The sequence below is a fragment of the Aegilops tauschii genome, chromosome 3 (assembly GCF_002575655.3).
Source record: "Aegilops tauschii subsp. strangulata cultivar AL8/78 chromosome 3, Aet v6.0, whole genome shotgun sequence".
Lineage (NCBI taxonomy): Eukaryota > Viridiplantae > Streptophyta > Magnoliopsida > Poales > Poaceae > Aegilops > Aegilops tauschii.
In genome coordinates this window covers 554,013,345-554,085,433 of record NC_053037.3, presented here as the reverse complement: position 1 = coordinate 554,085,433, position 72,089 = coordinate 554,013,345, and the positions used below count along the sequence as shown (strand labels likewise).

At 45.3% G+C, this 72,089-nt stretch overlaps 1 protein-coding gene, 1 long non-coding RNA gene and 3 pseudogenes across 3 annotated transcripts; 1 reads left to right on the top strand and 4 right to left on the bottom strand.

The window, feature by feature from the left end:
• Positions 1-13,834: 13,834 nt before the first annotated feature.
• On the top strand, positions 13,835-21,052 carry LOC141042509 (uncharacterized). 2 transcript variants are annotated; one of them, XR_012205599.1, is made up of 5 exons: positions 13,835-14,025; positions 14,161-14,233; positions 14,311-14,377; positions 14,466-14,785; positions 20,315-21,052. It is a non-coding gene; the product is annotated as an uncharacterized lncRNA (long non-coding RNA). The 2 variants fall into 2 exon arrangements; XR_012205598.1 differs by having other exon boundaries at positions 14,299-14,377.
• LOC109770016 (uncharacterized) lies at positions 14,816-20,306 on the bottom strand. The gene has a single exon (XM_073511057.1). It carries the CDS (start codon positions 19,666-19,668, stop codon positions 15,241-15,243), a length of 4,428 nt encoding a protein of 1,475 aa, XP_073367158.1. The 5' UTR covers positions 19,669-20,306; the 3' UTR covers positions 14,816-15,240.
• A 24,148-nt stretch (positions 21,053-45,200) lies between the features above and the next one.
• Positions 45,201-47,546, bottom strand: LOC109769986 (L-type lectin-domain containing receptor kinase IX.1-like; annotated as a pseudogene).
• Positions 47,547-49,829: 2,283 nt separating this feature from the next.
• LOC109770017 (S-locus-specific glycoprotein S13-like) lies at positions 49,830-50,368 on the bottom strand (annotated as a pseudogene).
• A 4,911-nt stretch (positions 50,369-55,279) lies between these two features.
• LOC109769987 (delta(3,5)-Delta(2,4)-dienoyl-CoA isomerase, peroxisomal-like) lies at positions 55,280-57,414 on the bottom strand (annotated as a pseudogene).
• Positions 57,415-72,089: the final 14,675 nt, after the last annotated feature.

The window sequence follows — 72,089 nt, the reverse complement described above, 5'->3', positions numbered from 1 at the left end:
GGAAACCATGACTATCTGTTGATCAATGAGCTAGTCAACTAGAGGCTTACTAGGGACAGGTTGTGGTCTATGTATTCACACATGTATTACGATTTCCGGACAATACAATTATAGCATGAATAATAGACAATTACCATGAACAAAGAAATATAATAATAACCATTTATTATTGCCTCTAGGGCATATTTCCAACAGTCTCCCACTTGCACTAGAGTCAATAATCTAGTTCACATCACCATGTGATTAACACTCGCTGGTCACATCACCATGTGAATTAACACTCACTGGTCACATCACCATGTGACCAACATCTAAAGAGTTTACTAGAGTCATCAATCTAGTTCACATCATTATGTGATTATCACTCAATGTGTTCTGGTTTGGTCATGTTATGCTTGTGAGAGAGGTTATTAGTCAACGGGTCTGAACCTTTCAGAACCGTGTGCTTTACGAATATCTATGTCATCTTGTGGATGCTACCACGCGCTATTTGGAGCCATTTCAAACAATTGCTCTACTATACGAATCCGGTTTACTACTCAGAGTTATCCGGATTAGTGTCAAAGTTCGCATCGACGTAACCCTTTACGACGAACTCCTTTCCACCTCCATAATCGAGAAAAATTCCTTAATCCACTAGGTACTAAGGATAAGTTCGACCGCTGTCATGAGATCCTTTCCGGATCACCATTGTACCCCCTTGACCAACTCATGGCAAGGCACACTACATGTGCGGTACACAGCATAGCATACTATAGAGCCTACGTCTAAAGCATAGGGGACGACCTTCGTCCTTTCTCTATCTTCTGCTGTGGTCAAGTCTTGAGTCTCACTCAATACTCACACCTTGTAACACAGCCAAGAACTCCTTCTTTGCTGATCTATTTTGAACTCTTTCAAAATCATGTCAAGGTGTGCTGTCTTTTGAAAGTATCATCAGGCGTCTTGATCTATCTCTATGGATATTGATGCCCAATATGTAAGCAGCTTTATCCAGGTCTTCCTTTGAAAAACTCCTTTCAAACAACCCTTTATGCTTTCCAGAAATTTTACATCATTTCGGATCAACAATATGTCATTCACATATACTTATCAGAAATGTTGTAGCGCTCCCACTCACTTTATTGTAAATACAAGTTTCTAACAAACTTTGTATAAACCCAAAAACTTTGATCACCCCATCAAAGCATATATTCTGACTCCGAGATGCTTGCTCTAATCCATGGAAGGATCGCTGGAGCTAGCATACCTTTTAGCATCCTTAGGATCGACAAAACCTTTCTGATTGTATCACATACAACCTTTCCTTACGAAAACTGGTAAGGAAACTTGTTTTGACATCCATCTGCCAGATTTCATAAATGTAGCTAATGCTAACATGATTCCAACGGACCTAAGCATCGCTACGGATGAGAAAAACTCATCGTAGTCAACTCCTTGAACTTGTGAAAATACTCTTTGCCACAAGTCGAGCTTCATAGACGGTAACATTACCGTCCATGTCCGTCTTCTTCTTAAAGATCCATTTATCTCAATGGCTTGCCGATCATCGGGGCAAGCTCACCAAAGTCCATGCTTTGTTCTGATACATGGATTCTATCTCGGATTTCATGGCCTCGAGCCATTCGTCGGAATATGGGCCCACCATTGCTTCTCCATAGCTCGTAGGTTCATTGTTGTCTAGCAACATGACTTCCAAGACAGGATCACGCATTACTCTGAAGTAGTGCGCATCCTCGTCGTCCTACGAGGTTTGGTAGTGACGTGATCCGAAGTTTCATGATCACTATCATAAGCTTCCACTTCAATTGGTATAGGTGCCACAGGAACAACTTCCTGTGCACTGCTACACCCTAGTTGAAGCGACGGTTCAATAACCTTATCAAGTCTCCACCATCCTCCCACTCAATTCTTTCGAGAGAAACTTTTCCTCGAGAAAGGACTCGTTTCTAGAAGCAATTACTTTTGCTTCCAGATCTGAAATAGGAGGTATACCCAACTGTTTTTGGGTATTCTATGAAGATGCATTTATCCGCTTTGGGTTCGAGCTTATCACCTGAAACTTTTTCACATAAGCATCGCAGCCCCAAACTTTTAAGAAACGACAACTTAGGTTTCTATAAACGGTGTCGTCTCAACAGAACTGCGTGGTGCCCCTTTTAAAGTGAATGCGGTTTTCTCTAATGCCTAACCCATAAACGATAGTGGTAATTTGATAAGAAACATCATGGTATGCACCATATCCAATAGGGTGCAGTTATGATGTTCGGACACACCATCACACTATGGTGTTCCAGGCGGTATTAATTGTGAAACACTTTCCACAATGTCTCAATTGTGTGCCAAACTCGTAACTCAGATACTCATCTCTATGATCATATCATAGACATTTTATCCTCTTGTCACGATGATCTTCAACTTCACTCTGAAATTACTTGAACATTTCAATAATTCAGACTTGTGTTTCATCAAGTAAATACACTCAGCATCTACTCAAATCATCTGTGAAGTAAGAACACAACGATATCCACTGCATGCCTCAGCACTCATTGGACTGCATACATCAAAATGTATTACTTCCAATAAGTTGCTCTCTTGTTCCATCTTACTGAAAACGAGGCCTTTCAGTCATCTTGCCCATGTGGTATGATTTGCATGTCTCAAGTGATTCAAAATCAAGTGAGTCCAAACGATCCATCTGCATGGAGTTTCTTCATGCATATATACCAATAGACATGGTTCGCATGTCTCAATCTTTTCAAAAACGACTGAGTCCAAAGATCCATCTACATGGAGCTTCTTCATGCGTTCTATACCAATATGACTCAAATTGCAGTGCCACAAGTATGTGGTACTATCATTACTATTTTATATCTTTTGGCACGAACATGTGTATCAATACGACCGAGATTCATTTTAGGTGCAAGACCATTGAAGGTATTATTCAAATAAACAGAGTAACCATTATTCTCCTTAAATGAATAACCGTTTTGCGGTAAACATAATCCAATCATGTTCAACGCAAACACCAAATCTCGATGGTAGAGGGAGCATGCGATGCTTGATCACATCAACCTTGGAAACACTTCCAACACATATCGTTATCTCACCTTTAGCTAGTCTCCATTTATTCCGCAGCTTTTATTTCGAGTTACTAACACTTAGCAACCGAACCAGTATCTAATACCCTGGTGCTGCTAGGAGTACTAGTAAAGTACACATTCATATAACGTATATCCAATATACTTCTGTCGACCTTGCCTGCCTTCTCATCTATCAAGTATCTAGGGTAGTACTGCTTTAGTGACCGTTCCTCTCATTACAGAAGCACTTAGTCTCGGGTTTGGGTTCAACCTTGGGATTCTTCACTAGAGCAGCAAACGACTTGCTGTTTCATGAAGTATCCCTTTTTCCCTTGCCCTTCTTAAACTAGTGGTTTTACTAACCATCAACAATTGATGCTCCTTCTTGATTTCTACTCTCGCGGTGTCAAACATCGCGGATAGCTCAAGGATCATCATAATTGTCCTTGATATGTTATAGTTCATCACGAAGCTCTACTAGCTTGGTGGCAGTGACTATGGAGAACTATCACTATCTCATCTGGGAGATTAACTCCCACTTGATTCAAGCGATTGTGGCACTCAGGCAATCTGAGCACACGCTCAACGATTGAGCTTTTCTCCCTTAGTTTGCAGGCTTAAGAAACTTGTCAGAGGTCTCATACCTCTTGACGTGGGCACTAGTCTGAAATCCCAATTTCAGTCTTCGGAACATCTCTCATGTTCTGCGACATTTCAAAAACGTCTTTGGTGCCACAATTCTAAACCGCACTGAACTATCACGGAGTCATCAAAACGTGTATGTCAGATGTTTCGTAACATCTACAGACGACGCTGAGGTTCAGCACACCGAGCGGTGCATTAAGGACATAAGCCTTCTGTGCAGTAATGAGGACAATCCTCAGTTTACGGACCCAGTCCGCATAATTGCTACTACCAACTTTCAACTAAATTTTCTCTAGGAACATATCTTAACCAGTAGAACTAAAGCGCAAGCTATGACATAATTTGCAAATACCTTTTTGACTATGTTCATGATAATGAAGTTCATCTGATTATGAACTCCCACTCAGATAGACATCCCTCTAGTCATCTAAGTGAAACATGATCCGAGTTTAACTAGGCCGTGTCCGATCATCACGTGAGACGGACTAGTCAAGATCGGTGAACATCTCCATGTTGATCGTATCTTCTATACGACTCATGCTCGACCTTTCGGTCCTCCGTGTTCCGAGGCCATGTCTGTACATGCTAGGCTGTCAAGTCAACCTAAGTGTATTGCGTGTGTGCCGAGGCCATGTCTGTACATGCTAGGCTCGTCAACACCCGTTGTATTCGAACGTAAGAATCTATCACACCCGATCATCACGTGGTGCTTCGAAACGACGAACCTTCGCAACGGTGCACAGTTAGGGTGAACACTTTCTTGAAATTATTATAAGGGATCATCCTACTTGCTACCGTCGTTCTAAGCAAATAAGATGCAAAAACATGATAAACATCACATGCAATCAAATAGTGACATGATATGGCCAATATCATTATGCTCCTTTGATCTCCATCTTCGGGGCACCATGATCATCTTTGTCACCGGCATGACACCATGATCTCCATCATCATGATCTCCATCATTGTGTCTTCATGAAGTCGTCACGCCAACGATTACTTCTACTTCTATGGCTAACTCGTTTAGCAACAAGTAAAGTAATTTACATGGCGTTATTCAATGACACGCAGGTCATGCAAAATAATAAAGACAACTCCTATGGCTCCTGCCGGTTGTCATACTCATCGACATGCAAGTCGTGATTCTTATTACAGGAATATGATCAATCTCATACATCACATATATCATTCATCACATCTTCTGGCCATATCATATCACATAGCACTTGCTGCAAAAACAAGTTAGACGTCCTCTAATTGTTGTTGCAAGTTTTTACGTGGTTTATAGGTTTCTAGCAAGAACGTTTCTTACCTACGTATGACCACAACGTGATTTGCCAATTTCTATTTACCCTTCATAAGGACCCTTTTCATCGAATCCGTTCCGACTAAAGTAGGAGAGACAGACACCCGCTAGCCACCTTATGCATCTAGTGCATGTCAGTCGGTGGAACCTGTCTCACGTAAGAGTACGTGTAAGGTCGGTCCGGGCCGCTTCATCCTACAATGCCGCCGAAACAAGAAAAGACTAGTAGCGGCAAGAAGAATTGGCAAACTCAACGCCCACAACTGCTTTGTGTTCTACTCGTGCATAGTAACTACGCATAGACCTGGCTCTGATACCAATGTTGGGAATCGTAGCATAATTTAAAATTTTCCTACGCTCACCAAGATGCATCTATGGAGTCTACTAGCAACGAGGGGAAAGGAGTGCATCTACATACCCTTGTAGATCGCGAGTGGAAGCGTTCCAATGAACGTGGATGACGGAGTCGTACTTGCCGTGATCCAAATCATCGATGACCGAGTGCCGAACGGACGGCACCTTCGCGTTCAACACACGTACGGTGCAGTGACGTCTCCTCCTTCTTGATCCAGCAAGGGGAAAGGAGAGGTTGATGGAGATCCAACAGCACGACGTCGTGGTGGTGGATGTAGCGGGTCTCCGGCAGGGCTTCGCCGAGCTTCTGCGAGAGAGAGAGAGAGAGGTGTTGCAGGGGAGGAGGGAGGCGCCCAAGGCTTAGATCTTGCTGCCCTCCCTTCCCCCCACTATATATAGGGCCAAGGGAGAGGGGGGGCGCAGCCTTGCCCCTTCCTCCAAGGAAGGGTGCGGCCAGGGGGGAGTCCTTCCCCCCCAAGGCACCTCGGAGGTGCCTTCCCCCTTTAGGACTCTCCCCTTTTTCTTATCTCTTGCGCATGGGCCTCTTGGGGCTGGTGCCCTTGGCCCATATAGGCCAAGGCGCACCCCTTACAGCCCATGTGGCCCCCCGGGGCTGGTGGACCCCTTTGGTGGACCCCCGAACCCCTTTCGGCACTCCCGGTACAATACCGATAAAGCGCGAAACTTTTCCGGCGACCAAAATAAGACTTCCCATATATAAATCTTTACCTCCGGACCATTCCGGAACCTCTCGTGACGTCCGGGATCTCATCCGGGACTCCGAACAACTTTCGGGTTTCCGCATACATATATCTCTACAACCCTAGCATCACCGGACCTTAAGTGTGTAGACCCTACGGGTTCGGGAGACATGCAGACATGACCGAGACGCCTCTCCGGTCAATAACCAACAGCGGGATCTGGATACCCATGTTGGCTCCCACATGCTCCACGATGATCTCATCGGATGAACCACGGTGTCGAGGATTCAATCAATCCGTATGCAATTCCCTTTGTCAATCGGTATGTTACTTGCCCGAGATTCGATCGTCGGTATCCCAATACCTAGTTCAATCTCGTTACCGGCAAGTCTCTTTACTCGTACCGCAATGCATGATCCCGTGACTAACGCCTTAGTCACATTGAGCTCATTATGATGATGCATTACCGAGTGGGCCCAGAGATACCTCTCCGTTTACACGGAGTGACAAATCCCAGTCTCGATTCGTGCCAACCCAACAGACACTTTCGGAGATACCCGTAATGCACCTTTATAGTCACCCAGTTATGTTGTGACGTTTGGCACACCCAAAGCACTCCTACGGTATCCGGGAGTTGCACGATCTCATGGTCTAAGGAAAAGATACTTGACATTGGAAAAGTTCTAGCAAATGAAACTACACGATCTTTTATGCTATGCTTAAGTTGGGTCTTGTCCATCACATCATTCTCCTAATGATGTGATCCCGTTATCAATGACATCCAATGTCCATAGTCAGGAAACCATGACTATCTGTTGATCAACGAGCTAGTCAACTAGAGGCTTACTAGGGACAGGTTGTGGTCTATGTATTCACACATGTATTACGATTTCCGGACAATACAATTATAGCATGAATAATAGACAATTACCATGAACAAAGAAATATAATAATAACCATTTATTATTGCCTCTAGGGCATATTTCCAACAGTATCGATGAGGAAACCCATAAGTAAGATGTGACCTCCCTAAATAGTTAGTGTATTTTTTAATTTACTAAACTCACACTTTGTTACATAATTTGCAGGCTAACCAATATGGGCAGGGGTTGGAGTTTATACGATTGGAGGGAACACAACATTCAATGGGTACACAAGTGGGGAAATGAAGCACTAGCAGATATAGTGCATCAACTCAGGTACATTTTATTTACATTATTTTATTACGATGACCATACGATGCGTGAAGATGCTTTGCTTTCATCACAACGGTTTATGTTATTATTTAATTTTGCAGACCGTACGATGAAAGTACAGATCAAGCATAGAAGCAGTGGTACTGCATCAACACACGTACTAGCCTAGCCAGTCAACCAGCTACTATACCAACACATCTCACATAGGAGGAGCAGGCGCAGAGACATATTGAGCTGCATGCAGCTTACTATCGTGACCAGATGGTAATCACTTGTAACTTTTTTAGGTCCATCATTTCATAATTATTTCAACCAAATAACATCCAAATTTTGTTCAGCTTGAAGCTTGCAACGAAGTAGGTCAGATGGCTACGGAAAGCATGCCGGCCCGGGGCCCAGCTCGCAAGTCATTCCAGAAACGTTTTCAAGACTACGTGGCAAAAAAGTTCAGATGCGGTAAAGGCGACGACGTTGCCATTGGAGCGTACAACATGCCGGTAGCGAGGTCAGCCAGACCGAGTGCGGCGCCATCGTCCAGACCGAGCGAGGCGCGTACAAGCCATGGGCAGTGGGGGAGGGTCCGAGTACTACAACGACATTGCCACGACATGACTCATCTCTGCCACTTCATCGCTCTTCTTCGGTGCAGCTTCGTCAGGGCAGACATCTCAGGACCATGGCACAGGTTTGGATTTGATGCCCGAGCAGTATCTTTCCCCAAACCCATCTGCGTACACAGGATATGGCGCATACGCCCAAGGTGAGGGATCTCAGTCGTATCTCTCCACGCGAGGGATCTCCATGCCCGAGGAGACTCGTGTCCCAGATTTAAACCAGTACCACGTACAATGGCCAGACAGTACAGGCAACGGATCTGATCAGGTAGTCATGTTTACATTTTAATGCATTTACAATGATATCATATATTATCCTCTAACAGTTTGTTTACAATGTTTCTATGTGCAAGACATACCTGATGTTAATTGGGACGATGAGGACACCCAACGTGGCCTCAACACACGCATACGGGGAGCATCACATGATCATGGCGACACGGTTACATCAGTAGTTACAGAATCCTTCGGAGGGGACGTTATTGGCCCATCTTTTATCCCCGAGGAGTCACAACCATACGCCTACAATTACGCACCAGGTTCGCAGCAAGGATTCCAGACTCCACCACCTACGCAGGAGTCGCAGACACATGAAGCCGAACTGGAGTACGGCCGCGGTCTTTGTGTAACTCGACCACCTAATCGCTTGTCTCTTTCCGGTCCTAAGGAAAGGCCAGGTGGTCGTCGTCGACTAGGGTGATTCATCTATCCACGTGTGCGACCCATTGTATATACGTATGTCAGTATCGGACTTTTCGATTTAAACTTCTATGTATGCTGAAATAAAAATGCACCGGTCGGCAACAATGTTTCCCACCTATATCTCCCGCCATACTATCCTGCTTCACTCTTCGGCTTATGTTAGGCCGAAATGATTTTATTTTAATTTTGGCTGATGAATACTGTGCAACCATTGCCCATCTTAGACATTGAAAAAATATATTTTCGCCCAACCCTTTCCCCTCAATATTTCCCCGTCAACTCTTTCCCTCCATATGTTCCCGCCAACCCCTTCCCGCCATATCTTCCCGCCACCCGTTTCCCGCCAACCCCTTCCCGCCATATGTTCTCGCCAACCCTTTCCCGCCATACCGCAGTCGTTCTTTCCCGCCATTTTCTCCTCTCTACCTATAATACCCCCTTCAGACGGAGGTGGATAAGCATTCCAGTGTAGTGTAGTCGAGATGTCCCATTATCCTTTCGATCGTAGTTTTCATCCTGGGATGAGCAGGACTCTTCTGAGGCTAGGTACCGATTTCAGGATGGACAATAGAATAGTTCCATGGGACGAACTCACCGGTAGTGACACCATAATGAATGGGTTGGCTCATGAATTACATAGGTCTGGGTGGCCTGGAAGGACCTATGAGGAGGTACATAAAGAACTTCTTAGGTTGCATGCAAGGTGGAAGAACGTAGTGGAGCCAAAGAGTGAAACTTTTAGAAGGACTGCAGCAAAGCATCCATTTTATGGACAGACGACAGCGGGGACGAAGATGATATCTTCATGCCGCCGCTTTCGGGTTCTGCATCGTCAAAGGGCAAGAGTTTTGCATCGTCCAAGGGCAAGAGTACTGCATCCTTGAAGGGCAAGAGTTCTGCATCGTCCAAGGGTAAGAGTTCTGCATCCTCGAAGGGCAAGAGTTCTGCATCGACGGAGGATGCCGATGATGCCTTCATGTAGTTTTTAAGCTGTATTCTAGTTCTACAGTTTAATTCAGATGTACTTGCATTATTAGTTTGTACTCTCTTATTGTAGGGCATTATGTTCTATCTTAATTTCATTTTGTAGTTGTTACACGATGTTCGATAATTACTGGAGGGAAAGAAAATGCCACTAATTTATTCTAAAACTATATCTTTTTCATTACAACATGGTACAACTGAAAATAAGATACATCATACTATTGAAATAAAGCTACATTTAACTACTGAAATAAAGCTACATTAAACTGCAGGAATTAAGATACAATGATTGCGATATTTAAAATACTACCACAGGAATCTACTGAGTCCAGCGTGGATATTTTCCTTTTCCATCGCCAACTTCTTCTGCTGCCTTGGCCTCACGAGCCCTTTCTTTCTTTCTTTCTCTGTCTCTCCGCCGCACGAGCCTACTTTGGCTATCGTTCCTTCTCCTCCATGCGACGAGCCTCTTCCCCGTTTTTCTTTCCTAAATCCTGAAAAAAAAGGTGTTGCTTTGCATAGTATTCTTTTAACTCTCTCTTGCTCGGCTTTCTCCTCAGCTTCCGCCTTCTCGCGTCGCTCTTCCGCATAGAAACTATTCCACGCTCGGCGACTTCTTTCACGAATCTCAGTCACTGCCCAAGCCGGCATCTCCGTGTCAATCCAACGATAGTGCATGCATAGAGGCGGATGAGACTACAACAAGAAACAAGAATGTTATTAAAGAATCAATCAAAAAACCAACAATATCTATTCGTGATGGTTAAAGCATACCGGAGGCTTGTCGTACTCTGAAATAGCTACGGGTGGATCTTCCTCATAATTGGCGCACATGAAAAACTTCATGCCCAACCAATCTGAAAAATCCGTCACCTCCTTCACCTTGCAAAGATCGCCACACCAACACCGCAGGATTGCCACTCCCGGAGGCAAACTTGCATTCTTCATTTTCCTCGGCCTAATGCTTTGATCCGAGCAAGGCAAACTCATACCGACTAAAAAAAAGGCGGACACACTTTGCGCAGTGGCGATTTCGAGGGTGGCTGGACGATGGAAGACGAGAGCCTCAGTGCCTTGTTTTATAGGCTCGGACGACAAATGATGGAGAGAAAATAGGCGTGAACAGACAAAATGTTAGACGAGAAATACACGTGATTCAAACAGTGCAGAGGAGCACCGCAGAGTGTCGGCACAAGGCGTAAAAAATGCACCTAGCGCACAACATCGGATTCCCGCCCTTGGAAATGAGCGTCGTTGCATGGGAATCCTTGCCGTTTGCCACAGCACAGGCTGTCGGGCTGCATGCGTGGGAATCTTCGTGTGAGAATCAATCACCGCAGTCTGCAACAGGGACGCTCTTGCGCGTGCAGCAGCAACAGAGGTGCCGCCTACAGGTTCCCGCAGCGTTTGAGTAATTTCCGCAGTGCCGTCGCATCCGCTGAGGCAAAAGAAGCAAAAGCCGGAGTGATTCCCGGGTAGCAGCAGGGCATCAGCATGGCAAAAAGCAACCACTGTCGGGACAAGGGGTCAAAGTCCACAGTTTCCGGCCCGTGATAATCAGCGCTGCAAGGGAATCAGCGCCATCTAAGTCCTTGTCGCGTGTGCAGCACGAACAGCAGTCCGCCTCCTGCGGTGGCGGCGTGGCCCACCTGCCGGGCCCGCGCGCAGCAGGCCGTGTCGGCCAGGGAGTGGCAGGGCCAGCACTAGCCGCCTCGCCGGGTGGCGGCCAAGCCCACCACTCCTGGACCGTTCCGTCCCAGCTACGCCACTGTGCGGAAAACCGTTCTGCCCCGTGCGGCTGCCTCCTGCCGTGGCGGCCGGGCCCGCCACCTCCTGGCGTGGCGGCAGGTGCCACGTGTCGCCCGCCGCGCCTGCCGCCACGGGTGAGGGGGTCCTTTTTGTCAATTGCGTCTGGAGGGGGTCTTTTTTGGCAAATCCACTAGGCAGAGGGTCTCTTTCAACAAAAAAATCGTTATCTAGTGCACCGGTGCTTGTGGTGCACAACCCAACCCTTGCCCGTAATAGTTTGCTTGATCCGAGTATCTCAAACAATGTTTCTAGTTTCAATCTGATTTTTTTTGTGACAACATAGATTAATGTTGTGTGAATGTGTTATTTTTTAGCTTAATCTTTCAACATTCATAAAATAGTTAAACTAAACCGGGCGCATCGATGACACCAAATGCTCGAGTGCATCAGATATTTCCCCTTGGGTGAGGAAGGGGTGGGGCATTTGGAGAGTGAAATTGTAGAGATCCTAACAGAAATGCCCTAACATTATGGCTGATTGCATTTAATGCATCAACAACCAACGGTACTGGAGGTACTAGACGCGGCAAATCATGTCGGTGGGTAGAGAAATTGATGAGGTATGAAGTGATCCAGGACCCGGCTTTTATTAATTTTTATTTATACTCTTACTTCATTTGGACCCTATGGTTTGTTTGAATTTGAATATTTAAGTTTGAAAATATTGAACTTCAAATGTTTGTTGAATTGTGTGCATTACATTACCAGGTTTTGAATAAATATGGTGAAGTGTGTAAGAAAAATGATGAAATAATTGCCAAATAATTTATTTGATTACCTCCACATTTTTCCTAACTCCTTCGATTTGAGGAGTTAACGTTACAACCCCCCCTCCCCCCCCCTCACCGGCGCATAATAGTTTGGTCCATCCTAGTATCTCAAACTATGTTTCTAATTTCAATAGTCCCTCCGATCCATATTAATTGACGCTACTTTAGTGCAGAGTTGTACTAGAGTAGCGTCAATTATGGATTGACGAGAGTATGGATTTTTGTGTGACAATATAGAGTGATGTGTGAGAGAGAGTATCTGGTGCTCAGACGCTCAGGTGCTATGGTGATATAGGTTTCTCCGTCGTTGGATCTTGGATCGGATGACATCTGGGAAGCTACCGGATCTGCTGGCCCTATGCGCAATTTTCAGGCTCCTAGTTTTTCTTTTGCAAAAAGTTCGTGAACTCCTGGGAGATCTCAGATCCATCGGCTCCCAGAAGCTCGTATCATCGTAGCACCTGAGGGCCTGTAGCACCAGATATTTCCTCGTGATGTTGTGTTAATGTGTTAAAAATTCTATTTCACAAAAAATGTGTTAAATTTTTTGCTGAAATTTTCAACATTTATAAAGTAGCTAAACTAAATCGGGTGCATCAATAACTTTGGGATTTTGTATTTTGAACATGATGGAACTTTGAGGAACTTGCAATGGGACACATGGAAAAATTAAAATAAAAACCTTCTCAGAAAAACACATGGCAACTTTTGGGGGGATTTGAAAACGGGCACATGGTAAATATATGAATTGTGTTCTTTTAAAAGCAGTTGCAAATTTAGGAAATTTGCAATCCACACATGGCAAGTTTTAGGAAATTTTTTCTCTAAAGAAGACATGACAAAAATTGTGAATGGCACATGGCAAATTTAGGAGGTACAACTTCTCCCGTAAAAATTCATGGAAAAAATGCCATGGGAACAGAAAATTGTTAAGTTGCAATTGCAATCACACACGCAAAAAGGAATTTTCCATGGCGAAAGTATTGATACATGTAAAAAAAGGGATGCATGGCAAATGTTGAGACATGGCAAAAGTAACAAAAAAGAATGTAATCCATTCGTTTCTAAATATAAGTCATTTTAGAGATTTCAATACAGACTACATACAGATGTATATAGATGTATTTTAGAGTGTAGATTCACTCATTTTGCTCCGTATGTGGTCCATATTGAAATCTCTAAAAAGACTTATATTTAGAAATGGCGGGAGTACATGTTATTTTTAACCTAGAAACATGGCAAATTTGCCATGGCAAACAAAAATTGGGGACATGGCAAAAGAAATTAAGGAAAAGCCTTAGGAACTCCAAGACAAAAATTAGGGCAATACATTTATGACCAATATAAGGCAAAAAAAAACAAGCTGAAAGAGGTAGATTGGGCCAACTAAATTACTCCCTCCGTCTCATAATATAAGATTATTTTTTACACTTAAGAGCATTTTTTACATTAGTGTAGTGTCAAAAACGTTCTTATATAATGAGACGAAGGGAGTAGTTTATGAGACTAGATCGTGCCAAAACTGTTAACGGCTAAACAGAAAAGGTGAATTATTCCCCAAAAGGTGAATTATTTGGGTAGAACAATTAACTTTTACCAATAAAGGAGAATGCACTTGCTTGTCTCATCTAACTTAAGTCAGGTGACTTTAGAGAGGATGACACGTGGGCCGTCACCTCCGCATCCCCACACTCTTTTCTCCGTCCTCCTCTTCCAGGCTCGGCGGCTGGACCCTCGCCGTGGCCTCCTCCGTCGCGGCCTCGATCGAAACCGAACAAGATCGCCCAGTACCAACGAAGTGGAAGGACAAAGCCGTCGCCAGTGTCGTGTTTTGCGGCTCGTCGTCGTTCACGGATTCGAGGTAAGGCGGGGGCGCTGTGCCTCCTCCAACCCCTTCCGATCTGCTGATCTCAAAGAGGAATTAGAGCAGCAGAGACTACATTTTCTTGATGATTTTCCTCCCTGATGCCTAATAGGCGTACTTCTGTCTCTGCAGGCCTTATGCTTCGATTTGATTTCTTGCATTAGGAAGTGAAGATTGTTATGCAAGTGTCTGAACTTTTCTGAAGGTCTTATGCTCCTCTGCACCCATGTAGATTGTTATCAAGTTCTTTTTCTGAATGAATTGCTGTAGATGGATTTTCAGATAGATGACTACAATGGATACGTCACAGCCTAATGGAGCATTTCTCACTGTTTAGTTCCACCGTCAGGTTTTGATCCGTGGAGTGACAATTCGGTGACGAGGTACCCTGTCTGACTGAGTTTGTATGCCTAATATCTCTGCTTCTGTCCCTGCAGGTCTTATGCTTCGATTTGGTTTCTTACATGAGGAAGCGAAGAACCGAGATTGCTGCATGTGTCTGAACATTTCAAGTGGATTGGTAAATATGGAGCTGTATTGGCTTCTCCACCAGCAAACGATGGGAGACACTATGCGAGCTACCAAATGCACGCCAACATACAGCTGAAAACAATTTCGATTCTTCCCGGGGCGCTAGTTGCAGACAGATTGTGTCACACATTCTTAATTTGCATAAAGTTCTGCTTCAAGTACATAGTCAGGCATCAGTGCAAGAGCTACTCAGCTGGTTTGAAGCAAACGGATGCCTACATTAGAGGTAACTGTATCCAGTTCATCTTTGAGTTGCAGAACCCAATCAAAGCATGCATACTGATATCACACTGTATATATTAATAAGAAGTCAAATGTGTCCACAATCATCACACTTTATTACATGATACTGTACACAAATGCATACGATGTTTTATACAAAGGAAAGTCACACAAATTCAAATCCAAGCATAGATACAACCGTTTACGCTCAATCGGAGCCACTAGGGCACTCATGTAGAGCAAGTAAATGGACACACTTAAGTTGTAATGCACGCAGAACTTAAACACGCATCAGAAAAAAATTCAACAGACAAGAAGAACAGATTGCAATCCACACTAGCACACGCAAACCACACCGTGCGATCAACGGAGAGGCCCTTCCGGTGTCAAACCTGTTTCTTCCAGCAGAAAGAGAATGTTGCAGCATCCTTGTCATCCTCTTCTTCATCTCCTTTTTGCTTAGTCTTGAGTTTTTGGTCCATTGAGTTTAAGACTAGGCTTGTTTTTATGGTTTTCAATGGCATCTCTCACCTCAGGAGGGACTTGGTCACCCTTGAACTCGAGCTCCTTCAATCTGGGAAGTTTGTCGATGCCGGACAGAGATGTGGAAGATGACCAGACAATCTTCTCGAGCCTAGAAGCAGACCCGTTGTTGAAGACAATCTTGGTGATGGCCGAGCAGTCAACAACAAGGAGGTTGAGCCATAAGAACTCATCTTTTTCTAATGTGATCTTGTTTTGTGTTCCACCAAAAGACTTGTCCAAGAGCACCAGACAGCGTATATTTGGTTTCTTGGTGAGCAGTTGTAGAGCAGCTTGCTCTAGCAATGTATTACGAAGAGTCAGCTTGGCTATCTGTTTGGCATTGTCAAATGATGACAGCAAACTGCCGCAAAAGCTGCTGTTCAACTCAAGCTCTTTCAATTCAGAAAGATACTCAACTCCAGAAATAGAACATATGCTGGTGATAGACAAAACCATCTTCTCGAGCTCACTGGCTGCACCATCCTCAAAAGTGATATTAGTCAAGTCCGAGCCCTCAACAACAAGGTACTTGAGGCATCTGAATTCACCTTCCTTGAAGTTCAGCATGTGCTCGGTGCATACAATGTGTTGGAGCCTAACACACCGTAACTTGGGCAGCTTGGCAAGGACTTTCAGATCATCTTGGCTCAGCAGAGTGTGACCTAGAGTTATCTTGGCAAGTTTGTTGTTATTACCTTCTATGAAAAATGGAAGAAGACGCCCATTTTGTGTGGTTCCCTTGATGCTTAGAGACTCGAGAATCTTGGGATGGTTCTTGACATCTGGAAACTCTGCCTCGCATGGTGTGGCTACGGGAATAGTAGTGATTGACAGAGAACGGAGGCACTCATGTAGGTCACTGATCGTCTGAAGCAAATTCTTGAGGTGACTATCCTTATCATCGGTAACCACACCTAGCTTCCTCAGCTGCCATAGCTTTCCAATATCTTTTAAATCATAACTCTGCTGGGCCTTGACATTGGATAGTACCTCCATGCTTACCATTTTGTCGATCCTATGAGGAATCCGACTACTAGATCCAAAATTGTTTGGATCAATGTGACCAGAAAGCAGACGCTTCAGCTTCAAGAGCAGGATATTTGCTGTTGCATGTTGAGGTATTGCAGTTTGTCGGATATCCAGTACCTCTAGCTCACGGAGGTTGTTGATTTCACTGGGTAGCTGGGTAATATCTGTTCTCCTCAGGCTCAGATACTTGAGCAATAACATCTTGTTGCAGATATCCTTGAGGTACCGCTGGTTCTTCCCGCCAAAGCACTGACAACCTTCTAGATCTAGCACCTTGAGCAGTGACACTTGAGATGATTTAGAGAGGCCCTGGAAGAATTTATCAATTCTATCGGAGCTGCGGAGTTGGAGATCGTTGAAAATGGAGAAGTGGCGAGCCAAGTGATGTGACAGGCGTGTCTCCACAATGTGTTGTTTTCTGGCGATGGCAGTAATGAATCCATGAACCGGATCACCAACGATGCAACTCTTTACATTTCCTGTGGTACCAATATCTGCAGGATGAACAAGGCACCGGCCAACAAGTGCGTCAAAACATCGGTTGGCCTGACGCATAGAACTGGGCCAATCTTCCTTGGATGTCAGCCCTTCTGCAACCCACCGTGCAACCAAGGTTGACCGACTGATCTTTTGTCCCGGAGAGAAGATAGCTAGGTACAGAAAGCAGGACTTGTATTCTTTAGGCAGGTCATTGTAAGAGAACTTGACCATCACCTTAGCAATGTTGTTGAATGATGTTGTTGGTAAAGCCTGCAAGGTGCTATGCAGCTTTTGTAACTCCTCGCCGCTCCTCTTGGGGTTAGCATACAAAGCATGAGTGAAGACCTTCATGCAGAATTCATGTGGCTCACACTCATACAAGATATCATGAAAAATTTGGGGGTTGTAGCTGTCTTCATTCTTCTGCTGACTAGTTAGCTTGAGCACTGTATCATGGTAGAGGCCAGCAAGAGAATAGTCTATTGGTTCCCGAGGTGGGTAACAATATTCTTTAGCCAGCTGGATGTCCTTTGCGGCGGTGACAATCATCAAATCGGCACTGCAGTTTAACAGGCTCAAAGCATTTCTGATATCCTCACATGTGGAAACATCCATCAGCTCATCAACTTTTAGGATAAACAGGGGGCACTCACACCTGTTATCCCGGAACGGATGAGGATTCAAGTTATTTTTAATCTCGTTCACGAGCCCTTTGATCTTGAGCTGCTCTTTGAACTCGTGCTTCATTTTTTCCATCATCTGGTCCACGAAACCGGCACGTATTTTTTCAGAAACAGTTTCTGGGTTTTGATCCGGAGCACCAGGTTCACCTGTCCCTTCACTCTTGTCATATTTGCCTTGCTGCAACTCCCGTAAGATGTCTTCCTTTGCGTCATGGATGAGTTTTTTGATTTGATCCTCACCCAGTGTAGGCGTTGTGGTCTTTGTAGCTTGCTTGTCCAAGGATCTGTCTTGGGCCTGCACGGGCTTGCTGCTGCTGCTGCTGCTCTTGGGAAACAGCTTCCTCAGGATGTGTGCATATTGTGCCTCATCAAGCTGAATCCGTGGCGTACTCCTCCTCCTCCTCCTCCTCCTCCTCCTCCTCCTCCTCATCTCCTCCTCCTCCTCTTCTTCTTCATCATCATTATCATCATCATCCTCATCATCATCATCATCATCTTCTTCTTCTTCTTCTTCTTCTTCTTTTTCTTCTTCTTCTTTCTCCTCCTCCTCCTCCCTGTGTATGGTTACTTCTCCTTCCATATCCTCCTCCCTATGTGCGGCTACTTCTCCTCCCCCCTCGATATCCTCCTCCCTGTGTATGGCCACTTCTCCTTCTCCCACCTCCATATGCCTGGTTGTTTCTCCTCTCCCGCCCCCTTCTTCCTCTTCGTCCCTATGTATGGTTATTTCTCCTTCCCTCTCCTCCATATCCTCCTCCCTATGTATGGCTACTTCTCCTCCCCCCTCCTCCATATGTTTGGATGTTACTTCTCCTCCTCCCTCTTCTTCCATATGCTTAACTGCGGCTTCTTCTCCTTCCACCCCCATATTCTTGGCAGCTTCTCTCTCTTCAATCTTCTTGTCCTTTTCCTCTACTTCCATATGCTCCTTGAGCTTCTTGACGATGATGTTGTCCTTGTCCCACGGTGGTAATCTATGCATGTCTTTGTTCTTCCCTTTTTGATCTTGTTGAGACGCTGTCTGGAGCAGCAGCTGAAGTAGTACGTCTAGGTCCAACTTGTCAAAATCACCCTGAAGCTTGTCGCCCTTGGGAAGCCCGTCGCCCTTCTCTAGTCGACCTTGAATATCACTTTTGATTTTGTCAAGCTTTTCATAAATCTTCATCTCTTCGATATTCTCCTCGATGTCAAGAAGAGCAATAGCCCTCTTCTTTTCACGGTAAATTTGCCATCTTCTTAGGTAAACTTCCCAAGAGTCCAGATCCTCTTGGCCTTCTGTGCCTTGCTCCTGGGGATTGGACTTGGCAAGCTTAAGCTCCCGCAGAATGTAGAAGAGAACCTCCTTGGGCCGTAGCAGCATAAAATCAGGGTGCACAGCTGGGATGTCAACCACGACAATGCGATGGTAGCCCCTCCGGTTTTGACTCAAAAGCCAAGTTTCTTGTACAAGAGCGAGGAGGTCCTCATATGTGTAGGGTGCCACCACGACCATGGACAAAGTTTCGCCGGCGTTACCAGGGACTCCTTGCAACCACTCCCATAGCTTTGCCTTGACGTAGTCGTCCAGAGTGCGAGGCTTAGTGAAGGCTCTTGGACCAGAATGGCCGTCGGTCGCCATTGCCCCCATGAGTTGACCATCACCGTCTTCTTCTTCGTCATCCCCGGCCGCATAGCCACCTGCCGCAGCAGCCCACAACGACGAGGATGCCGTCAGAGCCAATTGCCCCTTCCCGGACTTGTCCGGGACCTCCACGCCGTACCTCAACCGCCGCTCGCCGACATCGCGTGCCCGCTCCTTGAGAAGACGCAGCTGCTCAGCCGCGCGGTGCTGTGCAGCCAGCTTGTGCAAGAACCAGGTCGCCCACCAGAGGTAGCCTCGGAGCCCACCTCTGGCGCGGTGGATGTCAGGATTCCCCCTGTAGAGGTAGAGGTCGATGCAGTTGTTGCAGTCCTGGGCGAGCAGCCGCACCTGGTTCATCCAGGTGCGCACCTGCTCGTCGTGCTCGCCGCCGGGGGGCGCCCACCTGGCCAGGTGCGCCAGGAAGCTCTTCATGCTCTCCATCTCCTCTTTGATGAACTGCACGTCGTCCCGGACGCCGCGCAGCAGCAGGGCCTCGCTGCGGATGACGACCAGCAGCGAGCTCACGGCGCCCGCCGCGAGCTCGGCCATGGCTCCTCCCTCTCCTTCCGCCCGCCGGCTGGTGTTTTCTGGTCGAACTGGTCTCCCTCTCGCCGGGGGAGAACGAGGCTAGCTGAGCCGGGTGATGGCGACGACTCGCCTCATTGGATATGTTATGTTGTTCTCGCGCGCCACGCACAAATTTAAATTATCGGTGTCGTCACACACGCTTACGCTTGTGCACCTTCTCTCTCACGCAACGCACTGATTTAACTATATCGACTTGACTTGACGAACGGTATCGTCAAGGGCGTTCACACGCTGTGCAGTCATTGACATTGGCTAGTTGCATTTCCCGCGGGCGGGAACTGTGGTGGCATCCATATCCACTACTGATGGTGACACTAGTTTAGACTCTTAAGCAGCCGGGGTCTACGTCAGCTAAGTGGCCTAAGATTATTCACTCATCTCTGCATACATCATTTATGCATATCAATAAGTAAAATGAGCAAATCTTGAGTCATCAAAAGAAAAGAAAAAACACAAAACTTTAACCACTGAAAGAAGCAAGCTCATTTTTCTTATTGGTGCTTACGGCTATGATGTGAACCATTTGGACTATGATAATAAGATCATCATTGAGCAGTTCTTGCATCGTGCTTCTGACTTTGTGTTCAAATTTTTGGCATTTTTACAGCAGTGACATCCGTTGTGTAGGCGGTGGGACAGAGGCCGGCTAAGCAGCATGCTGGATGGTCTAGAGGTGGTCGGCTGGCAGATCGTAGGGCCTGTTTGGTTTGCTTCCTCAAAAAGAACGTTAGATTTCTCAAGCCTAACATTGAAATTACTGCCTGGCTAAGTAGCATTTTCGCTTGTGTGGGAGTAGGGCATTTTGGAGACCGAGCTCCATGGAGCCCTTTACTTTGAAAAATTCAAAATTCATAAATTTCAGTTCAAAAAATTCTGAAAAAAAATTACGCATGTATGCAAGGATGTAAAGTGTATGTGTGAAAAATTTCAGGATGAAATACCTTGAATTGCGAACTGCACAAAAAAAAACAAAGTCATAGACTTTAAAGATGAACAGTACCTATGCTAAAAAGCCTCAGATTTGTCTTTTTGTGTAGCTCATGTTTTATTGTATTTCGACCTAAAAATTTGCACACATATACCTTATGTATCTAGGTATATGTGTATTTATTTTCAGAATTTTTTGAAACTGAAAAGTTTGAACTTTGAAGTTTTCAAATAAAGACCTCCATGGAGCTCGGTCTCTGTTTAGCATTTTCGCTTGTGTGGCCTCCAACCAAACGCGCCCATAACGCACCCCTAGCAGTTGACTCCTCAGAGAGGCATGTTGTACATTTCCTTTTCACTTTTGGGCATCTGGTACATTACAACTACATGCTTCGCTCTATGATGAGGTGGTAATTAACACATTCTCTCCGGTCCTTTTTAGTCTGCATATAAGTTTTGTCTGAAGTCAAAGTATTTCTAATTTTACCAAACTTATAGAAAAAAGTATCAATATTCACAATACCAAATCAATATCATTATATTCATTATGGAATGTAGTTTCATATTTATATATTTGGTATTGTAAACATTGATATTTTCTAATATAAATTCGGTCAAACTTCGCAAAGTTTGACTTGACACAAATCTTATACGCGAAGTAAAAAGGACAGGAGGGAGTACATGTTGGCAGTTGTGAATAGATGAGAGACAATTTGCTGCAAATCCATTTTAAAATAGTTGAAGTTCTAGGTTTTTTTTTCAAGTCAAGCTTCACTAAGTTGGATCAAGTCTATATAAAAATGTATCAACATCTACAAAACCAAAATTATTTCATTAATTCAGTATGAAATATATTTTCACATTATATATATTTGATATCATAGATCTTTGCGGATTTTTTATGTAAATCCTAGAACTTCAATTATTTTGTAACAGAGGGAGTAATAAACAAAAAACACATGTAACATAGCAAATTTAGATTGAGGCAACACAACGTCATGCATGCCACACAACATGTTCAGCAAGTGGGCACCACTGCCTGGCGGCGACCATGTGCTGGCGCATGCCACCACGCCATCACTTAGTTGATGGAGAGATATGGGAAGGTGATGTAAGCTAAATATAAACTACGTATAACAATTAGTTGCTACAATCATATTAAAAAAAACGTATAACAATTAGTTGACACACAACAATCATATTGCTCGGAGGCGTTTTATTGAACATGTCTCGTGCACATAACAGAGTGGAAACGTAGAGAAGGAGAAACAATGATACATGAAAGTTATTGATGCAGCGCACATGCGGAGGGAAGAGCTCGACCAGCCTTCAGCTCTTTGAGCTCACAGGGAAAATAGTTACTGTGTTCCAGCTAGCGGTGGATGAAATGAATCTTAATTCCCATCTCCAGATCATGCACAAAAGGCAATGGCCTAAATGATCATGGATGAACGGTGTTAGAGCATCTCCACCACCCCCCCGCCCCCCCTCCAAGAAGCCTCCCAGGGCAACTTTTTTAGCGCCGGCATCAAAAAAACACAGTCACGGTCCCAGGAGCTCAAAATTCACCTGTTTCGACTGAAATTGGCGCTGATGGACTTAGGCCAAATCCAACGCGCTGGGGCCGACCGGGGCACCGGGGGAAAGAAAAATGGTGCCAAAACTTTCCGCGCCAGATTCCCACCCCGTGGGCCCGCCGAGTCAGCGACTAGGCATTGTCATCCTCATCGCCTTGCCTCGGCTCCCGCGCGAATCAATGCCAAGGCTGCTGCCGGTCAGCCTACCATTGATCACGGGCGGCGCAGTGATAGCGAGCCGCCGCGCGTCCTGCCCTTTCCCGCCACGCGTCCACACTGCTGCCGCCCCCTCGCTGCTATAAAAGCCGGCCCTCGTCGCCACTCGCCGCACACTCGCCACAGCCATCTCTCTCTCTCGCCTGCCTCCAGCGCCGACCACCTTCTCTCCTTCGCTCTGGAGGAGATCGCAGCGCGGCGCCGCGGCCGTGACGAGGGCGGCGTCGTTGTGCTCTCCAACAACAACGACGAGGTCGCTGCGCCGAGCCAGCCGGTCCGCAGCGACGACCCAGGCTGCAGCAAGGACGGCGCTCCGAAGGACGGGCCGCCGAGCGACGGCGACGGCGGCGACGACTACACCGCCTTCTACAAACTCCTCGGCATGAACTAGGAGTAGTTAATTTTCTATTTTCTTATCTATGTAAAAATTCGCCAAATATTAATGAAATCGCCTATATTTCGTCCAAATGTTACTGAACTTCGTCGAATTTGTGCTTTTAAAAAAAGATTTTGCCCATGCCGGTACGGTCTCGGCTGGGTATCGGTTCGCCCCCACACCCAAATTATCGTCGGCAGGCCCCCAAGAGGCACTATTTTTCGCCTAAAATCGCCCTTCGGGGGCCGAACGGCTGGTAATGCCCTTAATCTAAACTAGAGACTGAAGGAAATATGCCCTAGAGGCAATAATAAAGTTGTTATTTATATTTCCTTATATCATGATAAATGTTTATTATTCATGCTAGAATTGTATTAACCGGAAACTTGATACATGTGTGGATACATAGACAAAACACTGTGTCCCTAGTAAGCCTCTACTAGACTAGCTCATCAATCAAAGATGGTTAAATTTCCTAACCATAGACATGTGTTGTCATTTGATGAACGGGATCACATCATTAGGAGAATAATGTGATGGACAAGACCCATCTGTTAGCTTAGCATAATGATCGTTAAGTTTTATGGCTATTGCTTTCTTCATGACTTATACATATTCCTCTGACTATGAGATTATGCAACTCCCGAATACTGGAGGAACACCTTGTGTGCTATCAAACGTCACAATGTAACTGGGTGATTATAAAGATGCTCTACAGGTGTCTCCGAAGGTGTTTGTTAGGTTGGCATAGACCGAGATTAAGATTTGTCACTCCGAGTTTCGGAGAGGTATCTCTGGGCCCTCTCGGTAATGCACATCACTATAAGCCTTGCAAGCAATGTGACTAATGAGTTAGTTACGTAATGATGCATTACGGAACGAGTAAAGAGACTTGCCGGTAATGAGATTGAACTAGGTATAATGATACCGACGATCGAATCTCGGGCAAGTAACATACCGATGACAAAGGGAATGACGTATGTTGTTATGCGGTTTGACCGATAAAGATCTTCGTAGAATATGTAGGAACCAATATGAGCATCCAGGTTCCGCTATTGGTTATTGACCGGAGATGTGTCTCGGTCATGTTTACATAGTTCTCGAACCCGTAGGGTCCGCACGCTTAACGTTCGATGACGATTTGTATTATGAGTTATGTGATTTGATGATCGAGTTTTATTCGGAGTCTCGGATGAGATCACGGACATGACGAGGAGTCTCGAAATGGTTGAGAGGTAAAGATCGATATATTGAAAGGCTATATTTGAACACCGGAAGTGTTCCGGGTGATACCGGGTCACCGGAAGGGGTTTTGGGCAACCCCCGGCAAAGATATGGGCTTAATGGGCCAAGTAAGGGAACACACCAGCCCACAAGGGGCTGGTGCGCCCCCTATAGGGCCAGCCACGTGGGGAGAAAGGGAAAGGAGAGGAGGGAAAGGAAAGTATATATGAAGTAGGACTCCTACTTCCTTCCCCTCCCCCTCCTTCCTTTCCCCCTTGTCCAAATATGGTAGGGGGGGGCAAATTGGAATAGGGGCCCAAGTAGGATTCCTCCTACTTGGGCGTGCCCCAGGCTACCTCCCTCCCTCTCCCTCCTTTATATACGTGGGGAGGGCACCCCTAGAACACACATCAATTATTCCTAGCCGTGTGTGGCGCCCTCCTCCACAGTTAACACATCGGTCATATCGTCGTAGTGCTTAGGCGAAGCCCTGTGCCGGTAACTTCATCATCATCGTCGCCACGCCGTCGTGCTGACGGAACTCTCCCTCGTCTCAACTGGATCAAGAGCTCGAGGGACGTCATCGTGCTGAACGTGTGCAGAACTCGGAGGTGCCGTATGTTCGGTGCTAGGATCGGTTGAATCGCGAAGACGTTCGACTACATCAACTGCATTACTAAACGCTTCCGCTTTCGGTCTACGAAGGTACGTGGACACACTCTCCTTGCTCGTTGCTATGCTTCTCCTAGATAGATCTTGCGTGATCGTATGAATTTTTTTGAAATACTACGTTCCCCAACAGTGGCATCCGAGCCAGGTCTATGCGTAGATGTTATATGCACGAGTAGAACACAACGAGTTGTGGGCGATAATAGTCATACAGCTTACCAGCAACGTCTTACTTTGATTCGGCGATATTGTTGGATGAAGCGGCCCGGACCGACATTACATGACCGTGTTCATTAGATTGGTTCTACCGACGTGCTTCGCACACAGGTGGCTGGCGGGTGTCTGTTTGTCCAACTTTAGTTGAATCGAGTTTGACTACGCTCGGTCCTTGTTGAAGATTAAAACAACACACTTGACGAAAAATCATTATGGTTTTTGATGCGTAGGTAAGAACGGTTCTTGCTAGAAGCCTGTAGCAGCCACGTAAAACTTGCAATAACAAAGTAGAGGACGTCTAACTTGTTTTTGCAGGGCATGTTGTGATGTGATAGGGTCAAGATGTGATGAGATATAAATTGTTGTATGAGATGATCATGTTTTGTTAAAGTTATCGGCAACTGGCAGGAGCCTTATGGTTGTCTCTTTATTGCATAAGATGCAAGCACCATATAATTGCTTTACTTTATCGCTATGCGATAGCAATAGTTGCAAAAGCAATAGTTGGCGAGACGACCATGTGACGACACATTGATAGAGATCAAGATGATGGAGATCACGGTGTCATGCCGGTGACGATGGAGATCATGACGGTACTTTGGAGATGGAGATCAAAGGCACAAGATGATGATGGCCATATCATGTCACATATTTTGATTGCATGTGATGTTTATCTTTTATGCATCTTATTTTGCTTAGTACGACGGTAGCATTATGAGATGATCCCTTACTAAAATTTCAAGGTATAAGTGTTCTCCATGAGTATGCACCGTTGCGACAGTTCTTCGTGTTGAGACACCACGTGATGATCGGGTGTGATAAGCTCTACGTTCACAAACAACGGGTGCAAGCCAGTTTTGCATGTGCAGAATACTCGGGTTAAACTTGACGAGCATAGCATATGCAGATATGGCCTCGGAACACCGAGACTGAAAGGTCAAACGTGAATCATATAGTAGATATGATCAACATAGTGATGTTCACCATTGAAAACTACTCCATCTCAGGTGATGATCGGACATGGTTTAGTTGATATGGATCACGTGATCATTTAAATGACTAGAGGGATGTCTATCTAAGTGGGAGTTCTTAAGTAATATGATTAATTGAACTTAATTTATCATGAACTTAGTCCTGATAGTTTTTGCATATCTATGTTGTAGATCAATAGCTCGCGTTATAGCTTCCCCGTTTTGTTTTTGATATGTTCCTAGAGAAAACTAAGTTGAAAGATTATAGTAGCAATGATGCGGACTGGGTCTGTGATCTGAGGATTATCCTCGTTGCTGCACAGAAGAATTATGTCCTTGATGCACCGCTAGGTGATAGACCTATTGCAGGAGCAGATGCAGACGTTATGAACGTTTGACAAGCTCGGTTTGATAACTACTTGATAGTTTAGTGCACCATGCTTTACAACTTAGAACCGGGACTTCAAAAATGTTTTGAACGACATGGAGCATATGAGATGTTCCAAGAGTTGAAATTGGTATTTCAGACTCATGCCCGAGTCGAGAGGTATGAAGACCTCTGACAAGTATTTTGCCTACAAGATGGAGGAGAATAGCTCAACCAGTGAGCATGTGCTCAGAATGTCTGTGTACTACATTCGCTTGAATCAAGTGGGAGTTAATCTTCCAGATAAGATAGTGATTGACATAGTTCTCTAGTCACTATCACCAAGTTACTGGAACTTCGTGATGAACTAAAATATGCAAGGGATGACGAAAACGATTCCCTGAGCTCTTCGTGATGCTGAAATTGGCGAAGGTAGAAATCAAGAAAAGCATCAAGTGTTGATGGTTGACAAGACCACTAGTTTCAAGTAAAAGGGCAAGGGAAAGAAAGGGAACTTCAAGAAGAATGACAAGTAAGTTGCCACTCCCATGAAGAAGCCTAAAACTAGACCCAAGCCTGAAACTAAGTGCTTCTACTGCAAAGGAAATGGTCACTGGAAGCGGAACTGCCCCAAATACTTGGCGGATAAGAAGGATGGCAAAGTGAACAAAAGTATATATGATATACATGTTATTGATGTGTACTTTACTAGTATTCATAGTAGCCCCTGGGTATTTGATACTGGTTCAGTTGCTATGATTAGTAACTTGAAACAGGAGTTACAAAATGAACAGAGACTAGTTGAGGACAAGGTGACGATGTGTGTTGGAAGTGATTCCAAGGTTGATAAGATCACCATCGCACACTCCCTTTACCTTCGGGATTAGTGTTGAACCTAAAATAAATTTTATTTGGTGTTTGCGTTGAGCATAATATGATTGGATCATGTTTATTGCAATACGGTTATTCATTTAAGTCAAAGAATAATTGTTATTCTGTTTACATGAATAAAACCTTCTGTGGTCATACACCCAAGGTGAATGGTTTATTGAATCTTGATCGTAGTGATACACATATTCATAATATTGATGCCAAAAGATGCAAAGTTGATAATGATAGTGCAACATATTTGTGGCACTGCCGTTTAGGTCATATTGGTGTAAAGCGCATGAAGAAACTCCATGCTGATGGGCTTTTGGAATCACTTGATGCTTGCGAATCATGCCTCATGGGCAAGATGACTAAGACTTCGTTCTCCGGAACAATGGAGCGAACAACTGAATTATTGGAAATAATACATACTGATGTATGCGGTCTGATGAGTGTTGAGGCTCGCGGCGGGTATCGTTATTTTCTAACCTTCATAGCTTATTTGAGCAGATATGGGTATATCTACTTAATGAAACATAAGTCTGAAACGTTTGAAAAGTTCAAAGAATTTCAGAGTGAAGTGGAAAATCATCATAGAAAGACAATAAAATTTCTATGATATGATCGTGGAGGAGAATATTTGAGTTACGAGTTTGGCCTTCATTTAACACAATGTGGAATAGTTTCACAACTCACGCCACCTAGAACACCACAGCATAATGGTGTGTCCGAACATCGTAACCGTACTTTATTAGATATGATACGATCTATGACGTCTCTTACCGATTTACCACTATCGTTTTGGGGTTATGCATTCAAGACAGCTGCATTCATGTTAAATAGGGCACCATCTAAATCCGTTGAGACGACACCGCATGAAACTATGGTTTGGCAAGAAACCAAAGCTGTCGTTTCTTAAAGTTTGGGGCTGCGATGCTTATGTGAAAAAGCTTCAACCTGATAAGCTCGAACCCAAATCGGAGAAATGCGTCCCCATAGGATACCCAAAGGAGACTGTTGGGTACACCTTCTATCACAGATCCGAATGCAAGATATTCGTTGCTGAGAATGGATCCTTTCTAGAGAAGGAGTTTCTCTCGAAAGAAGTGAGTGGGAGGAAAGTAGAACTTGATGAGGTAATTGTACCTTCTCTCGAGTTGGAGAGTAGTTCATCACAAAAATCAGTTCCAGTGATGCCTACACCAATTAGTGAGGAACTTAATGATGATGATCATGAAACTTCATATCAAGTTACTACCGAACCTCGTAGGTCAACCAGAGTACGTTCCGCACCAGAGTGGTACGGTAATCCTGTTCTGGAAGTCATGTTACTAGACCATGACGAACCTATGAACTATGAGGAAGCGATGATGAGCCCAGATTCTGGCAGATGGCTTGAGGCCATGAAATCTGAGATAGAATCCATGTATGAGAACAAAGTGTGGACTTTGGTGGACTTGCCTGATGATCGGCAAGCTATTGAGAATAAATGGATCTTCAAGAGGAAGACAGACGCTGATAGTAGTATTACTATCTACAAAGCTCGACTTGTCGAAAAGGTTTTTTTGACAAGTTCAAGATGTTGACTACGATGAGATTTTCTCACTCGCATAGATGCTTAAAGTCTGTCCGAATCATGTTAGCAATTGCCACATTTTATGAAATCTGACAAATGGATATCAAAACTGCATTCCTTAATGGATTTATTAAAGAAGAGTTGTATATGATACAACCAGAAGGTTTTGTCAATCCTAAAGGTGCTAACAAAATGTGCAAGCTCCAGCGATCCATCTATGGACTGGTGCAAGCATCTCGGAGTTGGATATACGCTTTGATGAGTTGATCAAGGCATATAGTTTTATACAGACTTGCGCTAAAAGCCTGTATTTACAAGAAAGTGAGTGGGAGCAGTACAGCCTTTCTGATAAGTATATGTGAATGACATATTGTTGATCGGAAATGATATAGAATTTTCTGGAAAGCATAAAGGAGTGTTTGAAAGGAGTTTTTCAAAGAAAGACCTCGGTGAGCTGCTTACATATTGGGCGCCAAGATCTATAGAGATAGATCAAGACGCTTGATAAGATTTTTCAATGAGTACATACCTTCACAAGTTTTTGAAGTAGTTCAAAATGGAACAGTCAAAGAAGGAGTTCTTGCCTGTATTGCAAGGTGTAAAGTTGAGTAAGACTCAGCCATAGGTTCTATAAAGTATGCTATGTTGTGTACCAAACCTATTATGTACCTTGCCATGAGTTTGGCAAGGGGGTACGATATTGATCCAGGAATGGATCACTTGACAGCGTTCAAAATTATCCTTAGAAGACTAAGGAGATATTTCTCGGTTATGAAGGTGATAAAGAGTTCGCCGTAAAGAGTTACGTCGATGCAAGCTTTTACACCGATCCGGATGACTCTGAGTCTCAATATGGATACATATTGAAAGTGGGAGCAATTAGCTAGAGTAGCTCCATGCAAAGCATTGTAGACATAGAAAATTTGCAAACTACATACGGCTCTGAATGTGACAGACCCATTGACTAAGCTTCTCTCACAAGCAAAACATGATCACACCTTAGTACTCTTTGGGTGTTAATCACATAGCGATGTGAACTAGATTATTGACTGTAGTAAAACCCTTTGGGTACTAATCACATGTTATGTGAACTATTGGTGTTAAATCACATGGAGATATGAACTAGATTACTGACTCTAGTGCAAGTGGGAGACTGAAGGAAATATGCCCTAGAGGCAATAATAAAGTTGTTATTTATATTTCCTTATATCATGATGAATGTTTATTATTCATGCTAGAACTGTATTAACCGGAAACTTGATACATGTGTGGATACATAGACAAAACACTGTGTCCCTAGTAAGCCTCTACTAGAGTAGCTCGTCAATCAAAGATGGTTAAGTTTCCTAACCATAGACATGTGTTGTCATTTGATGAACGGGATCACATCATTAGGAGAATGATGTGATGGACAAGACCCATCTGTTAGCTTAGCATAATGATCGTTAAGTTTTATTGCTATTGCTTTCTTCATGACTTATACATATTCCTCTGACTATGAGATTATGCAACTCCCGAATACCGGAGGAACACCTTGTGTGCTATCAAACGTCACAACGTAATTGGGTGATTATAAAGATGCTCTACAGGTGTCTCCGAAGGTGTTTGTTAGGTACGCATAGATCGAGATTAGGATTTGTCACTCCGAGTTTCGGAGAGGTATCTCTGGGCCCTCTCGGTAATGCACATCACTATAAGCCTTGCAAGCAATGTGAATAATGAGTTAGTTACGGGATGATGCATTACGGAACGAGTAAAGAGACTTGCCGGTAACGAGATTGAACTAGGTATAATGATACCGACGATCGAATCTCGGGCAAGTAACATACCGATGATAAAGGGAATGACGTATGTTGTTATGCGGTTTGACCGATAAAGATCTTCGTAGAATATGTAGGAACCAATATGAGCATCCAGGTTCCGCTATTGGTTATTGACCGGAGATGTGTCTCGGTTATGTCTACATAGTTCTTGAACCCGTAGGGTCCGCACGCTTAACGTTCGATGACGATTTGTATTATGAGTTATGTGATTTGATGACCGAAGTTTGTTCGGAGTCCCGGATGAGATCACGGACGACGAGGAGTCTCGAAATGGTCGAGAGGTAAATATCGATATATTGGAAGGCTACATTTGGACACCGGAAGTGTTCTGGGTGATACCGGGTCACCGGAAGGGGTTTCGGGCAACCCCCAGAAAAGATATGGGCTTAATGGGCCAAGTAAGGGAACACACCAGCCCACAAGGGGCTGGTGTGCCCCCTATAGGGCCAGCCACGTGGGGAAAAAGGGAAAGGAGAGGAGGAAAAGGGAAGTATGAAGTAGGACTCCTACTTCCTTCCCCTCCCCCCTCCTCCCTTTCCCCCTTGTCCAAATATGGTAGGGGGGCGAATTGGACTAGGGGCCCAAGTAGGATTCATCCTACTTGGGCGCGCCCTAGGCTGCCTCCCTCCCTTTCCCTCCTTTATATACGTGGGGAGGCACCCCTAGAACACACATCATATGTTCCTAGCCGTGTGCGGCGCCCCCCTCCACAGTTAACACCTCGGTCATATCGTCGTAGTGCTTAGGCGAAGCCATGCACCAGTAACTTCATCATCACTGATACGTCTCCAACGTATCTATAATTTTTTATTGTTCCATGCTATATTATATTCTGTTTTGGATGTTTATTGGGCTTTATTATATAGTTTTATATTATTTTTGGGACTAACCTATTAACCGGAGGCCCAGCCCAAATTGCTGTTTTTTTTGCCTATTTCAGTGTTTCGAAGGAAAAGGATATCAAACGGAGTCCAAACGGAATGAAACCTTCGGGAACGTGATTTACGGAACAAACGTGATCCAGAGGACTTGGAGTCTACGTAAAGCAATCAACGAGGAGGGCACGAGGCAGGGGGGCGCGTCCACCTCCCCCAGGCGCGCCCTCCACCCTCGTGGGCCCCTCGTTGCTCCACCAACGTACTTCCTCCTCCTATATATACCCATGTACCCTGGAAACATCATATACGGAGCCAAAAACCCTATTTCCACCGCCGCAACCTTCTGTCCCGTGAGATCCCATCATGGGGCCTTTTCCGGCGCTCCGCCGGAGGGGGCATTGATCACGGAGGGCTTCTACATCAACACCATAGCCTCTCCGATGATGTGTGAGTAGTTTACCTCAGACCTTCGGGTCCATAGTTATTAGCTAGATGTCTTCTTCTCTCTCTTTGGATCTCAATACAAAGTTCTCCTCGATTCTCTTGGAGATCTATTTGATGTAACTCTTCTTTTGCGGTGTGTTTGTCGAGATCCAATGAATTGTGGGTTTATGATCAAGTTTATCTATGAACAATATTTGAATCTCCTCTGAATTCTTTTATGTATGATTGGTTATCTTTGCAAGTCTCTTTGAATTATCAGTTTGGTTTGGCCTACTAGATTGATCTTTCTTGCAATGGGAGAAGTGCTTAGCTATGGGTTCAATCTTGCAGTGTCCTTTCCCAGTGACAGCAGGGGCAGCAAGGCACGTATTGTATTGTTGCCATCGAGGATAAAAAGATGGGGTTTATATCATATTGCATGAGTTTATCCCTCTACATCATGTCATCTTGCTTAAAGCAGTACTCTGTTTTTATGAACTTAATACTCTAGATGCATGCTGGATAGCGGTCGATGTGTGGAGTAATAGTAGTAGATGCAGAATCGTTTCAGTCTACTTGTCGCGGACGTGATGCCTATAGACATGATCATACCTAGATATTCTCATAACTATGCTCAATTCTATCAATGGCTCGACAGTAATTCGTTCACCCATTGTAATACTTATGCTCTTGAGAGAAGCCACTAGTGAAACCTATGGCCCCTGGGTCTATTTTCCATCATATTAATCTTCCAACACTTAGCTATTTCTATCGCCGTTTATTTTGCTTTCTTTACTTTTACTCTTTATCATAAAAATACCAAAAATGTTATCTTATCATATCTATCAGATCTCACTCTCGTAAGTGACCGTGAAGGGATTGACAACCCCTTTATCGCGTTGGTTGCGAGGTTCTTATTTGTTTGTGTAGGTGCGTGGGACTCGAGCGTTGTCTCCTACTGGATTGATACCTTGGTTCTCAAAAATTGAGGGAAATACTTACGCTACTTTACTGCATCACCCTTTCCTCTTCAAGGGAAAACCAACGCAGTGCTCAAGAGGTAGCAATCACCGTCGCCACGCTGTCGTGCTGACGAAACTCTCCCTCGTCCTCAACTGGATCAAGAGTTCGAGGGACGTCATCATGCTGAACGTGTGCAGAACTCGGAGGTGTCGTATGTTCGGTGCTAGGTAAAAGCCTACATCCTGCTTCATTGATATTGATGATGATGATGATCATGATTACAAGGGTGCTCTATCTCGAGAGCTATTGACTTGTCTGTCTAAACCTAACTTGTCCCCACCTCTCCCTCTTGGGGTACCCTATCCCTCCTCATATAAGTTGGAGGGGCGGGTTACATGTGGAGTCCTAGTAGGATTAGGACTATCTATTACAAGTGGAGTCTTAGTCTTGCTTCCTTTATAAGGGAATATTCCTTATGCTTTCCTCTTAAGCCGGCATAACATAACGTAAGCCGGCCTTCCATGAACCGCCTTCTGGGCCACCGGGTCTTGTCGCTCCTCTGACCCGCTTGCCGGGTCACCCATGAGTCGCCAGGTGATGTCTACTACACTACCTTCTTCTTGTAGACGTTGTTGGGCCTCCAAGTGCAGAGGTTTGTAGCACACTAGCAAATTTCCCTCAAGTGGATGACCTAAGGTTTATCAATCCGTGGGAGGCGTAGGATGAAGATGGTCTCTCTCAAACAACCCTGCAACCAAATAACAAAGAGTCTCTTGTGTCCCCAACACACCCAATACAATGGTAAATTGTATAGGTGCACTAGTTCGGCGAAGAGATGGTGATACAAGTGCAATATGGATGGTAGATATAGGTTTTTGTAATCTGAAAAAAATAAAAACAGCAAGGTAACTAATGATAAAAGTGAGCGAAAACGGTATTGCAATGCATTGAAACATGGCCTAGGGTTCATACTTTCACTAGTGCAAGTTCTCTCAACAATAATAACATAATTGGATCATATAACTATCCCTCAACATGCAACAAAGAGTCACCCCAAAGTCACTAAAAGCGGACAACAAACGAAGAGATTATTGTAGGGTATGAAACCACCTCAAAGTTATCTTTTCTGATCGATCTATTCAAGAGTCCGTAGTAAAATAACACGAAGCTATTCTTTCCGTTCGATCTATCCTAGAGTTCGTACTAGAATAACACCTTAAGACACAAATCAATGAAAACCCTAATGTCACCTAGATACTCCAATGTCACCTCAAGTATCCGTGGGTATGGTTATATGATATGCATCACACAATCTCAGATTCATCTATTCAACCAACACAAAGAACTTCAAAGAGTGCCCCAAAGTTTCTACCAGAGAGTCAAGACGAAGACGTGTGCCAACCCCTATGCATAGATTTCCAAGGTCACGGAACCCGCAAGTTGATCACCAAAACATACATCAAGTGAATCAATAGAATACCCCATTGTCACCACGGGTATCCCACGCAAGACATACATCAAGTGTTCTCAAATCCTTAAAGACTCAATCCAATCAGATAACTTCAAAGGAAAACTCAATCCATTACAAGAGAGTAGAGGGGGAGAAACATCATAAGATCCAACTATAATAGCAAAGCTCGCGATACATCAAGATCGTGCCAAATCAAGAACACGAGAGAGAGAGAGAGAGAGAGAGAGAGAGAGAGATCAAACACATAGCTACTGGAACATACCCTCAGCCCCGAGGGTGAACTACTCCCTCCTCGTCATGGAGAGCATCGGGATGATGAAGATGGCCACCGGTGAGGGATCCCCCCTCCGGCAGGGTGCCGAAACAGGGTCCTGATTGGTTTTTGGTGGCTACAGAGGCTTGCGGCGGCGGAACTCCCGATCTAGGTTATGTTCTGGAAGTTTGGGTATATATAAGAGGTGTTGGCGTCGGGAACAAGTCAGGGGGGTCCCCGAGGCGGCCACGAGGTAGGGGGCGCGCCCCCACCCTCGTGGGTGCCTCGGGACTCTTCTGGCCCATCTCTGATACTCCGTGGGCTTCTTCTGGTCCAAAAATAATCTCCGTGAAATTTCGGGTCAATTGGACTCCGTTTGATTTTGATTTTCTGCGATACTCAAAATAAGGAAGAAACATGAACTAGCACTGGGCTCTAGGTTAATAGGTTAGTCCCAAAAATCATATAAAATAGCATATAAATGCATATAAAACATCCTAGATGGATAATATAATAGCATGGAACAATCAAAAATTATAGATACGTTGGAGACGTATCACCAGGCTCGGGCGGGTCACTTAGTGAGTCGTCGAGTCAGGGCGGGTCATTAGTGAGTCGCCAAGTCCGGCCAGGTTATACTTCCGGCCGGGTTATACCGTGGGGTATATCCCCGACATTAGCCCCCAGTTTAATTTGGATTTATCCATGTTAAACTGATCCTGCAAAATAAACACAAGAACAAATTTGATAGGTTGTGCTCCGGGTTAAAAATTCTTGTAAGCCGGTACCTGATAATCCTTAAGTTCTTGTCATTTCCTTCTTCTGGATAGTCCGGGTCAATAGACCAGCTTCATAATCAATTTGCGGATATTGGCTTCTTACAGAAATATTATGAAGAATAATTCATTTGATTCAGCTCCCAATGCTTAAAAAAATATTGGTCTTGAAATGCTCATCTGATTTTCAGTCGGCTTGAAGATGCAGATCTTGCCAATTTATGATTACCAAAATTTCCGGGTTATAAACAAATGATGTCGAGTCATAATTGTTGCCGACACCGGGTCATAATTATTGGTGACACCGGGTCATGATTGTTGCAGACACCGGGTCAATCTGATTTACTCAAAGCTAAGAATTTAAAGATATTTTTCCCTTATATCCATATTACCTGTAGCCCCCAAGTCTTGAGCAGAGCAAAGTGATGACTTAAGACTTGCTTCAATATGACTACTACCACTTTGAAGAAATCCATGTTGTTCATCTCAGTCACTAGTAAAAACTGAATATTCCATATATGTAGCCCCCAAGTACCGGGTTGTCATGCTTGTAGCAACCTGGGACTTATAATTGCCCTATGCTCATAAAAACTTCAACCAGTGCAGCCCCCAAGGGCCGGGTCATTATGCAATAATGAGCAGGGACTTTGTATATATGATTATGTAGATTCAAGCAGCAACGTGTAGCCCCCAAGGGCCGGCTTAGTAAGACAATACTGAGCTAGAACTTTATACTTCATTGAAAATAACATCATATGATGTAACCCCCACCATGGGGCTTGAACCCATGCCCACAAGGTTAAGAGTCTTGTCCTCTACCAACTGAGCAATGAACTCTTCAATATAATGGATTAAGACTTGTGTACCTTTGAATTTTTGCCATGAGCAATTGGTAGCCCCCAAGGGCCGTCTCATTACGATGTGATGAGTCGGGTCTTCAATAAGGCGAGTAAAAAATGACATTGCACGTTCGACTACATCAACCGCGTTACTAAACGCTTCCGCTTTTGGTCTACGAGGGTACGTGGACACACTCTTCCCACTCGTTGCTATGCTTCTCCTAGATAGATCTTGCGTGATCGTAGGATTTTTTTTGAAATACTACGTTTCCCAACAGAAACAAGTGTACAATGCCACACTTCAAGGGCTATTTTTTGTTGGCGTATAAATGCATAGCCCACCTTTCCCCATCAACTTGAGCTTTTGGGTGAACTAACTTGTGCGTGCAATTTTACATGGTAGCAGAGCCAAGAGGTCTTGAGTTCAAAACCCGGTTGGCGCAATTAAATTGCAGCCCACTTTCGGTCCATGTTTAGGCCCGAGGGAGCCACATGTGAGGGGGTGTGTTGATGTATAAATGCATATCCCATCTTTTCCCAACATCAATCCGGCCTGATTGGTGAATTGTGCATAAACTTGGACTAAATAAGCCTAGACGCGAGGAGGGGTGTTGAAATATATTGCCCGCGGTACTAAAATAAAAAGATTTTGCGGCCTACATCGGTCCCACGTCTATATTGCCCGCCTCTCTCCACCGATTCGGATTTGATGGGTGAACTGGTTAGGTGCATGAACTTGCAACCAAGAGGTTCAGGGTTCAAAATCCGGTAAACGCGGTAAATTGCGGCATGCCCCCACTTTTGCTGCCCACGTCATATACTCCAAAGGAGTATAGACGCAGGGCGAGTGTTGAGTATAATGTCCGGCCTTCTCCCATAGTTTGGACTTTTGGATGGGTTGGTTGGAGCATGAATTCAATATCTTTGAATACAAAATTTTGAAAATACTTTAACAAATCAAATCACAGATATTCGGTACAATGAATATATTATAAATGAAAACAGATATGAACACAAAAGAGTAGAGACTAACAAAAGTGTGACCACATAAATACAACAAATATTGGTAACCAAACTATTGCAAACTTAAAACACATAAGAGCTATAAACAAAGCACAAATTAACATTGTAACCAAAATGGGGGGTTGTGGTAATGTGAATACCTGAGTACTAGACACCTCTTAAGCAATAAAATTCAAGTTGTACCTAGACAAATTATGGGACCGTTGCAGACTCGTCATACCAATGTCTTGTTCACCCAACACAAATATGAGGTCAATGAACTTCCCTCATCCCACAAATCAGGCCAATAACACACATATTGTTCTCTACAAAAGCGCATGACACTTGTAAATTTGAATGGTTAATCTACAATCATCTCAACATAACCCTAACCTTTGCGGATAGCAGTAGTGCTAAGGAGATTCAAGAAAATCCTCGCTTTATATATGATATACATACAAGATACAACCATTAAGAGCAATTGTTTTCCATATTCAGTGATTGTATTTTCTTGTCAACTCTCAAGTGGGAAGTGGCTGGGATTCACGTATCAATTTTCACCATTGATGATGATCATTAGAGCATAGAGAAAACGAGCCTCCGTGTGACGCCCCCGATTCAATCGTACACTAATCATGCACGCAAATGTGTACGATCAAGCTCAGGGACTCACGGGAAGATATCACAACACAACTCTACAACATAAATAAGTCATACAAGCATCATAATACAAGCCAGGGGCCTCGAGGGCTCGAATACAAGTGCTCGATCATAGACGCGTCAGCGGAAGCAACAATATCTGAGTACAGACATAAGTTAAACAAGTTTGCCTTAAGAAGGCTAGCACAAAAGTAGCAACGATCGAAAAGGCAAGGCCTCCTGCCTGGGACCTCCTAACTACTCCTCGAAGCCGAACTCCATGTAGAATCATCCTCAGGATCTCTAGCTCCTGGACTCCAGCATCTAGTTGCGACAACCAGGTAGAATGGAAAGGGGGAAAAGAGGGAGAAAAGCAACCGGGAGTACTCATCCAAAGTACTCGCAAGCAAGGAGCTACACTACATATGCATGGGTATATGTGTAAAGGGCCATATCGGTGGACTGAACTGCAGAATGCCAGAATAAGAGGGGGATAGCTAATCCTGTCGAAGACTACGCTTCTGGCAGCCTCCATCTTGCAGCATGTAGAAGAGAGTAGATTGAAGTCCTCCAAGTAGCATCGTATAGCATAATCCTACCCGGCGATCCCCTCCTCGTCGCCCTGTTAGAGAGCGATCACCGGGTTGTATCTAGCACTTGGAAGGGTGTGTTTTATTAAGTATCCAGTTCTAGTTGTCATAAGGTCAAGGTACAACTCCGGGTCGTCCTTTTACCGAGGGACACGGCTATTCGAATAGATAAACTTCCCTGCAGGGGTGCACCACATAACCCAACACGCTCGATCCCATTTGGCCGGACACACTTTTCTGGGTCATGCCCGGCCGGGGAAGATCAACACGTCGCAGCCCCACCTAGGCTCAACAGAGAGGTCAACACGCCGGTCTAAATCCTATGTGCGCAGGGGTCTGGGCCCATCGCCCATTGCACACCTGCACGTTGCGTACGCGGCCGGAAGCAGACCTAGCCTAGCAGGCGTTCCAGTCCAATCCGGCGCGCGCCGCTCCGTCGCTGACGTCAAGAAGAGCTTCGGCTAATACCACGACGTCGAGTGCCCATAACTGTTCCCACGTAGTTGGTTAGTGCGTATAGACCAAATGGCCAGACTCAGATCAAATACCAAGATCTCGTTAAGCGTGTTAAGTATCCGCGAACGCCGACCAGGGCCAGGCCCACCTCTCTCCTAGGTGGTCTCAACCTGCCCTGTCGCTCCGCCACAAAGTAACAGTCGGGGGCCGTCAGGAACCCAGACCACCTCTACCGGGATGGAGCCACCTGTCCTTTCAGCCCCCTCATCAGAATCACTTGCGGGTACTCAACGAGCTGACCCGACTTTAGTCACCACATGTGTCATGTATATAAAGTATATAGTATATAGCCGTGATCACCTCCCGAAGTGATCACGACCCAGTAGTATAGCATGGCAGACGGACAAGAGTGTAGGGCCACTGATGGAACACTAGCATCCTATACTAAGCAGTAGGATAGCAGGTAAGGGTAACAACTGTAGTAACAATGACAGGCTATGCAGCAGAATAGGATTAACCGAAAGCAGTAACATGCTACACTACTCTAATGCAAGCAGTATAGAGAAGAATAGGCGATATCTGGTGATCAAGGGGGGGCTTGCCTGGTTGCTCTGGCAAGAAGGACGGGTCGTCAACACTGTAGTCGTGCTGGGGGTCACCGGCAGCCTCGGGGTCTACCGGAAAGAAGTAACGGAGGGGGAACGCAATAAATAACAAAGCAATCAAAGCATTACAAAGCAAGACGTGGCACTACGTTGTGCTAGGGGTGACCTAACGTAGGGATAGGTGATACCGGCGAAGGGGGGAAACATCCGGTAAAGTATCCCCGGTGTTTCGCGTTTTCGGACAGATGAATCGGAGGGGGAAAGTTGCGTGTTTGCTATGCTAGGGATGTGTGGCGGACGAACGGGCTGCGTATCCGGATTCGTCTCGTCGTTCTGAGCAACTTTCATGTATAAATTATTTTAATCCGAGTTACGTTTTATTTTATATGATTTTCTAAAATTTTAGCAATATTCTGATATTATTATTAATTCGAAATTAATTGGAAAAATGCTATGCGCACCCAGCACAGGGTACACAGAAATGTACCCAGAGCCAGAGGATGACAGATGGGCCAAGGGGGACCCAGTTGACCAGTCAAGGTTTGACTGGTCAACAGGTGGTGGGGCCCCCTGTCATTGAGACATCTAACTAATTACAGATTAGTTAGGCTAACTAAGTAATTAGTTTAGTTAACTATTTTAATTAAGTTAATTATTAACTAATTAATTTTTATATTATTATTCATTTATTTTATTTTTTTAGAAAAAGGGGCGTGGGGCCCCTGGGTCAGTGGCCCAGGGGGCCAAAACAGGCGGCAGTGTAGCGGGCGTGTGCGGGGCGAAGCCCGCCCGGGCACAGGGGATGGCCGCGGGGCGGCGGCGAGCCAGGCGGCTGCGGGCATGGCCAGGTGCGGGGCGCGGCATCGCAGGGCAGAGGCCGAGCCCCGCGGAAGCTGGTCGCGGAGCGGCGGAGGCGAAGCAGAGGCGGCCGCGGCGGCTCGGTGATGGAGGCGGGGCGGTTGGGGGCGACAACGGCGGAGAACGCCGGCAGGCGAGCAGCCGTAGGCGGCGGGGGAGGCACGGTGGCGCGGGGGGCAACGAAACGGCGCGGGCGCGCGCTCTAGCAGCAGGGGGGCGGCGGCGCGAGGAGCAAGGGGTTCGGCGACGCGCGGTCAGAGGCGCAGGCGGGCGTGCGGTCAAGAACAGCTCGTCGGCAGCAGCAGCCTAGAGCAACGGCAACGGCCACTAGCAGGAGCCGTAGAGTAGCAGTAGTGGGTAGCAGCTAGCGGTAACAAGAAACAGCAGTAGCAGCGGCTAGAGGTAGCAGTAGCAGCGGCTAGAGGTAGTAGTAGCAGTGCAAGGTAGAGCAGCAGCGCATAGCATCCACGCACATACGTACGTGTACGCCCGAGATCGGGCACTACTGTGAAGGCGGCCTACGGCGTCCAAATCGAACGGGAAAAAAAGGGATCCGAGGGAGGAGCTCATGCCGGTTCTTGTGGACGAGGTTAGGAGGTCGGGGGAGTCTCGGAGCAGCGGCAACGACGACGAGGTGGTGGCGGCCGTGCGGAGAAGATGAAGATGAAGACGGCTACGCAGCGCCTCGGCTCGAATCGATGCCCGGAACGGACGAAGGCGACCTTGGCGGACCTCCTGGACGTGCTCCTGAGGGACGGCGAGGACGGTAGCCGCGGTAACAAGGGCGAGACAATGGTGACCGCAGAGCTTTCGAGCTCGAAAACGAGCAGATGAGGAGTGGGGCGAAGGGGGATCCAGGAGGGGCTGGACGAGGTGGGGGCTAGGGTTTCGGTCGACGTAGTTATAAGCCCAGGGAGGCGACGTGGAGGGCATCCACGGCCATGGCCGTCGTGGATGTGCGCCACGCAGATCCTCTGTTTCTGTAGCGGGAGCTAGGGGAAGGTTTTGGTGGGCTGGGCCGTCTGGCCACTTATGGCCCAGTGGCACCTTAGTTTAGGCCCATTTCGCTTTCTTTTCTTTTCTTTGCATTTTCAGATCCTATTTTGTATTAGGTTGGGCCATCAAATGATTTTTGTTATATATGGAACTTGCCATACAATTACTACGTAATATTTGTGAAAGCCACAAAAAGTTTGGAGCTTAACTAAACTCATTTGAATTTTGCTTAAATACAAATGGATTAAAAAGGCTGTTTTGGGCACTGCTTTAAATAGGTTAGGGGCAACTTAATATTCCAGATAATATTGGATTATTTATGAAAATTAGTTAGTGTATTATTGCAACCCAGCGAACATTTTTGTTTTACCGTTTGCAGAAATAATAATTTGACTTTCTTTTCAATTTGAATTTGAATTCGGTTTGGATCAAAGTGAGGTTGAGAAATTTAATTGCTATGACATGCCACCATTAGTGTGTGGTTACTGTAGCTTAACTACCGGGGCGTTACACTCCGCTTCTCCCAGAAAGCTTTGATGGCCTCCATCAGGTCATTAGATCTCAGCATTCCTGAGTTCCAAGTCGCTACATGCTCCAGCCCTGCTCTAGCGTTATATCTCCGCTTCTCAGCAGAATGATATTCGTTCCCATCACTGCATTTGCTGACTTCTGTGATATTTCTGAAACAGTTACACAACTTTTGTCTCAACTTGGTAAGTTAATATAGTTGCTCTAGAAAAATGCAGCAAAAGGTTCTATGCATAGTAAACAAGGAACTTCTTTGCGCAGGGATGTCTTATGCATGCAGCTATGTTCACACCCTATGCACATGGTACTCCCTCCGTAAAGAAATATAAACACTCTTATAGTTAGTATTGTCTTACAGTCACACCTACATATGTGCATTTACTTGCGACTTGGATAAACGGATCAAACTTGCTTCTGACTCATTAGAGGGGTGACACTAGTGAATTTCAAACCCTTAAAATGCTTTGTTGGATCGATTCAAGTGCATCTGACATCTAACTAACAAAACTAACTATATGATCCAAACTTTCCAGATTACTTTCATGACGCTAGAAATGGAGCAGTGTGTCTCTGCAACCGATCAGAAGAGTGATGGATTTTGCTGCTTAATGTAGTACATGGATCTTTTAATCCCACAATTATATGACCCTCTGCAGTCAGATCACCGGAGCAAATTCACAAAAACCACGGAATGAGAACATAGATAAATCTTTACGAATGTTGGTATTGTTGAATTCTAGGAAGAAAGCTTGTCAAATTCAATACCGGCAAATCACCAATTGTATCTTACAACAAAATTTGTGTGTGATGTGAATGTTATTAACATGTAGTTTAACCTCTCTTTTTCAGAATCAGAATCAACAGGTTCTACTAACATGAAACCAAAAATTTCCAGTCAAATGGATCTCCCAATTCAAGTGAGATCAACTGCAACTAGAGTACACATAAGATTTATCGACAACATATATTATAGACACCCAAGCGAGCCACCCTTGTTCATCTTTTTACCGACATTGAACTACATAATGATGTAACCTAGCCGTAAGTATTTCTCTCGGTTAGAGAACCATGATTTATCGAACCAGTTTGAGCCACCTAGCAAACAAAATGAGCGGTACCTACACATAAAACACAAAATACACTTGTCCCAACATGGAAAAAGGGTTGTCAAGCCCCTTGTCATGCTATGTACAAGATTAAATTACAACTAATAGAGATAGTAGGTAGCAAAGTAAGAGTGGAGGCAACATGGCAGTAGAGAATATATTTGTTTCAGTAAAGGAGAATAGACCCAAGGGCCATAGATTCACTAGTGGCATCTTTCTCAAGCATACAAGTGTTCTGTGGTGAAAAAATTGCAGTTGGGCGGCGATTAAATTGCCATATTATATTTATGATCATGACCATTCATGGTATAATCTCATATAGGCATTACGTCCGTGATAAGTAGACCGTTAATCCAACTACATCTACTACTACTCCACCCCAAGACCGCTATCCAGTATGCATCTCAAAGTATTAAGTTTACAATAAATAGAGCTTTGCAATAAGTATGATGACATATATAGACAACAAAATATCAAGCAATATGAAGAGACAATGTCATTTTATCCTTAGTTGCAACAATACAATATGTGTCTTGTCCCTATTCTGTCATTGGGATATAGATCACCGCAAGATTAGAACCCACTACAAAGTACCACTCCCTTCGAAGAAAAATCCGTCGAACTTGGCTAAAGATGATAGATAGATCGGACAACATGCAAAGCTATTTAATTATACAGCAAGAAAACTTCAAAAAGATTCAATTGAATTCAATGAACAATTTGATCGAATTGATCCTGATCATGTGAGACAGCTCATGGGCACTTAGTATTCAAAATCAGAGAGAGAGAGAGAGAGAGAGAGAGAGATCTAACTACTGTTTTGGACCCTAAGGTCGTAAGGAAACTACTCACACATGGCCATGTAGGCTGCAAGGTTGATAAAGAAGTCTCCGGAAATGGCTTGCCCCTCCGGAACAGGGCTCCAGATGGGATTTCTTCGGAACAGAGGCTTGTTGTGGCGATAAAATTCTTCTGGAGGCACCACGAATGGTTTTGGGATTTATAGGAATAATTTAAGGCAGTAAGTGTGGGCCCCACACGGATAGGGGGCGCAACCACGTGTTCACGTGGGTCTCTCGTGGCTCGTCTCGATCTCTCCCAAAGTTTTTGGTGTTTCTTGTTGCCCAAAAAATTGTGTTAAATCGACAACATATTTGGACCTCCGTAGATATTAATTTCATACGAAACCATAAACAAGCAGAAAACAGGAACTGATACTAGGCACTAATTAACATATTAGTCCAGAAAATAATATAAAATGATCATTGAAGTGTATAGAAATGATAATATAATATCATGAAACAATCCAAAATTATATATACGTTTGAGACGTATCAAGCTCGGCTTCCATTTATCATTTTGTCAACTTGTCACTTAGTTAGCAAGTTGAGAGTATCTTGTGGGTGTTTATTTTTATTTCTTATTTTATTAGGGGCCCACTATTAAACATGCTAATGGTTTTTTCCTTTTTGAGTTTCAGACAATTTTTGCATGGACCGTTAGATTGAATCCAATGACGGTCGGCCTTCATCTTCTTCCTCCAGCTAGTTACCGCACCCTCCCCCAAGTACGATCAGCTGAGGCGCCGGTCCCGCCTTGGTCGAGTCTCCGTCGTTTTCATCTCCGGCAAGGTCCCGACGAGCCCTTCTCACAGACGTCGTGGTGGCGTCCCCATCTCCTGCTCGACATTTGACGTTGTTCTTCTCTGGAAGAAATTCAACTGAACTGTAAAACAATTCCATTATATGTGTAAGACCAATTGTGTTCTTATTATTGCCTAATAGTATATGTTATTGCACGACACTATGGGCGCGGTCATTTGTTCTATGGGCGTATATACACCCTATATGGAAAAAATAGTAATTAAATGAAAAGTAAAAAAACAAAAAATATGTTTGAAATAAACTTGAGCTTCCATTGTACTCATAAAAAGAATTCCACATAAGAAAAACGCCCCTTTGACTTTAGGGCAAAAAACAAAATATTTGGTCAAAATAGTGTGAAGAGTGACTTGTATATAGCAATATTTTTTTTATTTTTTTGCTCTGAAGTCAATGCTAGGTTTTTATTCATGACAATTTATATACTAGTGCAAAGAATGTCAAGTTTATTCAAAAAAACTTTCGAACTTTTTTGTAATTATTAAACCTTTTTTTCCAATATAGGGTGTATATACAGCGAGGAACAAGCGGCATTTCCCACGACACTATAGATGATGGTCCGCTCCAGAAATTTCATGTGATCAACTCAAATAAGCTTAGTGCGTTAGTCTTTTGAGCCCATCCTCAACTTTCATCCTGGATTCACCACTATATTCCATTATTGTAATGGTCGTAGTAAACAACAACATATGTATATTTTTATCTTTTTGTACCAAAAAAATATACAAAAAAGTTGAGATCTTTGTGTAGTTCTGTAACAGGCTACAGTAAGGTAAATTTGGTCATCTGCCAGTGGTGGCCCAAGACACATCATCACTGCAGACATTGACCGACGACGACGCGTTGTAGGCATGTGATCCAGGAGAAATGTCGGACGGCCCCGGCCTTGACAGGGTCGGCAGCGTGACGTCCTCAGATTGCAAGACGTTCATGAGCTGCACAACGGACGGCCGCACACCCGGGCACGGGTGCGTGCACCAGAGCCCGACAACCAGCGCCCGGTGTAGCTGCCACTTGCAATCGTCGAGCTGCTTGTCTCCCTTTAGCCTTTCATCCACCGCTTCAACAATGGCGCTCTTCTCGTACAGGTTCCAGATCCACTTGAGCAGCGGCAGTGCCATGTATACTTTGTCAGCTGCTGTTGGTTGCTCCATCTCCATCTCCGTGTCCGGCCGGCGGCCGGACACTACCTCCAACACGACGATGCCAAAGCTGTAGACGTCGGATTCGGTGGTCGGCCTGCGTGTGCGGACGAACTCCGGGTCTATGTACCCTGCGGTGCCCATGACAACATGCGTTGTCCGCGGTCCGGCTCCATGCTCCACGAGCCTCGCCAGGCCAAAATCCGCCAACTTGGTGCTGCGTGATGAGTCGAGAAGTATGTTGCTTGGTTTGATGTCACCATGCAGCACACACTGATCCCACTCTGTGTGGAGATAGTGTAGTGCAGATCCCAAGCCAAGGATAATTCTGTATCTGAAAGTGTGGTGTGTTAGGTTAACTAGTAATGGGAATGGTAGAAAAAAAGAGATATTTCATGCCATGATGGTTTTGTTGCGTACATTACCTCTCTGACCAAGTGAGTAGACGATCAGTGTTGTATATGTATCGATCAAGGCTGCCTTCCGGCACAAGCTCGTAGACGAGCAGGAGTCCTTTGCGGCTATCAGACCAGCCTAACAAGTGCACAAGATTCCGGTGCCTCAGCCGGCTTATGATCTTCACCTCGGATTCAAACTCTTTCCTCCCCTGCGCAGATGATTCCGCGGAGAGCATCTTGATGGCCACTGGGCGGTCTTGGTCGCTCAGGCTGCCCCGATACACGTTGCCGAAGCCACCTCGCCCGAGCTTCCCCTCCTCCGCGAAGTCCTTGGTCGCAGCCGCGAGCTCACGGTAGCGGTACCGTCTAGGGCCTATCCCTCTCTCGAACTCAGCCTGCTCGCGTTTTTCGTCATCGGAATCGTCTAGCTTCTCCCATATGCGTCGCCGACGGACTAGAACGACAACGATGGCGCAGAGCAACACAAGAAAAGCTACTACTACGGAAGGCACTAGTACACGCACTAGTCGCCGCGGGGGACTGGTGCTGCTAGTAGCCACCGTGGCATCATCTAGAGTGGAGCTAAATGACCAAGACATCACCTGATGCAGCTCGCTGCAGAGGCCAGTTGATGCGGCGAAGCCGATTGCAACTTCATGAGGCAAATCCGCCTTCATGTCCACCGACGTGTTCATCATGTACGGCTCGTCATCGTCGATGCGAAGACGAGCTATCAGGACACCTGTGCGGTTGTCGTAGCTGATCTCGGCAGTCATGACCGCGTCGTCAGAGACCAAGCGCTTCGTCACGTTTGTGTAGGCGCTGGAGTTGATGTTGTTCACGTCTATGCCGATGTGGTTGTCGCTGTGGTCCCAGGAGTTGGGGTAGGCGTCGAACTCCACAGCGACGATGCGGTCATCGCCGGCGGCGTTGAAGCGGTTGCTGTCGTTGAAGAGAGCGAGGTTCTCCCCGACGCTGTTGGGAGGGAGCCTCGACGGGAAGTGCGCCAGGAAGAAAGCCATGCCGTCACCAGCACCGTCACGAGTGACGTGGCTCAAGCTGCATAGATGAAGATTTTCGTCCGTCTCGTTCTTGGGCCTGATCCGAAACGTGAAGTTGGAGGAAAAGCTGGCCACCTCGCCAGTGGCGTTGTTCCAGAGCGGCACCTGCCGAGCATATGACGCTCGGCCGACGCTGAAGAAGTTGGCTTTGAGCTCGTTCTTTGTTAGCTCGATATAGCGTCGAAGCCCATGTGCGCGTCGCGTTCGCACCTGAGCTCCGTGTCACAAAGGTCGCCGGAGCTGGAGAAGTTGAAGCTGAAGGAGAGCGCGGTAGCCATTAACAAGGACGATGAGTAGCTGAAGCAAATGTACACGGAGACGGGTAGGAGGCGATGTGGCCTCATTATGGTTGATGTTTGGCTCGGGATCGAGAGACGGGGTGTGACATCTATAACTAGCTTCCTTCGGTTCTAGTGGCACCTCCGCCCGGACAGCTTCAGGATCAAGTGGCGCCACGCAGGCTCGATGTGATATGTCTCCCAGCTTTGAATTTTTCTTTCGCTTCTACACTAGGGCCGGCATTCCGTCGGTTTCTACAGGCCTACTACAAGGACACGGACGAGTAGCACACGGCGTCCACACCCACCAGAATCTAAACCGCTCGTCGTTAGTTTTGGGATTGGTGCAACTTTTTCTTGAATTGGCAGTGACTTCATAAGGCTGGCCATAGTGGGGTAACATAAGTAGTATCATGCACTTGGGACTCGCAAACATGCTTATGTGGCAGTTAATTAAAGAAGAGAGACATGGTTATAGTAACATAGGTAGATACCGTAATATAATAAATGTGATGCTACTATGTGTCATGCATGGTATAAATGAGACCATCTATGATACTAATCTATGAAATTATGCACTATAGAAGTAGTAACATAGACTAATAACATGCATATGTTACTAGTCTAAGTTACTACCCACTATGACCAGCCTAAAGTGGACCCATACTCATTTATTATTGAACTGGACCCAGCGCATTTAACTCACACATTGACTGACAAAGTGGTGCAAGTTTTCAACGGAGAACTGATTGAAATAAATGAATGTAAACTTGCCAGGCAACTTACAGTGGAAAGGTACCCCTAAAAAAACTTACAGTGGAAAGATAAAAAATGGTAAAAGGTAAAATAAAAGATGCCACTACAAAGACTTAGACTAGTTTTTTTTAAGTATTTGAAGAATATTATGGTTTTCTCATAATCCACAGTTTTCAAAACTTTGTGGTGTTTGGCTTCAACAAATATCACGGTCTTATAAACATATTATCTCTAATACCATTTTATTTGTAGTATTCAAGAAAAGATGTCTTGACCACTTTTTTCTAAACTGAAGAAGAAAAAACTATGGTTTTTCAAAGCTGAAGTATTCATTATTGAGAAAAGTCCACATTTCAACCCTCAACTAACCACAAGGTTTGATTTTCAATCCTGAACTCTGAAACCGGTCGGATTCAACCCTCAAGCTGTCACAAGGTTCAAATTACACCCCTTGACTCAGTTTCGGGCTGGTCAAGCGGTTTTGACCCAGTCTAGCTCGTCAGGTCTCCCCTCTGTCTACCATGGACCACGAGGCCCCGAGGACATCCCCGCCAACCCGGAAAACTGGCCAGAAGGCGCGCAAGCCTGTGGGCGTGCCTGAGGTGGAGTCCCTGGTTTGTCGTGCCCATGTTGCGCTTGTGCATAGGCCCCAAGCACCTAACTCCAGGACCACCCTGGGACCGAGTTCAGCCCACGCCATGGAGGCCGAAATCACTGTTCTGACCTTGTCAAAAAACTATGGCACAAAATGAACTCTAGACGAAATTATTTCACAATCTGACCCTTTTCGCAACGCCAGAGAGATCGTGGCTTTCCTGCTCCACATAGAAACACCGAGCTAGCTCGCGTTGCTGCCCTGTCCCATGGTCAGATCGATGGCGAAACCCTGTAGTGACATGTTGTTGTATGTCCACCTGCCCTTGTTGACAGGAGAGGGGTGCCACATGGAAGCACGGTCGAAGTCAAAGAGGGTGTCGTCCCGTCATGTCTATACAAATGGCAACCCTCAAAGTTCGGGAGACATGCGCCCGCGCGTGCCTCTTCATCATTGCCACGAGCCTACAGTGTAGGCTACCGAAGAGACGTCAGGTCTCCCCTCTGTCTACCATGGACCACGAGGTCCTGAGGACATCCCTGCCAACCCGGAAAACTGGCCAGAAGGCGCGCAAGCCTGTGGGCGTGCCTGAGGTGGAGTCCCCGAGGGTTTGCCGTGCCCATGTTGCGCTTGTGCATAGGCCCCAAGCACCTAACTCCAGGACCACCCTGGGACCGAGTTCAGCCCACGCCATGGAGGCCGAAATCACTGTTCTGACCTTGTCAAAAAACTATGGCACAAAATGAACTCTGGACGAAATTATTTCACAATCTGACCCTTTTCGCAACGCCAGAGAGACCGTGGCTTTCCTGCTCCACATAGAAACACCGAGCTAGCTCGCGCTGCTGCCCTGGCCCACGGTCTCTAGCGTTGCAAAAAGGGTCAGATCGTGAAATAATTTCGTTCAGAGTTTATTTTGTCCATAGTTTTCTGACAAGATCAGAACAGTGATTTTGGCCCGCCATGGATCCCTGACACCACTGATGTCTATTTCAATGTTTTATGAGCCAAGACCCGGAGGAATGAGGCTCTTGTTTCAGATGGCCAGGCTATTCAAACGAGTGACCTTGTTCCTACCAAACTTGGCGCCAGGAAGCAATACATTTGTTGTGTAGTCAAAGCTCTGCCACAACAATATGTCACATGAAGAGCTCTCTCTGAGGCCAAGGTTTCCACTGTTCAAGAGAACGACACTAGTCCTATTTATGTTGGTTTGTGAGTGGACCAAACTATGGACCGAGTGCCAACATGGTTTACGATGACAAGTTTGCCATCACTTGAGATCTTGAGCTGTGTTAGGGGGTCTGTGATGGGCTCCTCCCTATTACAACCCACACAGCAGTAAAAACTGGGATCTTGTTGAACCATATGCCAAGGTATCAGCTGGCTTTGTGGGACTTCATTATTGATGGTGCTTGCTGGCTGGAAGAAGCCGAGCGCGAACTTGCCATTTTCTGAGACAAGCTTGGCACCGATGGCGAGCACTTGGCCTCCCGTAAGAGTATGGTTTGCTGCAGAGGAGCATGAAGTGATGTGCAAGAGGAGAAGCCCGAGCAATATGTAGAGGGGAGGCATGGACGAATGAGTTGGGGAAGAGAGGAAGTATGGCTGGTTAAAGCACCCTGGATGGATGCATGCTCTGCTCTGCTCTTCTCTTCTATACGGAGGAGGAGGAAGAGGATGTATTTTCTATATCTAAATAGGGACACCCCACTAGATGATTTTTCTGCCTTCTCATGATGCCAAGTCACTTCAATTGTTATATAGCCGTTGATTTAGTAAAGATGAGGTGTGTGCAGATGTCTGATGAAAGATTGAGCAAATTACTAAGAGTTGCCACCGCTAAGTCAAGATAACGATACGTTCTTTTCCAGCCTCATCGCTCGCTGCGTTGCTTTTTTTAGACGTCGCAGCGCTCGCTGCTAAGCCTTAGACTGGAATTTCTTTGCTTCACCAAAACTGGACACTAAGAAGCCCATCGGAAGCGCATGGTAAGGTCCATCGTTCCAGTCTTCCCTTCCATTGGCATTGCCACGACCCCACACATTTATGGGAGCTCCTAGATGGCGCACCACGCGCTGAGAACGCAGCGGGCACACACCCCTCGCTTTTTCGCGCCCTTCTGGGCCGGCCCATGTGCGGCTGGCACGCCACCTGTTTTTTTTTCGTCTTTACCTTTGCGTTTTTTCCTTCTTTTCAATAATTCAGGATATCAGCAGCTTCTAAATTTCAGTAAAAGTTGCTAATTTTGAAAAAAACAATCATGATTCCGAAAAAAATCATTATTTAAAAAATATGCTCTGGAATTAACAAAATGTTCATGAATTTGTAAAAAAATGTTGTTCACAAATTTTAAAAATGTTCACGAACTTCAAAAAATATTCATGATTTCAAAAAAGTTCATGCATTCGCAAAAATGTTCACAAATTGCAAAAAATGTTCATGATTACAAAAACTTTTCACAAATTTAAAAAATGTTCACGAATTTAAAAAAATGTTCAAGATTTAAAAAAAAGTGCATGCATTCGCGAAATGTTTACGAATTTGCAAAAAATATTCATGATTAAAAAAATTGTCTTGAATTTCAGATAATGTTCATGCTTCAAAAAAATGTTCGTGAATTCGAAACATGTTCACGAATTTGTAAAAAATGTTCATGATTCCAAAGAATGAACATTCATGATTCCAAAGAATGAATTTTTTTTGAATTTGACGAACATATTTTTGAACATCGATGAACAAATTTTGAATTTGATGAACATTTTTTGAATCTGATGAACAAAAATTCAATAAAAAAGAAACCCATGAATATGTTTTTAGTTTGATGAACAGGTTTTGAATTTTTGTAACAATTTGAATTGAATGAACATTTTTTGGATTGTTGAACATTTTTTTGCATGGTTGAACATTTTTTGAATTCGATGAACAAAAAAGTCTTTAACGAATGCGAAATAAAAAATGCCAAAAATATTCAAAAAGTGAAGAAGAAGAAGAAAATAGAAAAAAAAGGAAAAACGAAAAAAAAGGAAAAAATGATTTTTTTTAAAGAACAAAAAATGAAAAAAAAAACCATGATAGAAAACATTAAAAAAACCGGTCTTGGGAAGGTCCTAGAACCTTCCCAAAACCGGCAGAACCAGAGGAAGGGAAGTGAACTGGGCCGGCCCGATAACGAAAGGAAAGACACAGGGGGTACGCGCTACGGTGCTACGCGGGGACCTACGCGCCATATAGGAACCACGCACATTTATCACCTCCCTAATTAGGGATACTAAGGCTGATCATAGTGGGGAGTATCATATACTAGTATCTTTCATATGATACTAGTGTATGATACTACATCTATAGTGCATAATATCATAGATTAGTATTATAGGTGGTCTCATTTATTGCCATGTATGACACATAGTAGCATCACATTTATTATGTTACGCTATCTACCTATGTTACTATAACCATCTCTCTCTCTCTTTTTTAATTCCCTGCCACATAAGCATGTTTGCGAGTCCAAGTGCATGATACTACTTATGTTACCCCCACTATGGCCTGCCTAACACTTTGGCGTTAGGCCACTCGAATCGAACAAGTGCGAGCGCAAATTAATTCCTTGGTCGATTGATTTCCCATTAATCTCTCCATCTCTATACCGCTCCCGTTTCTTCTTCTCCACCAAATAAATGGGGTAGTAATAGATGGGTTGTTCTTCCCTCAAGTATTATAGGACCAGCTGGCTGTCTGTGGGAGACACTGCCTCTGCCGCGCAACCATCGCCTGCAGCGTCGCCCTCATATCTTGCCCGGCCATGTCTCCAGAGGACTCCGGCGGAGGTGCGTAGCGGTGGTGCGTAGCGGCGTTGGGGTAGGGCATGTTCAGGGGCCGGTGGAGGCCATTGACGACATTGGTGGCCACGCCGTGCAGAAGGAGGTGAGGAAGATGCGCATATGGGTTCTTTCTCTCCCCCCTCCTACATATCTCTTCCACAGTGGGCACCAGCTACGCATTCCTCTCTAATTGAGATCAGGTGGATCAACGCCGTCTCATCGCAACATAATCACCATCGTTTGTTGCGACTGAAAATCTTTCCACCTATATCTTTGTCTGATCGATGTTCTTGGTTTGCACTCTGCAGTTCATCTCTCCCTCTCCTCAATGAATCGGCGGATGCCTTCAGATCTTCGCTACCCGACGGCTATGACTCTACATCCGACCTCGCCAGCCTCGCAATCGCCATAATCAATGGCAAGGTGCTGGGATGATCCCCTGCCAATCTTCTTCCAATTTTGTGTAGTGTTGTAAAATCGTGATCATATACAGTTTGAGAAGGTGAGAGATCCCGTAATTGTTTTTTCTGAAGGACATGTGTTAAGAATTTTCGCTGTAGGATTTTGGACATGAAAAAAAATGCATGGTTTAAACCATTTTTATCTTGATAGCAGGTTATCCTAAGTATTGCAGTCCATCTTGATCTCTTCTGGATTCAACAAGAAAAGAAAAGAAAAAATACATTGGCATTCAACAGTCTAGGTCATCAATTTGTCTGATGTAAGATTGTTTATTCTAAGATTTTTACGTTATTGATTCTCAAGTCATCGGGCCAGGTAATCCCAGGTTGTGATGTTATTTTATCATTAACATTACTGTTTCAATTGATGTGAATAAAATTATTCACTTTGAGATATTTGGGAGAAGTATGCATACAACATGTTTTTTTTATCATGACTGCACAATCTGCATCCAAAAACTATTGCAGCATATACCTTAAAAAAATTACACTGAAGCAACTAATAACTTCTGACTGACCCTATTGCCATCTTCTCATATGTAAAAGTAAATATATTTCTCTCATCAGAATTTATGTAATTGAATAACAAAGAATTTATGCAATTGAATAACAGTGTGTCAACTACTTTGTTAGAGATTGTCGTCAAAACATGCTATTTTGGGGTTTACTCAAGATGGCATATTTATGGTTTCCTCATGGTGTTTGAGCGTGACTTTGCTCCATAACTAAGTTCATATGTTTTTAGTCATTCAACATTTGTTATTGTTCCGGGGAGTTGCCAAGTCGAAGGCCTTCTCAACTGTATTGGCATTCATAGTAAATAGAAGGGACCCTAATTCGAATGGTGAATTTGAAATAGAATATATAATTTCTTTGTACGCTCAACAAAAAAGTTAATTGTATGGACAAGTTCAAAAGTTTTCGCAATGTACCCTCTGTTTTATGTTTTCTTCTCCTTGCCTCAAACTTTAATATATTGTCTCTTTAGGTAGTTTGGCATGCTAATGTACCATCACATTGTTCAAACTTTTTGCTATATACTGGTAAGAAAATCACAAGTTCCCGCAACAATGCGTGGGATATCACCTAGTATATAGAATGGACAATTAGGATGAAGGCATATATCAAACAGTACATGTTTCAGCTAACTGACGGGAAGCCACTTGGGATCTACTCCCTCCGTTCCTAAATATATGTCGCTTTGGTAGTTCAATTTGGTATAAAACTCAGACTGTTGGTTAGGACAGCACTACGTCTGTACCCACTTGAGCTGCCAGTTGAACTTGGCAGCTGTACACCCACATGGTATCTCTCTATATATGTAGTACATATATACTCCCTCCATACCAAAATATAAGACATTTTTGCAGTTTAAATTGAGCTGCAAAAATGTCTTATTTTTGGTACAGAGGTAGTACAAGGCAGTGTAACAATAAAAACCATGTGCTAGCCGGCAGGGTTTACGAGCTCCCTAGCACAGTATGGATGAGAACTTTGAATGAAGCTTGTTCAAGTCAACCACCAGGCTATCACCGAGTTTACAAGGGAAATTTTAGTGAGCTCTGTCTTGGGAAGTGCTAACCAGACTGTTTAAGAACCCAACACTTAAGGAAATCGCCTGAACAATCATTGATTCATGGTATTAACCTAAACCAGAAAAAAGTGTACCATTCTCTCACTTATTCAAGGGTTATCTTTGAATATATTTTTTTAAAGTCCTATTACTAACCAACCCACAAATATCTGCTCAAATATATTACAAATGCAATTTCAACGGATATCAACACAAAAGAGTAATGGCCAACAAAGTGTGAGCACTGAAATGAAACAAATGTTGTAAGCTAAATTTGGCAAACTTAAAACACATCAGAGCTATAAATAAATAACAAATTAACATGGTAGCAAAATGGGGTGGTGGTAGTGCGAACACATTAGAGTACCAGACTCACCTTTTCAGGACTGAAATTCAACTTATACCTAGACAAGCTATGGGGCCATCGCAGGCTCACTGGACCAGGGTCACCCAACCCAAATATAAGCTCAGCGAACTTTCCTCGGTCCCTCAAATCATGTCAATCACACGCCTATTGTGAAGGCCGTCAATTCTCTGCAAAAGCGCGTCACACTTGTAAGTGGGAATGGTCAATCTACAGGCATCCCAGCATAACAACAAATCAATATGGACATCAGTAATGCTAAGGAAATTTCAGAAAATCCTCGCTTTATATATGATATAAATATACAAGATACAACCAAAAAGAGCCCTTGTTTTCCAAATTGCAGAAATTGTATTTCTTGTCTACTTTCTACCGTCTCATTTTATTCTTAGGTTGCTAGGATTCACATATAAATTTTCGCCTGTGATGAAGATCATCAGAGCTTAGAGAAAACAGGCTTCCGCTTCTCCATGAAAGCTTTGATGGCCTCCAACAGGTCATTAGATCTCAGCATTCCTGAGTTCCAAGTCGCGACATGCTCCAGGCCCTGCTCTACTGTTATATCTCTGCTTCTCAGCAGAACGGCCTTCGTTCCCAATACTGCATTTGCTGACTTCTCTGATATTTCTGAAACAATTACACAAATTTGTCTCAGCTTATTAAGTTAACATAGTTGCTGGAGAAAAATGTAGCAAAAGGTGGCATGCATAGTAAACAAGGAACAGCTTTGCGCAGGGATGTCTTATGCATGCACATGGAACTGTCTTACAGTCACACCTACATATGTGCATTTACTTGCGACTTGGATGAACAGATCCAGCCTGCTTCTGACTCATTAGAGGGGTGACACTGGTGAATTTCGAACCCTTCAAATCATTATACAATGCTTCATTTGATTGATTCAAGTGCATCTGACATCGAACTAACAGCACTAACTATATGATCCAAACTTTCCAGTTTACTTCCATGACACTGGAAATAGAGCAGTCTGCCTCTGCAACCGATCTGAAGAGTGATGGATTTTGCTGCTTAATGTAGTACACGGAACACTAGAGCAAATTCACAAAAACCACGGAATGAGAACATAGATAAATATTTATGAAAGCTGGTAGAGTTGGAATTCGAGAAAGAAAGCTTGTGAAATTCTAAAATACCGGCAAATCACTAACTGTATTTAACGATACAATTCATGTGTGCTGTGAATGTTACTAACACGTAGTTTAACCTCTCTCTTTTTCAGAATCAGAACCAACATCCAACGGGTTCTACTAACATAAAATCAAAGATTTTCCAGTAAAATGGATCTACCAATTCCAGTTAGATCAACTGCAACTAGAGTACAAACAAGATTTATTGACAGCATATACTACAGCTTTGTTCTCAACTCTGCAACCGATCTGAAGAGTGATGGATACCCAAGAGAGACACCCTTGTTCATTTTCTTACCGACATGAACTACATAATGATGTAATGGAATCTCAAGTTCTCAACTCCAAACAAGGACTCTTCTGTAGGATGTGAAATTCCAAGTAACATCCCTTATTAGTTTGAACTTTGAATTGCACAATTCATGTTACATATTTTAGCAGAGTACAGAACAGAGGCGGGCAACAGCACTGAAAAGAAAAAAGAGCAGAGAGAAATTATACCCTTGGCTATCTTCGCAACACCGGCATCCAGCTCCTGCTTTGAATCGAACACCCTGCTGACGAGCCCCATCTCCTTGGCCTCCGCGGCGGTGATCCTGCGGCCGGTGAGGGCGAGGTCAGCGGCGTTCCCGTAGCCGACGATCCGCGGCAGGCGCTGCAGCGCGCCGAGGTCGGCGACGATGGCCATGTCCACCTCCTTGAGCACGAAGGTGGCGTCCCTGGAGCAGTAGCGTATGTCGCAGGCGGCCACCAGTTCGACGCCGCCGCCGACGCAGGCGCCGTGCACGGCCGCGATGACGGGCTTCCGGCACAGCTCGACGGCGGTGAGCGCGGCCTGCATGCCCAGGATCGCGCGGCGGAGCCCCTCGGCCATGGCCGTGGGGTCGGCGCCGCGGGCGGGGGGCGCAGTGAGCGGGTTCCCGGGCCCGCCGAGCTCGATGCCCGCGCAGAAGTGGGGGCCCGCGGCGGACAGCACGACGGCGCGCGCGGCGGGATGCGGTCGAGCAGCGCCATGGCGCGCGGGATCTCCGCGAAGGAGTCCGGGCTGAGCGCGTTGAGCTGCGCCGGGCGGCTGAGGCGCACCTCGTAGACCGCGCCCGCCGGGTCCGGCCGCGTCACTGCCAGGGCCTTGAAGCCCCGCCGCAGCTCCGCCTCCGCGTCCGACGAGCCCGCGCCGGCCATCTGATGCCGTGTGGGGATTAAACTCTAGCCGCCTGTGCTGCTCTGTTGACTGCTGCTGCTGCTGCTGCTAATACGAAGAAAGAAACCCACCACCATCATCATCATCATCATCATCATGGTCATGGTAAAAATGAAGCTAATCCTCTCTTGTTGTTCTTACGATGGATAAGATAAGCAGCTCGAAATTTACCAGAAAAAATGGACTTATCCAAAGCTTCTATAAGAGCATCTCCAATATGTAAAGTACATCGTCAAAAAGTGATAGATAAATACTCCCTCCGTTCGGAAATACTTGTCATCAAAATGAATAAAATGATATGTATCTAGACGTATATTAGTTTTAGATACATCTCTTTTTATCTATTTTGATGACAAGTATTTTCGGATGGAGGGAGTAATTTACATCATCAAAATATGCTCTTACATAAAAAACGTTCAATTCACCTATAATTGATAATGTAAAGGTAGTGCTCCAACAAATAATGTAAAACGGCCAATGGTCGCGCTATAGCCGATGTACATAAGCATTTCAGCCGCACTCCAACCGTTGTATAGCCACACTCCTTCAATCAAAATTATCCCATAGATATATAAAATGAACAATATTTTTAAACTCAACATGAACTCAAGTTTCATACCAAATATAGTCATAATGCAACAAATAGAAGTGCATCATATCAAACAAAATTCGGGTCCAATAAATAAAAATGCATATAAACATAGCATCTCAACTTTCATCCTCTTCGTTATCATTAGTCACACTGCAAACATTGCATCATCATCATCTTCAATGGCTTCTTTGTCGACGCTCTCAATTCGTTGATGCATTGATGCCGTCACCTCTACCGGAAGCACCTCCATGCCAGTCATGTTGTCATCAAAGCCACCTCCCATGCCACTCATGTTGCCATCGAAACCACCTCCTATGCCACTCATGTTGCCACCGAAGCCACCATCCATGCTGCCACCAAAGGCACCTTCAATGTTGCCACCGAAGGCACCACACATGTTGTCACCAAAGCCATCACCCATGGCACCTCCCATTCCTCCTCCCATCCGCCCATGACACCTCCTATTCCATCCATTCCTCCTCCAATTCCACCAATAATGGCACATTCTGTTCCTCCCATTCCCCCTCTCATCATGTTTCTCGTTAGCATGGTCTTCTTCATAATCATTTTGTCGCGACAAAGCTCGACATACGCTTTTGCTTTGGGGGCGAGGCCACTTGTGTCCATAAACATAAACTTGAGGGCCTTCTCCTCCATCATCTTGAGCTCATTGGCCGCCACCTTTCTCTCCTCTGGTTCAACCTTTCTCTCCTCGGCCGCCGCCCTCCGTCGCTATTCTCCCCCACCCTCCTCCATTTCTTTCAATTTGAACAATTTTTTTCTTCAGCATACCCTTTCCTTGAATGACAATGACATCAAGTCCTTCTTTAAGATCATTGTCTCTGGCCTTTGAACCCTTTGCTTTTTTCACTTCCGTCCGACCTATATGATTTGGTCATTGAGTGAGGAGTGAGGCTCATTCTTCTCTCCTCGCCCCCACCATCGCCATCTTCATCTTCATGATCAACAATCAAACTTTTCTTCCTCGGAGATAAATTTCTTGATTCTTCCACTTCTCATCCTTTAGCTCTTTTGTAACTGAAAGTGCAGTCGTCACTCAATTACATTTTGATGATTGATCACAATATGATTTGCGAGGACTAATGTCGGTTGTCAAGTTTATTTCAGGACATTATCGCCTCTTGTGCGTCAGACGTCGGTAACCCTATCAAGACCAAAAAGAGAAAAGACGGTGTTTGTTGTCGGCTCAAGAAGTTTTTCGGTTTCTTTTTGAGTCTTAGGAACAACCGTACTATCAAGAGGGGTTGCTATGATCTCAGAGTTGGGGAACTCAAATTTCTCTCTTCCTTCTATTCCATCCGTTTTGGGCTTTATCGGAAGTTTCTCCATTTGCAGGGGCTTCCTCCCTCTCTTCTCCCCTCCTCTTGCCCCTCCCTGATCGGTGTGGGTGCCCGGGGTCTAGAGCCCCAGGTGCCCGGCCCCTTTCCCGCCTCCGCCTCGCCCCTCCCTACTTGGTGCGGGTGCCTGGGGTCTGGGGCCCCTGGGTGCCCAGCCCCTTGCCCGGCGCCCTCTCTGCGTGGTGCGCGTGCCCGGGGTCTGGGGTCCCCGGGTGCCCGGCCCCTTGCCCGCCGCCTCCTCGCCCTCCCTGCTCGGTGCGGGTGCCCGGGGTCTGGGGCCCCCGAGTGCCCGGCCCCTTGCCCGCCGCCTCCTCGCCCTCCCTGCTCGGTGCGGGTGCCCGGGGTCTGGGGCCCCGGGTGCCCGGCCCCTTGCCCAGCGCCTCCTCGCTCTCCCTGCCCGGTGCGGTGCCCGGGGATTGGGACCCCCGGGTGCCTGGCTCCTCCCTGGCGCCCCTTCACCCCCTTCTCTGGTTGCTCCGGGTGCCCGGGGCTTGCGGCCCCCGGGTGCCCGGTCCCGGTCCTTGCGCCTCCCCTATCCACTCCGGGTGCACGGGGCCTTGACCCCCCGGGGTGCTTGGACTCCTCTGTTTTCCTCTGTTTTGCCCGGACGCCCGGACCCCTTTAGTCCGGGTACCCAGGGCGGCGGCTGCTCAATGGGCAAATATTCCGTGGGGGTATTTATACCCCCTTCTTCTTCCTCCCAACTGTAACCTTTGCCCAAGCTTTGCTCCTCCATTCCCAAATCACCAAAAGCTTGAGATCTCCCTCCTCAACCACCCAAACTTCACAATACTTTGAGGATAGGAGGAGGTTCCCCCGATCTACACTTCCACCAAACCGATTTGTGTTCCCCGGCTTCTACATCATCATCAACTTGTTACTCTTGGGTGTTTGACACCCTAGACGGAAGAGGTATCCTCGGAGCCACAATCCATTGTGGTGAAGCTTTGTGGTTATGTTGGGAGCCTCCAATTGAGTTGTGGAGAGAGCCCCAACCTTGTTTGTAAAGGTTCGGTTGCCACCTTCAAGGGCACCACTAGTGGAATCATGGCATCTCGCATTGTGTGAGGGCGTGAGGAGAATACGGTGGCCCTAGTGGCTTCTTAGGAGCATTGTGCCTCCACACCACTCCAACGGAGACGTACTTCCCCCAAAGGGAAGGAACTTCGGTAACACATCCTTGTCTCCACCGGCTCCACTTGTGGTTATCTCTTCCCTTTACTTTGTGCAAGCTATTATTGTGTTGTATCTCTTTCTTGCACTTGTTGTCATTGTTTGCATCATATAGGTTGCTCACCTAGTTGCACTTCTAGACAACCTATTTGTTGCTAAACCTAGTTTGTTCAGAAAAGCTAAAAATTGTTAGTTGCCTATTCACCCCCCCTCTAGTCAACCATATTGATCCCTTCAATTGGTACCAAAGCCTCGTCTCTTTATTAAGGGTTTCACCACCCAAAGAGTATGGTTGACTCCGAGGAGGAAGTGCCCGAGGACGTGGAGTTGACTTCGATCACTCGAGATGACTTAAATGAAGCTATGGCTTCACTTAAGACGTCTATGACGGCCGAAGTCAAGTCCATGATTAAAGAATTACTTGAGGGGATGAAATCAACTCCCGATCCCTTGCTTGTGGTAAATCCCACGGCATCAAAGTCGGAGGCCAATTCCGCCAAGGAAGTTGCTAAAGGTACTCATGTTCCTTCCCCTCATGGCAAGAATGGTACAGGAACCTTTGCCTCGGTTCCCCCTCCCCCGGTCTATGGAGGACCGGTCCCTACAACTCGCATTAATATTCATGGTCCTCCTCCCAAGCTTGTTAAGGGTGATTTTGCTAATTGGATCTTTTGCATTAAGTCTCATTTGAATAATTGCTCAGCTAACCTTTGGAGAATCATTGAGCAAGGCTTCTACCTGCATGATCCAAATAACTTCACCCTAAGAGAAGAAGTGGACAACCAATACAATCACTCTGCTTTGTTCATCCTTCAAGAAGCGGTCCCTCCCGAAGACCTTGCACACCTTCGACCTTTCACTCGTGAAAAGGATTGTTGGGAGCACATTGTTTTGATGTACAAGGGGAGCTCAAGCATCCAACAATCCAACTTTGAAGTGGTCCTTGATGAGGTCGATGAATTTGTGATGCTCGAAGATGAGGATCCGCATGACCTTTACCGGAGGGTGACTACTCTTGTGGTTTCTCTCCAAGACCATGGAAGCAAGGATACGGATGATACTTGGATAACGTGCAAGTTCCTCAAGGCCATCATGCCCTTCAACAAGGCCATGTCTTCCGTGATTAGTCAAAGGCTAGACTTTCACTCCTTAACATCAAGTGAAGTGTTGGATGAGTTTATTGCCATGAACATCATGAACAAGACCGCCGACAATGCTCTTGCTCGGGTCCGGTCAAAGAAAAGCACTCCCACCCTTGCTTTGAAGGCCAAGGCAATCTCGAAAGAAGAAGAGGAAGAAGAACAAGAGTGTGGCCCCGAGGACACCAAATATGCTTACCATGAGCACATGGCTCTTGCGTCAAGGCAATTTTGGAGCAATAAGAGGAACTCAAGGCCCAACTTCACCAAGAACAACTCAAGTGGGTCAAAGAACAAGCAACGAGTAAGAACTTGCTACAATTGTGGCAATGTGAGTCACTTTGTGGTGGATTGCCCCTACGAGAAGAGGGAAGACAATGGTGGCAAACTCATTCGCAAAGACAAAGCTAAGTCTTTCCCTAGCAAGAACAACTTCACCAGGAAACCTCCTCCAAAGGGTTTGGTGGCACATGAAGAGTGCCCCTCCGATAATGACGAGGAAGATGCAAGTGGAGAAGGAATGGTAACGGCAACCATTGCCATTGCTACATCTTCTCCCTCCAAGGTGTCTCTCTTCGGCGCCCCCAACGAAAACACCATTGCCAAGTGTCTTCTGGCCAGAAGTATCAACAAGGGTAACTCCCAACATCAAAACCACCATCATTACTACTCCTTCATTGTTACATTGTGTTGATGATAGTGAGGTGGAGAAAGTTAATGAGAATGAGTTCACCAAGTTTGTGAGCAAACTCATGGGTGAGTCCAAGAAGCACTTTGTTGCTCTCTTGGAACAACTTGGTGAGGCCAATGATATCATTGAGTCGCATGAGGATACTATCTCCAAGTTGGAGGGGCATAGTCGCGACTATGCCGATGAGATTGCGGATCTTTCAATTGCTCTAGAGGAAGAGCGAGATCTTCGTTTGACTCTTGAGGAGTCACACAATGTTGATCATGCTAAATTACAAAAAGATCTTGATCATGCTATTGTTCTTACTCGTGTGCTTAAATCCGAGAAAGTTGCACTTGGGGTTGGCCATGATAGACTCAAGGAAGAATTTGATACACTTGACAAGGCTCACAAGGTCTTGAAGGGTGCTCATTCTTCTCTCAAAGAGTCTCATGATCAACTCCAAGTGAAACTAACCAAGGAGATTTCCACTTGCCCTCCTTTCGTTCTAATTGATAATGCCCATGCTACTAACCCTTGTTGCGAGCATGTGCATCTTGTGGAGGAAAATGCTAAGTTGAAAGAGCAACTTGAGAAGGGCCTTGTGACTTGCATACAAGGCGAGAAGAACCTCAATGACCTTTTGAGCAATCAAAAGGAAGTTGTAGGAAAGGAAGGACTTGGGTTTGTACCCAAGTCAAAGAAGAAGAAGAAGAAGAACAACAACAAGACCAAACAACCTCTCCCGCTCAAGGACACCTTTGTCAAGGCGAGTGAGGGTGCTCATGAGAAGAAGAAGACCAAGGAAGTGGGTGGAAATGCCAAGAGGGGCAAATCCGCCCCGAGCAACAAATCCGGCGACTTTAACCCCTCTTATGTTTTGTGTCGTGCTAGTGATGGTCATGTTTATGCCAAATTTGCTGGTTCTTCTTATGAGTACATTGAATGGTCTATTTGGGTTCCTAAGACCCTTGTTACCAACATTAAAGGACCCATTCAAAAATCGGTACCTAAATCCAAGCATTGATCTCTTGTAGGAGTTTGCTTCCGGTGGGGTATCATGGTTGCTCGATAGTGGAGCAACAAATCATATGACCGGAAGCAAGGACTTGGTGGTGGAGGTGCATCCAGTTCCATCTATTCCCACCCATGTCCAATTTGGTGATGCCTCAACTTCTAAGGTATTGGGACTTGGCAAGGTGGTCATCTCTCAAGATTTATCTATTGAGAAGGTCATGCTTGTTGAGTCCCTTGCATACAATTTACTTTCCGTTCGTCACCTTGCACTCATGGGCTTTGCAACATTCTTTGGTCTTGATACCATGGCCATTTTGTGGAGCAAGACTCTTAAAGTAGCCTTTTTTGGGCATGTCGAGAACGGTCTCTATGTGGTAAACTTTTCGGAGCGACCCACTAAGACCGCGACTTGCCTAACGACTAAAGTTGATGTGGGTTGGCTTTGGCATCCCCGACTAGCCCATGTCAATATGAGATCTTTGCAAAGTCTCCTCAAAGGGGATCACGTCCGTGGACTAACAAATGTGAGTGTTGCCAAAGACCGTGCTTGCAGTGCTTGTATCAAAGGAAAGCTTCATGAAACGGCTCACTGACCCTTGACTATCATCTACTCGAAGAGGCCCTTGGAGCTCCTTCAGATGGATCTTTTTGGACCTCCATCCTTTGATAGTCTTGGTGGAAGAAAGTATTGCTTGGTGATTGTGGATGGTTACTCAAGATATACATGGGTATATTGCTTCAATAGGAAGAGTGAGACTCAACAAACCGTCATCAACTTTGCAAATGAAGCTCAAAGTCAACATGAAGCAAAGATCTTGATGATTAGAAGTGACAACGGCACTGAGTTCAAGAACTACACCTTGGATGAGTTTCTTAGTGACGAGGGGATCAAGCACCAATATGCCGCACCCTATACCCCTCAACAAAATGGTGTGGCGGAGAGGAAGAACCGGACATTGATGGACACTGCAAGGACCATGATGGCGGAATTCAAATCTCCGTACAACTTTTCCGAAGCCATCAACACCGCATGTCATGCATCCAATAGGCTCTACCTCCGCAAATGCTTGAACAAGACTCCATATGAGATACTTACCGGCAACAAGCCCAACCTCAAGTACTTCCAGGTATTCGGTTGTAAGTGTTTCATTCTCAAGAAAGGTGTTCGTTTGTCCAAATTCGAACCTAGAGCTCAAGAGGGCATATTTGTTGGTTATGCTACAAACTCTCATGCTTATCGTGTCCTCAACAAGTCCACCAGACTCATTGAGGAGACGTGTAACGTGGAGTTTGATGAAAATAATGGCTCCCAAGTGGAGCAAAGTGGTATTTGTGATGTTGGTGATGAAATTCCTCCCCAAGCCATAAGAAGAATGGGGATTGGTCAAATACTCCTGATACGTCTCCAACGTATCTATAATTTTTGATTGTTCCATGCTATATTATATTCTGTTTTGGACATTATTGGGCTTTATTATACACTTTTATATTATTTTTGGGACTAACCTATTAACTGGAGGCCCAGCCCAGAATTGTTTTTTTTTGCCTATTTCAGAGTTTCGCAGAAAAAGAATATCAAACGGAGTCCAAACGGAATGAAACCTTCGGGAACGTGATTTTCGGAACGAACGTGATCCAGAGGACTTGGACCCTATGTCAAGACATCAACCAGGAGGCCACGAGGTAGGGGGGCGCGCCTACCCCCCTAGGCGCGCCCTCCACCCTCGTGGTCCCCCTGTTGCTCCACTGACGTACTCCTTCCTCCTATATATACCTACGTACCCCCAAACTACCAGATACGGAGCCAAAAACCTAATTCCACCGCCTCAACCTTCTGTACCCGTGAGATCCCATCTTGGGGCCTATTCCGGAGCTCCGCCGGAGTGGGCATCAATCACGGAGGGCTTCTACATCAACACCATAGCCTCTCCGATGATGTGTGAGTAGTTTACCTCAGACCTTCGGGTCCATAGTTATTAGCTAGATGGCTTCTTCTCTCTTTTTGGATCTCAATACAATGTTCTCCCCCTCTCTCGTGGAGATCTATTTGATGTAATCTTCTTTTGCGGTGTGTTTGTTGAGACCGATGAATTGTGGGTTTATGATCAAGTTTATCTATGAACAATATTTGAATCTTCTCTGAATTCTTTTATGTATGATTGGTTATCTTTGCAAGTCTCTTCAAATTATCAGTTTGGTTTGGCCTACTAGATTGATCTTTCTTGCAATGGGAGAAGTGCTTAGCTTTGGGTTCAATCTTGTGGTGTCCTTTCCCAGTGACAGTAGGGGCAGCAAGGCACGCATTCTATTGTTGCCATCGAGGATAACAAGATGGGGTTTATATCATATTGCATGAGTTTATCCCTCTACATCATGTCATCTTGCTTAAGGCGTTACTCTGTTCTTATGAACTTAATACTCTAGATGCATGCTGGATAGCGGTCGATGTGTGGAGTAATAGTAGTAGATGCAGGCAGGAGTCGTTCTACTTGTCTCGGATGTGATGCCTATATAGATGATCATACCTAGATATTCTCATAACTATGCTCAATTCTGTCAATTGCTCAACAGTAATTTGTTCACCCACTGTAATATTTATGCTCTTGAGAGAAGCCACTAGTGAAACCTATGGCCCCCGGGTCTATTTTCCATCATATTAATCTCCCGTCAACTAGTTATTTCTGGCACCATTTATTTTGCTTTCTTTACTTTTAATCTTTATCATAAAAATACCAAAAATATTATCTTATCATATCTATCAGATCTCACTCTCGTAAGTGACCGTGTAGGGATTGACAACCCCTTATCGCGTTGGTTGCAAGGATTTATTTGTTTGTGTAGGTGCGAGGGACTCGTGCGTGGCCTCCTACTGGATTGATACCTTGGTTCTCAAAAGCTGAGGGAAATACTTATGCTAGTTTGCTGCATCACCCTTTCCTCTTCAAGGGAAAACCAACGCAGTGCTCAAGAGGTAGCAACTCCCCATTGAGGAACCCCTTGTGGCCGAAGGAGAAGGACAGTGCTCTACACAAGTGGAGCCATCACCTACACTAGACCCACACACTTCCGAAGAACAAAATGAAGGCCCTCAACCCAATGAACAAGATCAAGGGCAAGATCGACTCCATGGAGGTGGTGATGCACCAAATGATGCCCAAGATCAAGTTCATGCCTCTGAGCGCGCTCAAGATCAAGAGCAAACTCAAGGTCAAGAGCAAGCTCAAGACGGTGCTCAAGATCAAGAGCAAACTCAAGGTCAAGAGCAAGCTCAAGATCAAGAGAAAACTCAAGACGGTGCTCAAGATGATCCTCAAATGCCCATTGAGGAACTTTTGGAGCGTCGTGCCGCTAAGGTGGCTTCCAAGCTAAAGCATCAACAACATGTCATGGAGAATGTGCTTGGAAGCTTGAGAAAAGGGGTAACTACTCGTAAAAATTATCAAACTTTTGTGAGCATCACGCGTTTGTTTCGTGTGTTGAACCCCAAAAGGTACATGAGGCGCTTGATGATGAGGATTGGCTTGAAGCAATGCACGATGAACTCAACAACTTCGAGCGCAATCAAGTTTGGGAATTACTGCCAAGGCCAACAGAGGAACATAATGTCATTGGAACCAAATGGATCTTCAAGAACAAGCAAGATGCAAATGGTGTGGTTGTTCTAAACAAGGAAAGATTGGTGGCACAAGGCTACTCCCAAGTCGAGGGTGTCGACTACGGTGAAACCTTTGCCCCCGTTGCTCGTCTTGAATCTATTCGCATGTTGCTTGCTTATGCATCTCATCATGACTTTAAATTGCAACAAATGGATGTGAAAAGTGCATTTCTTAATGGTCCTTTGAATGAGTTGGTGTATGTCAAACAACCTCAGGGATTCGAGGATCCCAAGTTCCCCACTCATGTATACAAACTCAAAAAGGCACTCTATGGCTTTAAACAAGACCCACGTGCGTGGTATGAGCACCTTACCGAGTTGTTGCAAGATCGTGGGTTTGAAATTGGGAAAATCGATCCCAGTCTTTTTACTAAGAGGGTCAAAGGGTATTTGTTCATATGCCAATTATATGTTGATGATATTATATTTGGTTCTCCTAACAATTCCTTCAATGATGAGTTTGCTGCACTTATGACCGAGAAGTTTGAGATGTCTATGATGGGAGAGTTGAAGTTCTTTCTCGGGTTTGAAGTCAAACAAAGAAAAGAAGGATCATTCATCAACCAAGCCAAGTATACCCAAGACATGCTCAAGAGATTCAAGCTAGATGATGTCAAGCCGGTCAAGTTTCCCATGCCAACCAAATGCAAGCTTGACAGTGATCCCAATGGTAAAGCGGTGGGTCAAAAGGTACATCGTTCCATGATTGGATCCTTGCTTTACCTTTGTGCATCTAGACCGGATATCATGTTGAGTGTGGGAATTTGTGCACAATTTCAAGACGCACCTAAGGAAAGCCACTATGTGGTGGTCAAGCGAATCTTTTGATATTTGGCTCATACCCCAAACTTTGGCTTAGTGTACCCCAAAGGAGCAAGTTCTGATCTCATTGGTTACTCGGATTCGGATTGGGCGGGAGATTGTGTGGATAGGAAGTCAACTTCCGGAGGGTGCCAATTCCTTGGTCGCTCTTTGGTTAGTTGGTCTTCGAAGAAGCAAAATTGTGTGTCTCTCTCGTTCACAGAGGCCGAATATGTAGCGGCCGCAAGTTGTTGTGCACAATTGCTATGGATGAGGCAAACTTTAAAGGATTACGGTGTCACTTGTGACAAAGTGCCTCTTCTATGTGACAATGAAAGTGCTATCAAGATCTCTCACAACCCGGTGCAACATAGCAAGACGAAGCATATTGAGATTCGTCATCATTTTATTTGGGATCACATCAAGCGTGGAGATATTGAGATCACCTACATCAATACTCAAGAGCAACTAGCAGATATTTTCACCAAGCCTCTAGATGAATCAAGATTTTGCAAGTTAAGGCATGAGCTAAATATCATTGATTTGAGCAGTGTGGCTTGAATCTAGGCACACCCCACCGCATTCACCATTTTATCTTGTTCTAGATGTAGGCATGGACATAGGGGGAGTGGTGTTCTCTCAATGAACTCTCCCTCCCCCATTATGCATAAATTGATCAAGTCTTTCACATTAGCCATTGTTGATGGTACTTGTGCTTCAAAGAGGAGTTTTGGTCATGGGCCCAAGGTTAAAATCTTCGCGATGCCATACCAATTGACTCAAACATAGGTGGCTTCGGCCACCGCCCTCTTATTTGAGAGTTAGCTACTAGAGTTGGTTCTTATTAGTTTTATTCACCTATTTATATTTTATTTCTCTCGCATTCTTTGCACTAATGTGGTTCCGTTTGTTTGGTTCTTGCACTTATGAGTGTATTTGTTTGCTATACAATATTGTTTGTGTTCCATCCCAAGCCCCTCTCATCCCCAAAGACATGATTTCACCCTTGCAAGAGTCCCGTTTGATCATGCTCTCGTTGTTCGTCCTTCTTTTGCTTTTTTTCCTTCTTGGGGTCTTTCTTTTCTTCTTTCCTTTTTCAAAAAAAAAACTCTCTGGGCACCCCGGGCACCTGGACACCTTTGGTTCGGGCACCCGGACGGGATCAGGCCGCTCGGCCTCCGTTAGTCGGGCATGAGGGGGGGGGGGGCTAGGGTTTTTTCCCTCACCGTTCGCCGCCGGTCGCCGCTGGAGCTTCTCCGGGCGCCCGGAGCTCCCTCCCAGGAGTTTCTCCCCTTCCCTTCATGGCCTCCTCTGGTATCTCCCTCGTTTTCTTGGTCAAATGTAGCTTGTTCATGTTTAGGTCGGATTTGATCTAGGTTTGCATGGTAGTTTTTTCGTTCTTTGTTTGTGCGGTGGGAGCCGCGTGCGCCCTATGCTCCACAACTATGGCGTCTCCGGGTGCTGGCCGGCCTTTAGCCGGGTGCCCGGGCCGTCGCCTGGGGCTCACCCTTCCCACACCCCGGGTGCCTAGTCCTTTGTGACCGGGTGCCTGGGCCATCGCCTGGGGCTTTCCCTTCCCCACCCCGGGTGCCTGGTCCGTTGTGGCGGGGTGCCCGGCCATCCGCTGGGCGGCTTCCCGGGTGCCCGGACTTAGCCCCCCGGGTGGCCGGCCGTCTCTGCTGCTTTAATTTTTTATTTTTGCTTTGCTGGATGGACTCTTGCACTCATCCCTCCTCTGTATCTTGTCTTTGCTTTTAGACTCGTCAGGTGGGATGTTGGTGCTTGATACATCCATTTTGCATCATGTTTTCCTACTGTTATTTATGATTTTTTATGCATAATATGCTTTTTGGAGTAATCCTAATGCCTTTCTCTCATAATATGCAAGGTACACACAAAGAGGGAGAATTCCGGCAGCTGGAAATCTGGACCTGGAGAAGCTACGTCAGGCTACCTATTCTGCACAACTCCAAGCAAGCTGAAACTTCACGGAGATTTTTTATGAAATATTTAAGGAACATTGGAGCAAATAAGTACCAGAGGGGGCCACCCCGGTGAGCACAAGACACCAGGGCGCGCCTGGGCCCCCAGGCACGCCCTGGTGGGTTTTCCTCACCCAGGCCCACCTTCGGTTCCCATCTTCTGGTATATAGGTCATTCTGACCTAGAAAAAAATAAGGAGAGGACTTTCGGGACGGAGCGCTGCCGTCTCGAGGCGGAACTTGGGCAGGAGCACTTTTGCCCTCCGGCGGAGCGATTCCGCCGGGGGAACTTCCCTCTCGGAGGGGGAAATCATCGTCGTCATCATCACCAACAACTCTCCCATCTTGCGGAGGGCAATCTCCATCAACATCTTCAACAACACCATCTCCTCTCAAACCCTAGTTCATCCCTTGTGTTCAATCTTTGTATCGGAACTATAGATTGGTGGTTGTGGGTGACTAGTAGTGTTGATTACATCTTGTAGTTGATTATGTTGGGGAACGTAGTATTTCAAAAAAAATCCTACGATCGCGCAAGATCTATCTAGGAGAAGCATAGCAGCGAGCGGGGAGAGTGTGTCCATGTACCCTCGTAGACCGAAAGCGGAAGCGTTTAGTAACGCGCTTGATGTAGTCGAACGTCTTCGCGATCCAACCGATCAAGTACCGAACGCACGGCACCTCCGCGATCTGCACACGTTCAGCTCGGTGACATCCCTCGAACTCTTGATCTAGTTGAGGCCGAGGGAGAGTTTCATTAGCACGACGGCGTGGTGACGGTGATGATGAAGTTACCGGCGCAGGGCTTCGCCTATGCACTACGACGATATGACCGTGGTGTAAAACTGTGGAGGGGGGCATCGCACACGGCTAAAGATTAACTTGTGTGTCTATGGGGTGCCCCTCCCCCGTATATAAAGGAGGGGAGGAGGAGGCCGGCCATCCCTAAGGGGCACGCCCAAGGGGGGAATCCCTACTCCAAGTAGGAATCGGTCCCCCCTTTCCTAGTCCAAGTAGGAGAAGAAGGAAGGAGAGGGAGAGGGAGAGGGAAAGAGGGGCCTCGCCCCCTCCCTTAGTCCTATTCGGACTCCCCTTGGGGGGGCGCCACCTCCTGGCTGCTGCCCTCTCTCTCCCCTAAGGCCCACTAAGGCCCATTACTTCCCCGCGGGGTTCCGGTAACCCCTTTGGCACTCCGGTTTTATCCGAAACTACCCGGAACACTTCCGGTGTTCGAATAACATGGTCCAATATATCAATTTTTATGTCTCGACCATTTCGAGACTCCTCATCATGTCCGAGATCTCATCCGGGACTCCGAACAACCTTAGGTACATCAAATCACATAACTCATAATACAAATCGTCATCGAACGTTAAGCGTGCGGACCCTACGGGTTCGAGAACTATGTAGACATGACCGAGACACATCTCCGGTCAATAAACAATAGCGGAACCTGGATGCTCATATTGGCTCCTACATATTCTACGAAGATCTTTATCGGTCAAACCGCATAACAACATACGTTGTTCCCTTTGTCATTGGTATGTTACTTGCCAGAGATTTGATCGTCGGTATCCACATACCTAGTTCAATCTCGTTACCGGCAAGTCTCTTTGCTCGTTCCATAATGCATCATCCCTCAACTAATTCATTAGTTACATTGCTTTGCAAGGCTTATAGTGATGAGCATTACCGAGAGGGTCCATAGATACCTCTCCGACAATCGGATTGACAAATCCTAATCTCGATCTATGCCAACTCAAGAAACACCATCGGAGACACCTGTAGAGCATCTTTATAATCACCCAGTTATGTTGTGACGTTTGATAGCACACTAAGTGTTCCTCCGGTATTTGGGAGTTGCATAATCTCATAGTCATAGGAGCATGTATAAGTCATGAAGAAAGCAATAGCAATAAACTAAACGATCATTGTGCTAAGCTAACGGATGGGTCTTGTCCATCACATCATTCTCTAATGATGTGATCCCGTTCATCAAATGAAAGCACATGTCTATGGCTAGGGAACTTTAACCATCTTTGATTAACGAGCTAGTCAATGTAGAGGCATAGTAGGGACACTCTGTTTGTCTATGTATCCACACATGTACTAAGTTTTTGGTTAATACAATTCTAGCATGAATAATAAACATTTATCATGATATAAGGAAATATAAATAACAACTTCATTATTGCCTCTAGGGCATATTTCCTTCAGTCTCACACTTGCACTAGAGTCAATAATCTAGATTACATAGTAATGATTCTAACACCCATGGAGTCTTGGTGATGATCATGTTTTGCTCGTGAGAGAGGGTTAGTCAACGGGTATGCAACATTCA

Coding starts and splice junctions, on each gene's coding strand:
- LOC109770016 (XM_073511057.1), bottom strand. CDS start 19,668: ATGGCCGAGCTCGCGGCGGGCGCCGTGAGCTCGCTGCTGGTCGTCATC.